At 43.1% G+C, this 72089-nt stretch overlaps 2 protein-coding genes across 2 annotated transcripts; both read left to right on the top strand.

Annotated features, from left to right (window-relative positions):
• Positions 1–28838: 28838 nt before the first annotated feature.
• Positions 28839–32461, top strand: LOC147958339 (uncharacterized). The gene is made up of 3 exons (XM_087536199.1): positions 28839–29470; positions 29650–29883; positions 31827–32461. The coding sequence occupies exons 1-3, from the start codon at positions 28887–28889 to the stop codon at positions 32299–32301; spliced, it is 1293 nt and encodes a 430-aa protein (XP_087392325.1). The 5' UTR covers positions 28839–28886; the 3' UTR covers positions 32302–32461.
• An 18381-nt stretch (positions 32462–50842) lies between these two features.
• LOC147958338 (B3 domain-containing protein Os03g0212300-like) lies at positions 50843–52373 on the top strand. Its single transcript, XM_087532099.1, has 3 exons — positions 50843–50947; positions 51033–51318; positions 52357–52373. The coding sequence occupies exons 1-3, from the start codon at positions 50843–50845 to the stop codon at positions 52371–52373; spliced, it is 408 nt and encodes a 135-aa protein (XP_087388225.1).
• Positions 52374–72089: the final 19716 nt, after the last annotated feature.

Raw genomic sequence — 72089 nt, 5'->3', positions numbered from 1 at the left:
TTTGTATATAGCTCATCGGAATGAGAATATCTATCTCTGTGAAGTGATTTTTCCTGATAGTTAGGATAGTGTCATAACAAAGCTGATAAGTTGTTAGATTTTTGCCCGGGATGACTCGTGATATTTAACCTGCAAACATAATAAATAATAATCTACAAACTTCAGGACTAATACTGGTTATTTTCAAGAAGAAATTCTGTACTAACATTGCTCTGTCGGCTTCATTTCAACAACTTCAAAATTAGGAGGTCCTAACATAGAGCATCTAGAAATAGAAATTATGTACCATTGCGTATGGATTTTCTATCGATTTATTAAATCGTATCTATATGTGTGTACCAAGACAAAATAAAATGGAAGCACAATACAAAAATTTCAAAGAAAATAATAAGCTAAGATGACATCTGTAATCATGGATTTCTCCTCAGACCTCGTTGCGTATAGAAATCTATTGCTACAATCACAGAGTTCTGCTCAGCACAACGCCAATCCACACCTCATCGCAATCAATGGGTTCTATGAAATCTTTACTTCGATCTCATTTCTCTGTTGGCAAATCTATTTATGTTTCAGCAAAATTTTGCATGTAAAGGTATTGGGTTACCTGATGATTTTCCAATCGACATGAACTCTAGTTGCAGCTGTAGATGATACAGCATGAGTACGCTTATATACTTGATATTTACATTCCAATAGAATAAATATGAACATAAAAATACTTACATTCTATTAATATAAATCCACAGCTTTCAAATTTCTGACAGCTATTAATGTTACTATGACTACACAGTCCAAAGAATCCTCGTCAATTTTTTGACATTCTCACATTAATGTCTTGATCCCTGTATATTCCAAGACTCGTAACTATTAGCAACCATGGTACTTGTAGTCATTTAGTTTCTTTCAATATATCACTCAATTCGAATCACAATAATCTTGAATCTTTGAAATCCCATGAGTTGTCTACGCTTCTTCAGCAAGTCCGATGTAAGTTGCTATGACAACTATATCTCATGAATAAAAAGTACTGTTAATAAGTAATAAACCAGAGCTCTTACTATTTAAGAACGTGAGCAGCAGTAATCAGATCCAATCCAAGTATAATAGTAGAAAAACAAACTGATCTTGCTGCGTGTCGCTTTTGACCATTCCTTCAGAATAGCCAGTGTCCGAATTCAATCAACTACAGTGGGCAAGATATTAAAAAAATTGTAATCAATACTTGCTAGATCAAGTACATAATGCAAGAATAAACATACATGAAGATCTGAACGTGCAGAAGTCGTATGAAGAGCCATGTATAGCCACTAATTCTTTAGAGAGAGAGAGATGAGGGCCGATTTGGTTTGCAGCAATAAAGAAACTGATCGGCACACAACACAATAGCTACTTTTACTTAATGAGCATAAAACAATATATGCAATTCATTGGCAGCAATAAGAATACGCATATGGCATGTAGAACAAATATCTGGAAAAAAAATACCTACTGATGACTGTTAGTTAGAGAGTATGTATACCATGTAATACACCATATCCTAAATTCAGGAACTTGAGCATTGGTTTGAAGGTTATTTTGTTAGCTTTTATCCTTCATAAACTGTAAATCTCCACAATCATCTGAAAAGAAACAACTCAACCTGCATACTTTTTCTCTGAATATTATCTCAAACAAACGTTTATTCAATTGGGATGCGAGGAGTAACTCATGCAGATGGGGAACAATTTTGTCCTTGTTATATCCTTGACGCCAAAGTCAAGCTGTTCTTGATTACAAATCATGTGAATGGCGGGCGTCTCTAGCTGTGGTTGTCGCCTTCCAGGCCATGCTGATCTTTAACTTGCATCACCTCGCACCTTCCTTGTTCAACATGTATGACACATCTGCAATAAAACATCATAGCAATGTAAGGAGATAACAGAAAATATCAGCAATTCAAAGCTCCATTGCCTATCTTTATGGGCTTATCCTGCAGTGCGCAGAGATCCTTGACGATGTAGTGCACAAACTGCAAGATGCCCCATGGCGAGATGGTCGTGAAAAGACCCTGGAGTCATGGATAGGTTGTCCCGAACATGTACGTGGTGTTGGCTCTTCCGTCTGAGATGTTGCTGAGATACACGCTCAGCATCTACTATAGACCGTATTGTTCGGTGGAGGCAATGGCCGGGTTGAGGTGCTGATAGTTTGAATGGGACAGATGAGAGAGAGAGGTGCGTGAGAAGTAAAGAGAGAAGCAGGAGAGATGGATATGTTTTTCTTCCGGTGATTAATTAATGGTAGATAGACAGAGATAAGAGAGACGTACAGACCTGAGAGTTTGAAAGGAACACATGAGAGAAAGAGGTGCGTGAGAAGAAAGGAGAGAAACGTGAGAGATTGAGCTAGCAAAAAAAATATCTCAGAGATTAGGAGAGATGTGACTATGAAGGGATTTGAGAATCAATCTACACCGTAATAATTTGGTCCCACCAGATTAACGGCTCATAAAATCTAATTAACGTGGGAATTTCTAGAAAGTCTAGGATTAGTCTAGGAACTAGTCGCCGACCCGTGCATTCGCACGGGCTTGCTTTTTAATGTAAGATATGAATATATGATATTCTGAACTACATATAAATTTAGTTTCTAGTTTACTATTTAAGACATGTGGGACTAATTTTAGTTTCCAATTCTTATTGAGCATTTCCTGCTGACTCATTGATTGGTCATTTTTTAGGGTAGCAACTATCTAGTCCCGAAGCTTCATGAATTAGTACCTTTTCATTTTGTAGTTATCTGTGGTTCTTCCGTAATTAACTATGTGTTTTGCAAATACATTCTAGATTGTGTATTGACAAAGTGTAGACAAAAATCTTAGTTATTTCCCTTTTGTCAGTTGTGTATTGACTATTTTTTGCAAAAGTATTAATTGCTATATATATACAGTATCAATCCGATCACAAAAAGAAGGCACACTATCTTCGACATTCGAGTATGAACTTAACTTTAACCAATAAAATGTGTCTATGCCTCGTTAAAATTACATCATTAAATTCACAAAAAAGGATTTTTGACATGTATAAAAAAGCCAAGTGAACCTATCAAATGCATGTGACTTTACTTAATATATATGTAAGTTGACGTAGACAATAAATGCTAAATATCAGATATTTGTTTGCGGAAGAAAATTTATTCTAATGAGCAGCAATGTATTTTAGAACAAATAAGTTCTATAGTAAGGTATCGCATGAATGTGCTTACTTTGTGATAGATGCAAATGATCTCTGAAATAAAAAGCTATTTTTCTAAAGATTTCTTACTTCGTGATGGATGTCAAAATATTGGTATGCACACACTAAATCTGTCTTTTTTCCGGATATCTCATTATCAAATCATATACTCTAGCTTAAAACATCAATAATTAGTGTACAACATGTTGTTAAGATAAACTCCACAAACATACATCAAAGAAGAATACATGAAGTACATATATGGTAAGTACACCGATTGTACTAATGCAAAACTCTATCAAATAATTAAGCTAAATGGGTTTTTAAAATAGACATAGTGAAAAAATGTATCATAAATTTATTTATTTTAGTACGAATGATATTGTGAAATAATATTTGTAATTGAAACATCCATATTTTTATTACATGAAAAAAGATTCACTCATCTAACTGCATAGGAACATTAATTTGATAATTAGTGCATCAGTATAATCTTACTAATAGAGCTGAAGTAAAAACTTTCTAACAGAGTTGAAGTGTCCAACCAAAACTTATTAGAATACAGAAATTATTATGACAACAACATAGTTTGTACACGAAGGTGTAGGTGTATGTTCCACTAAAAATAACTATACATACACACTCAATTTTTTCCACTCCAACAATTTCATTGGCCTGAAAAGTAAACTAAAATAAAGTGTGTCATGTGTCCCCATAAGAATCCTCTGCCAACAAAACGTTAGTACTTTGGACAATTATCAATGGTTGATCTAGCCGAAAGTGTGCTCTTTTGCAATAGACTGAAACATCACCAATACCTTGCAAAACCGAAAAGGAAAATTTCTCACAAAGAGCGTGTACTTAGACCCGAGAAGCAAAGTATCAAGAAATTACATAAATTCAGAATGTAAAGACTGAGGTAGAAATCATATGCTAAAATCTTTTGATATCTGCTAAGTTCTGATATGAGGACATTATATAAACATATGTTGAACTGCAAAGGAAATACAAAATTAGGAAAATAAACTATCCATATCGATGTGCAACAACTATATAAATCAATTCTCACCTAAATGAAAATGCTCGCAAAGAGATGCTCTTAAAATCTCGAGTAGCTGGGTATCAGCTAAATGAAGGTAAATCAAAGAAAAACTAAAAACTTATGAGCTTCAATATTCTCTTTTTTCTAGAAAGCTTTTGTGAGACCTCCATACCATTCTAGATACAGATGATAAACAAAAGGCAAGTGTCTTGCAAAACTAAATAAGATATATTGGCAATGGCAATCGGAATTGCTATCCAAAGCATCGATGAACATATCCTGCAAAACAACATAATTCAATGTCATAGATAAGGTTTGTAAATATGCGAACACATAAAAATAACAATAAACTAAGGAAGCAACAACCACATATCTTCATCTATTGTATACGTATGTGGTCCAAACATATCTAAAACTCCTATAATCAAATCCCATGCAGCAAAGCCAAATTATGTCAGTCGTGTTCTTAACTTCTTATACAAAGCATCACATCAGGCGGCCCATGCAAAAATTACAGGAAGAGAAAGAACTAACCAAAAGGAATTAGAGTAGACGCTGGCAACTCATGGCTGATTTTCCTTTCAAGTTCCTCTTACGTGCTTTGATCTGACGTGCTCCATTATTGTTGGGAAACCTCGATATCAAGCAGTCAACCTTTTTTTCATCGAATGGAGAAGGCAGACACGCGGTAAGCAGCCATTGGATGGCAAGTTGAGAGCACTTTGTGAGATCGGCGTGTCTGGCAGCAAGACTCTATGGTCGGAGGGGAGTATGAGGAGTCTGGGCAGCGCTGCAGTGTATATTTATGCACACATGATTTTGTGGTTGGAGACGAAGCAAATATAGGCTTCCACCGTCGGCGTAGCGCACAACCTGGACGATACGGAGATCATGTAGACTTTATCATCGCAGGGGAGTACGCGGAGCCTGGGCAGTGCTGCAGTTGATAAGTATATGCACACATGACGAATTCCTTGTTGAACACGAAGCAAACATGGGCTGCCGCCATCATCGTAGCACACAATGAGGACGATGGGAGATCATGGAGAAGAAGAGATCCTCTGATCACAAAGAGATGGTTATCATCTGCAATTTTTTTTTGTAGGGTCAGCTGCGATTAAATTTAATCGACTCGCAAGGAAAGCCTTTTCCTTTGCACGTCTATGTAGGAGATAATTGAAAGTTAGTTTCCTTTTCTGTTTTTGCATGCAGACATATACAACATTTTTTAGGAAGCCTTCTGCCTTGCACGTTTTCAGGACATAAACCAGGCCTGCTAGTTTTATACTACTAAAGAAATAATTAAAGTTAGTTTCTTTTTTTTTTCATGCACGTAGGTAACCCATGTGAAAAAAATATCTATTGTGCGCCAACAAATCTTTTTTTCTGAAACTGTGCGTCTACAAATCTGAACGTGAGGTTTTGTATAGAGTCCATAGATAGATATATTATAGATCAATTTTTGGGGACTAAATCTTGCCGTTATAATTCGACCCCACTAATTTTTTTTGAGGAACCGATAGCACTAAGATTGGTGCTTGGGAATTTCTCTAATTTCTCCTATAAACGTGGCGCATGTATGGTAGTAGATCAAACCTGGATCAATCTATCCCTGTTGCGAGGAGTGCGAGCGGTGGAGTACCAGAGAAGCATAAGGCGGCTACTGTAGCAGCCGATGACAACGTACCGGAAGGGGCGGTCGAGTAGTGGAAGCTTGATGGCGTAGGAAAAAACAGGCTTGGTACACCATTGAAAGCCATGGACTGCTCTTTGTGGAGGCGACCTTCAAGACGAAGATATGGGTTGTTTTTCAGTGTAGGGGTGGCAAGGAATTAACGTGGAAATCTGGTGCATTTTTTATAAAACATGGACTATATTTAATCTAGATCGTGGTGTAGTTGTACAAAACTTGGACTCTTTTCAAGAGAGAGACGTGAGAGTTTGAGGGTGGGCTGTTGTACAAAACTTGGAGTCTTTTCAAGAGAGGGACGTGAGAGTTTAAGGGTGGGGCCTTATTAACTTGGTCGTGCAAGTTGGATGGTAGTAGTAGATAGATTGATATATGTTTTTTCTTCTTATTTTTTACAGTTGAGAAAATCATTTTTTCTTAGGATTTTATGGTTGGATCTACACCATAATAATTCAATCCCACGCTAGATGAACGGCTCGTAAAATCTAATTTACGTGGGAATTTCTAGGAAGTCTAGAATTAGTATAGGTATAGAGGTATAGATAGATAGATAGATAGATTAGTCGTCAACCCGTACATTCGCACGGGCTAGCCAATAAACTGTATGTATTAATAGAAAACCACTTACTTATAGTTAATACAGAATACGAACTGCATGTCAACCTAGTAGTCTTATTAAGAAAAATGTTGTTAATCATGTATTCTCAAACTATCAAATATATCATTTTTGTAGTTACTACTCATAGTTTATTTAAAACACAAAAATATATTATATTCAATGATATTATAAAACTGTAATTTTTGTAGTAGCACAACATTTCAGAGACATAACTGAAAGTGAAGTATTGTTTTCCCATCACTTGTAATTGTTAAGTGCATTTTTGTATAGGCACGAAGTGCGTCCTGTATGAGTGATTGCTATATACAAAGAGTAACTGACACAACTCTGAACAAAGCTTGGAAAGATTACAATTATATATTTGAAACCCAAAATGGATTAATAACTAAACATTTAGAACTTACCACACAAAAATCTATACCTGAAGTTTCCTACAAATATTTTGAATATGTGTATAGCTCTTGTGTTACGGAGTTCAATAATGCATTTAGGTGTCTCAAAGAAGTATGTTCACTTTTGCAAACTAAAACTTATAGATGATAACGTGAATTAAACGGTCAATTGGTTGTACAACAGTACAATAGGGAGCAAAAACATTTCATCGCCTCACATGAAAATGTGACGGGATTTCCATTTTACAATAACAAAATTGTGTAGTCAAGTATAGTTAGCCCACTGTCTGCATTAGAAACTAATATAACAAACTATATATTACACTAAAAACAGAGTAGATCATCGATAAATCCTATGAGATATCTGCCATATTTGACGGATGCGCTTTTGGATATAGAAAAAAGTCTAGGGAGATGAGAACCAATCAGTCAACAATAGTTTTGACATCTCCCCTTGATTTCCCCAAAACAAACTCTGTTGTCAAAATCATGAAATGATGCTACTATTTTTTTAATACATTTACATAAAAGCATTGACTTCCCGTTGTGGTTTGAAGGATGGCTCTGCGTAGCTAATTACACGTAGCAGTTGATAATCTAAAGTAAGACCATCTGAGATGGCTTGCCCATGTTTCATGTGAAAATGCTTTTCATCAATGCATGGCTTTGGAAAAATGAGCCAACAATATCGTCTTATAATAAACCAACATTATTCCTCGCTCCTTGAGGTCCGAGAAGATGCTAGGAATCACTGTGCCATGTTTTGGCATGCCCATGCATCAGGAAATCCTTTTCTCAGTGTGCATGCTCGTCTAGGCCATATCTGATAGAGGCGGAGGCAGACGTCCGAGACACACATCAGCGAGGTCAAGGCTGCAAGTCAGTAGTCTAGAAATGCAGAGGGCAGTCGTCTTGAGGCCATGGGCGCCCGGATAGAGAGCTGCATCAATGGATTCGGGCACCCATAGCAATTAGGCAGCAGCCCGATGAGACCTTCTTCGTCACGGCCAGAAGCAACACTTCCACTTCCTTCCTCGTGGTCGGGAGAAGTCCCTAGCATACTGCCGCTGTTGCCGGCACCATGTGGTCACCGGCCCTTGCTTTGTTTTTCCGAGGAAGATAGGCCGCCATTCTTGCCGCCGCCAATGATTTTTTCTTTAAGTGGTGGCTATAGTTGACACAAAATTCTGAAGATCAGCGGCAGGTGGTGATCTGTCCGCATCGAAATTAAACAAATAGTGAGACCTTAAAGTTAGGATCGGGTGGTCAGTGAAGATTGAGGAAGCGGCTTCAATCCATGCAGACCAAAATTCTAGTTGTAGCTATTGATCTTTGCTTACCTGCGATCCTGGCGGCCAAACCTGAAAGTCCTGCTGTATCAAACGGACAAAGATTGGATTAATTGGAGTAGTGCCATGCTTTGAGTCCTACGATGTGGCTAGCAAGGGGATCGAGAGAGATACAAGGAGAGGCGAGGCGAGGCGGTGGCGGAGCGAGATTGTCATGCTTCGCAATGACGTGGAACAAAAAAAATCTGCTCTGGCGCACCTGTCCATCGTGCGACGTAGCAGTGTAGCATGTGTTACTCGGCCGTCACCACGGCCTGGACGTCTTAATAAGAACGATCTGATGGACCTACAGAGGAGACAATGTCTTGAGGTTTCCTTAAAAAAAGATCCCGCCCTCGTCACCATTAGCGAGGCGTGCACAAAAGCACTCGAGGAGCGTCACATGGGAATTTTTAGGGAGTCTAGGATTAGTATAGTAATAGAAATAGATAGATAGATAGATAGATAGATAGATAGATAATAGATAGATAGATAAGAGACTCTCAATGAGTTCAGTACCAACAATTTACACACTGAGAAAACATCATTCTTCCTTTACGAATCTAGGTTTCTGTATAGTAACTCTCCAACTACTCGCCTCGACAAAATCAAACCAATAACTTCCAATTGCTAGAAGCATGCTAGGCCATTTCTGTGTGCGTGCGAGATCTCGTCCATGGGACGGACTCGTGGGAGTGTGATGTTAAAACGAAAACATATTTTCAAAGTAGAAACCCTAATTCCAGGTACTTTAACCATTTTACCAAAAATAAGTAAGAATTTTCTAGTGAGAAATCTTCGACAAAAACATAAAAGTTGTGCTAAAAAATCAGGAAAAGCTATCTTTAGTTGTATGTTTCTTGATTTATCAACAAGATGTGTCATGTTTTTTTATAAAGCAGGGACATATTTTCACAATAGCATTACCATATTTTCATAATTCATTTGAGAGCACACATAGTATTAAGTCTGAGTTGTTTATAACTATACAAAGGAAAATATTCAGTTATGTCAACAAGAATGTTATATATATATATATATATATATATATATATATATATATATCTTTTTTGCCAACGATGACAAGACACCTAGACCGAGCCATAGCTAGATCTTGAGTGACCCAAACATAGCCAAACACAACCAGGGTTCCCCGACCTCACCGGCACCGAAAGGCCCCTAGAGGTGAGTGAACCTGGTGGTGGCACTTACGCGAGAATCCTAGGTGCCTTTCTTTGGAGAGAGTTGTGAGACGATAGATTGAGGTGGAAATGTATTTTGTTCCCCGAGTTTATAAAAAATATAGTTATATATGACAACAAATGTTTCATGATCAGAGGGGTTCATTTATCCAACAAAGCTAAATTGTTCATCCTTGTGAAAAGTATTCTTGATGAGTTAAAAATATTTTAAATTTTAAATTTCCATATTGAATACTAATTAAATAACTTCACACACACCGTCTTAAAAATATTGATGTGTTTGTTCGACAACAAACTAGAAGCAATAATAAAAGGTTAATGGACTAACTCAGGAATGCATAACAAAATAATGAACAAATAGGCCAGTGGAAAAGATACAATAAAGAAGAAAACATAAAGGGAGTGTGCTACGTCTTGAGCTTGCGTTGATTTTCCCCGAAGAGGAAGGGATGATGCAGCAGAGTAGCGTAAGTATTTCCCTCAGTTTTTGAAAACCAAGGTATCAATCCAGTAGGAGTCCACGCTCAAGTCCCTCGTACCTGCACAAAACGATAGCTACTCACAACCAACGCGATTAGGGGTTGTCAATCCCTTCAGGGTCACTTACGAGAGTGAGATCTGATAGATATAATATTTTTTGTATTTTTGGTATAAAGATGCAAAGTAAAAAGTAAAGGCAAAGTAAAAAGCAAAGCAAGATTAAAGTGATGGAGATTGATATGATGAGAATAGACCCGAGGGCCATAGGTTTCACTAGTGGCTTCTCTCAAGAGCATAAGTATTCTACGGTGGGTGAACAAATTACTGTTGAGCAATTGACAGAATTGAGCATAGTTATGAGAATATCTAGGCATGATCATGTATATAGGCATCATGTCCGTGACAAGTAGACCGAAACGATTCTGCATCTACTACTATTACTCCACTCATCGACCGCTATCCAGCATGCATCTAGAGTATTAAGTTAAAAACAGAGTAACGCCTTAAGCAAGATGACATGATGTAGAGAGATAAATTCATGCAATATGAAATAAACCCCATCTTGTTATCCTCGATGGCAACGATGCAATACGTGCCTTGCTGCCCCTTCTGTCACTGGGAAAGGACACCGCAAGATCGAACCCAAAGCTAAGCACTTCTCCCATGGCAAGAACTACCAATCTAGTTGGCCAAACCAAACGGATAATTCGAAGAGACTTGCAAAGATAACCAATCATACATAAAACAATTCAGAGAAGATTCAAATATTAATCATAGATAGACTTGATCATAAACCCACAATTCATCGGTCTCAACAAACACACCGCAAAAAGATGATTACATCGAATAGATCTCCACAAGAGAGGGGGAGAACTCTGTATTGAGATTCAAAGAGAGAGAAGAAGCCATCTAGCTACTAACTATGGACCCGAAGGTCTGATGTAAACTACTCACACTTCATCGGAGGGGCTAGGATGATGTAGAAGCCCTCCATGATGACGGCCCTCTTTCGACGGAGCTCCGGAACAGGCCCCAAGATGGGATCTTGTGGATACAGAAAGTTGCGGTGGTGGAATTAGGTTTTTGGCTCCTATTCTGATCGTTTGGGGGTACATAGGTATATATAGGAGGAAGGAGCACGTCGGTGGAGTACCGAGGGGCCCACGAGGCAGGGGGCGCGCCCTAGGGGGTGCCCCCACCCTCGTGACCTCCTCTTTGACTCCTTGGAGTAGGGTCCAAGTCTCCTGGATCACGTTCGGTGAGAAAATCACGTTCCCGAAGATTTTATTCCGTTTGGACTCCGTTTGATATTATGTTTCTCCGAAACACTGAAATAGGCAAAAAACAGCAATTCTGGGCTGGGCCTCCAGTTAATAGGTTAGTCCCAAAATAATATAAAAGTGGAAAATAAAGCCCAATATAGTCCAAAACAGTAGATAATATAGCATGGAGCAATCAAAAATTATAGATACGTTGGAGACGTATTAGGCATCCCCAAGCTTAATTCATGCTCGTCCTCGAGTAGGTAAATGATAAAAAAAAATTTGATGCGGAGTGCTACTTGGCATAATTTCAATGCAAATCTTCTTAATTGTGGTATGAATATTCGGATTAGAAAGATTCAAGACAAAACTTTATATTGACATAAAAATAATAATACTTCAAGCATACTAACAAAGCAATTATGTCTTCTCAAAATAACATGGACAAAGAAAGTTATCCCTACAAAATCATATAGTCTGGCTATGCTCCATCTTCACCACACAAAGTATTTAAATCATGCACAACCCCGATGACAAGTCAAGCAATTGTTTCATACTCTAACTTTTTCAAAACTTTTTCAATCTTCACGCAATACATGAGCGTGAGCCATGGATATAACACTATAGGTGGAATAGAATGGTGATTGTGGAGAAGACAAAAAGGAGGGGAAGATAGTCTCACATCAACTAGGCATATCAACAAGCTATGGAGATGCCCATCAATAGATATCAATGTGAGTGAGTAGGGATTGCCATGCAATGGATGCACTAGAACTATAAATGTATGAAAGCTCAAAATGAAACTAAGTGGGTGTGCATCCAACTTGCTTGCTCACGAAGACCTAGTGCAATTTGAGGAAGCCAATCATTAGAATATACAAGCCAAGTTCTATAATGTAAAATTCCCACTAGTATGTGAAAGTGATAACATGAGAGACTCTCTACTATGAAGATCATGGTGCTACTTTGAAGCACAAGTGTGGTAAAAGGATAGTAGCATTGCCTCTTTTTATTTATTTTCTTTTTTTGGGCCTTCTTATTTTTATTTGGCTTTTCTCTTTTTTTTATTGGGAAAATGCTCTATTAAATGATGATCATCACACTTTTATTTATTTACAACTCAATGATTATAGATCGATTCTAAAACAAAGTATGACTCTATATGGATGCCTCCGGCGGTGTACCAGGATATGCAATGAATCAAGAGTGACAAGTATGAAAAAATTATGAACGGTGGCTTTGCCACAAATACTATGTCAACTATATGATCATGCTAAGCAATATGACAATGATGAATGTGTCATGATGAACTAGATGGTGGAAAGTTGCATGGCAATATTGAAGGAAATATGCCCTAGAGGCAATAATAAAGTTATTATTTATTTCCTTATATCATGATAAATTTTTATTATTCATGCTAGAATTGTATTATCCGGAAACATAATACTTGTGTGAATACATAGACAAACTAAACGTCACTAGTCTGCCTCTACTTGACTAGCTCGTTAATCGAAGATGGTTATGTTTCCTAACCATAGACATGTGTTGTCATTTGATTAACGGGATCACATCATTAGGAGAATGATGTGATTGACATGACCCATTCCATTAGCTTAGCACCCGATCGTTTAGTATGTTGCTATTGCTTTCTTCGTGACTTATACATGTTCCTATGACTATGAGATTATGCAACTCCCGTTTGCCGGAGGAACACTTTGTGTGCTACCAAACGTCACAACGTAACTGGGTGATTATAAAGGAGCTCTACATGTGTCTCCAAAGGTACATGTTGGGTTGGCGTATTTCGAGATTAGGATTTGTCACTCCGATTGTCGGGGAGGTATCTCTGGGCCCTCTCGGTAATGCACATCACATAAGCCTTGCAAGCATTACAACTAATGAGTTAGTTGCAAGATGATGTATTACGAAACGAGTAAAGAGACTTGCCGGTAACGAGATTGAACTAGGTATTGAGATACCGACGATCGAATCTCGGGAAAGTAACATACCGATGATAAAGGGAACAACGTATGTTGTTATGCGGTCTGACCGATAAAGATCTTTGTGGAATATGTAGGAGCCAATATGAGCATCCAGGTTCCGCTATTGGTTATTGACCGGAGACATGTCTCGGTCATGTCTACATTGTTCTCGAACCCGTAGGGTCCGCACGCTTAACGTTACGATGACAGTTTCATTATGAGTTTATATATTTTGATGTACCGAAGTTTGTTCGGAGTCCCGGATGTGATCACAGACATAACGAGGAGTCTTGAAATGGTCAAGACATAAAGATTGATATATTGGAAGCCTATGTTTGGACATCGGAAGTGTTCCGGGTGAAATCGGCATTTTACCGGAGTACCGGGAGGTTACCGGAACCCCCCGGTAACCTAATGGGCCTTAATGGGCCTAGTGGAGGAAGAGGAGAGGAGGCCTAGGGGCTGCCGCGCTCCCCTTCCCCCCAAGTCCGAATTGGACAAGGAGGGGGGCGGCGCCCCCCCTTTCCTTTCTTCCCTCTCATCCTTCCCCCCAAGTCCTAATCCAACTAGGGAAAGGGAGGGAGTCCTACTCCCGGTAGGAGTAGGACTCCTCCTGCGCGCCCCCTCCTAGGGCCGGCCGCACCCCCCCTTGCTCCTTTATATACGGGGGCAAGGGGGAACCTCTAGACACACAAGTTGATCCTCGTGATCGTTTTCTTAGCCGTGTGCGGTTCCCCCTTCCACCATACTCCTCGATAATATTGTAGTGGTGCTTAGGCGAAGCCTTGCGACAGTAGAACATCAAGATCGTCACCACGCCGTCGTGCTGACGGAACTCTTCCCCGACATTTTGCTGGATCGGAGTCTGGGGATCGTCATCGGGCTGAACATGTGCTAAAACTCGGAGGTGTCGTAGTTTCGGTGCTTGATCGGTCGGCTGTGAAGACGTACGACTACATCAATCGCGTTGTCATAACGCTTCCGCTGTCGGTCTATGAGGGTACGTAGATAACACTCTCCCCTCTTGTTGCTATGCATCACCATGATCTTGCGTGTGCGTAGGAAATTTTTTGAAATTACTACGTTCCCCAACAGTGGCATCCGAGCCTAGGTTTTATGCATTGATGTTGTGCACGAGTAGAACACAAGTGAGTTGTGGGCGATATAAGTCATACTGCTTACCAGCATGTCATACTTTGGTTCGGCGGTATTGTTGGATGAAGCGGCCCGGAACGACATTATGCGTACGCTTAAGCGAGGCTGGTTCTACCGACGCGCTTTGCACACAGGTGGCTGGCGGGTGTCAGTTTCTCCAACTTTAGTTGAACCAAGTGTGGCTACGCCCGGTCCTTGCGAAGGTTAAAATAGCACCAACTTGACAAACTATCGTTGTGGTTTTGATGCGTAGGTAAGAACGGTTCTTGCTAAGCCCGTAGCAGCCACGTAAAACTTGCAAAAACAAAGTAGAGGACGTCTAACTTGTTTTTGCAGGGCATGTTGTGATGTGATATGGTCAAGACATGATGCTAAATTTTATTGTATGAGATGATCATGTTTTGTAACCAAGTTATCGGCAACTGGCAGGAGCCATATGGTTGTCTCTTTATTGTATGCAATGCAATTGCGTTGTAATGCTTTACTTTATCACTAAGCGGTAGCGATAGTCGTGGAAGCATAAGATTGGCGAGACGACAACGATGCTACGATGGTGATCAAGGTGTCGCGCCGGTGACGATGGTGATCATGACGGTGCTTCGAAGATGGAGATCACAAGCACAAGATGATGATGGCTATATCATATCACTTATATTGATTGCATGTGATGTTTATCTTTTATGCATCTTATCTTGCTTTGATTGACGGTAGCATTTTAAGATGATCTCTCACTAATTATCAAGAAGTGTTCTCCCTGAGTATGCACCATTGTGAAAGTTCTTCGTGCTGAGACACCACGTGATGATCGGGTGTGATAGGCTCTACATTCAAATACAACGGGTGCAAAACAGTTGCACACGCGGAATACTCAGGTTATACTTGACGAGCCAAGCATATACAGATATGGCCTCAGAACACGGAGACCGAAAGGTCGAGCGTGAATCATATAGTAGATATGATCAACATAGTGATGTTCACCAATGAAACTACTCCATCTCACGTGATGATCGGACATGGTTTACTTGATTTGGATCACGTGATCACTTAGAGGATTAGAGGGATGTCTATCTAAGTGGGAGTTCTTTAGTAATATGATTAATTGAACTTAAATTTATCATGAACATAGTACCTGATAGTATCTTGCTTGTTTATGTTTGATTGTAGATAGATGGCCCGTGCTGTTGTTCCGTTGAATTTTAATGCGTTCCTTGAGAAAGCAAAGTTGAAAGATGATGGTAGCAATTACACGGACTGGGTCCGTAACTTGAGGATTATCCTCATTGCTGCACAGAAGAATTATGTCCTGGAAGCACCGCTGGGTGCCAGGCCTGCTGCTGGAGCAACACCAGATGTTATGAACGTCTGGCAGAGCAAAGCTAATGACTACTCGATAGTTCAGTGTGCCATGCTTTACGGCTTAGAATCGGGACTTCAACGATGTTTTGAACGTCATGGAGCATATGAGATGTTCCAGGAGTTGAAGTTAATATTTCAAGCAAATGCCCGGATTGAGAGATATGAAGTCTCCAATAAGTTCTATAGCTGCAAGATGGAGGAGAACAGTTTTGTCAGTGAGCATATACTCAAAACGTCTGGGTATAATAATCACTTGATTCAATTGGGATTTAATCTTCCAGATGATTGCGTCATTGACAGAATTCTCCAATCACTTCCACCTAGCTACAAGAGCTTCATGATGAACTATAATATGTAAGGGATGAATAAGACAATTCCCGAGCTCTTCGCAATGCTGAAAGCTGCGGAGGTAGAAATCAAGAAGGAGCATCAAGTGTTGATGGTCAACAAGACCACTAGTTTCAAGAAAAAAGGGCAAAGGGAAGAAGAAGGGGAACTTCAAAAAGAACAGCAAGCAAGTTGCTGCTCAAGAGAAGAAACCCAAATCTGGACCTAAGCCTGAAACTGAGTGCTTCTACTGCAAGCAGACTGGTCACTGGAAGTGGAACTGCCCCAAGTATTTGGCGGATAAGAAGGATGGCAAGGTGAACAAAGGTATATGTGATATACATGTTATTGATGTGTACCTTACTAATGCTTGCAGTAGCACCTGGGTATTTGACACTGTTTCTGTTGCTAATATTTGCAACTCAAAACAGGGACTACGGATTAAGCGAAGATTGGCTAAGGATGAGGTGACGATGCGCGTGGGAAATGGTTCCAAAGTCGATGTGATCGCGGTCGGCACGCTACCTCTACATCTACCTTCGGGATTAGTATTAGACCTAAATAATTGTTATTTGGTGCCAGCGTTGAGCATGAACATTATATCTGGATCTTGTTTAATGCGAGACGGTTATTCATTTAAATCAGAGAATAATGGTTGTTCTATTTATATGAGTAATATCTTTTATGATCATGCACCCTTGAAGAGTGGTCTATTCTTATTAAATCTGGATAGTAGTGACACATATATTCATAATGTTGAAGCCAAAAGATGCAGAGTTGATAATGATAGTGCAACTTATTTGTGGCACTGCCGTTTAGGTCATATCGGTGTAAAGCGCATGAAGAAACTCCATATTGATGGACTTTTGGAACCACTTGATTATGAATCACTTGGTACTTGCGAACCGTGTCTTATGGGAAAGATGACCAAAACACCATTCTCCGGTACTATGAAGAGAGCAACAGATTTGTTGGAAATCATACATATAGATGTATGTGGTCCGATGAATATTGAGGATCGTGGCAGATATCGTTATTTTCTCACCTTCACAGATGACTTAAGCAGATATGGGTATATCTACTTAATGAAACATAAGTCTGAAACATTTGAAAAGTTCAAAGAATTTCAGAGTGAAGTTGAAAATCATCATAACAAGAAAATAAAATTCCTATGATCTGATCGTGGAGGAGAATATTTGAGTTACGAGTTTGGTGTACATTTGAAACAATGCGGAATAGTTTCGCAACTCACGCCACCCGGAACACCACAGCGTAATGGTGTGTCCGAACGTCATAATCGTACTTTACTAGATATGGTGCGATCTATGATGTCTCTTACTGATTTACCGCTGTCATTTTGGGGTTATGCTTTAGAGATGGCCGCATTCACGTTAAATAGGGCACCATCAAAATCCGTTGAGACGACGCCTTATGAACTGTGGTTTGGCAAGAAACCAAAGTTGTCGTTTCTGAAAGTTTGGGGCTGCGATGCTTATGTGAAAAAGCTTCAACCTGATAAGCTCGAACCCAAATCGGAGAAATGTGTCTTCATAGGATATCCAAAGGAAACTATTGGATACACCTTCTATCACAGATCCGAAGGCAAGACTTTTGTTGCTAAATTCGGAAACTTTCTAGAGAAGGAGTTTCTCTCGAAAGAAGTGAGTGGGAGGAAAGTAGAACTTGATGAGGTAACTGTACCTGCTTCTTTATTGGAAAGTAGTACATCACAGAAAACAGTTTCTGTGACACCTACACCAATTAGTGAGGAAGCTAATGATGATGATCATGAAACTTCAGAACAAGACACTACTGAACCTCGTAGATCAATCAGAGTAAGATCCGCACCAGAGTGGTACGGTACTCCTGTTCTGGAAGTCATGCTACTAGATCATGATGAACCTACGAACTATGGAGAAGCGATGGTGAGCCCAGATTCCGCAAAATGGCTTGAAGCCATGAAATTTGAGATGGGATCCATGTATGAGAACAAAGTATGGACTTTGGTTGACTTGCCCAAATATCGGCAAGCAATTGAGAATAAATGGATCTTCAAGAAGAAGACTGACGTTGACGGTAATGTTACTGTCTACAAAGCTCGACTTGTCGCAAAAGTTTTTCGACAAGTTCAAGGGATTGACTATGATGAGACCTTCTCACCCATAGTGATGCTTAAGTCTGTCCGAATCATGTTAGCAATTGCCGCATTTTATGATTATGAAATTTGGCAGATGGATATAAAAACTGCATTCTTGAATGGATTTCTGGAAGAAGAGTTGTATATGATGCAACCGGAAGGTTTTGTCGATCCAAAGGGAGCTAACAAAGTGTGCAAGCTCCAGCGATCTATTTATGGACTGGTGCAAGCCTCTCGGAGTTGGAATAAACGCTTTGATAGTGTGATCAAAACATTTGGTTTTGTACAGACTTTTGGAGAAGCCTGTATTTACAAGAAAGTGAGTGGGAGCTCTGTAGCATTTCTGATATTATATGTAGATGACATATTACTAATCAGAAATGATATAGAATTTCTAGATAGCATAAAGGGATACTTGAATAAGAGTTTTTCAATGAAAGGCCTCGGTGAAGCTGCTTACATATTGGGCATTAAGATCTATAGAGATAGATCAAGACGCTTAATTGGACTTTCACAAAGCACATACCTTGACAAAATTTTGAAAAAGTTCAAAATGGATCAAGCAAAGAAAGGATTCTTGCCTGTGTTACAAGGTGTGAAATTGAGTAAGACTCATTGCCCGACCACTTCAGAAGATAGAGACAAAATGAAAGATGTTCCCGATGCTTCAGTCATAGGCTCTATCATGTATGCAATGCTGTGTACCAAACCTGATGTATGTCTTGCTATAAGTCTAGCAGGGAGGTACCAAAGTAATCCAGGAGGGGATCACTGGACAGCGGTCAAGAACATCTTGAAATACCTGAAAAGGACTAAGGATATATTTCTCGTATATGGAAGTGACAAAGAGCTCATCGTAAATGGTTACGTTGATGCAAGCTTTGACACTGATCCGGACGATTCTAAATCGCAAACCGGATACGTGTTTACATTAAACGGTGGAGCTGTCAGTTGGTGCAGTTCCAAACAAAGCGTTGTGGCGGGATCTACATGTGAAGCGGAGTACATAGCTACTTCGGAAGCAGCAAACGAAGGAGTCTGGATGAAGGAGTTCATATCCGATCTAGGTGTCATACCTAGTGCACCGGGTCCAATGAAAATCTTTTGTGACAATACTGGTGCAATTGCCTTGGCAAAGGAATCCAGATTTCACAAGAGAACCAAGCACATCAAGAGACGCTTCAATTCCATCCGGGATCTAGTCCAGGTGGGAGACATAGAGATTTGCAAGATACATACGGATCTGAATGTAGCAGACCCGTTGACTAAGCCTCTTCCACGAGCAAAACATGATCATCACCAAAGCTCCATGGGTGTTAGAATCATTACTGTGTAATCTAGATTATTGACTCTAGTGCAAGTGGGAGACTGAAGGAAATATGACCTAGAGGCAATAATAAAGTTATTATTTATTTCCTTATATCATGATAAATGTTTATTATTCATGCTAGAATTGTATTATCCGGAAACATAATACTTGTGTGAATACATAGACAAACTAAACGTCACTAGTGTGCCTCTACTTGACTAGCTCGTTAATCGAAGATGGTTATGTTTCCTAACCATAAACATGTGTTGTCATTTGATTAACGGGATCACATCATTAGGAGAATGATGTGATTGACATGACCCATTCCATTAGCTTAGCACCCGATCGTTTAGTATGTTGCTATTGCTTTCTTCATGACTTATACGTGTTCCTAACTATGAGATTATGCAACTCCCGTTTGCCGGAGGAACACTTTGTGTGCTACCAAACGTCACAACGTAACTGGGTGATTATAAAGGAGCTCTACAGGTGTCTCCAAAGGTACATGTTGGGTTGGCGTATTTCGAGATCAGGATTTGTCACTCCGATTGTCGGAGAGGTATCTCTAGGCCCTCTCGGTAATGCACATCACATAAGCCTTGCAAGCATTACAACTTATGAGTTAGTTGCAAGATGATGTATTACGAAATGAGTAAAGAGACTTGCCGGTAACGAGATTGAACTAGGTATTGAGATACCGACGATTGAATCTCGGGCAAGTAACATACCGATGACAAAGGGAACAACGTATGTTGTTATGCGGTCTGACCGATAAAGATCTTTGTAGAATATATAGGAGCCAATATGAGCATCCAAGTTCCGCTATTGGTTATTGACCGGAGACATGTCTCGGTCATGTCTACATTGTTCTCGAACCCATAGGGTCCGCACGCTTAACGTTACGATGACAGTTTCATTATGAGTTTATATATTTTGATGTACCGAAGTTTCTTCGGAGTCCCGGATGTGAACACGGACATAACGAGGAGTCTCGAAATGGTCGAGACATAAAGATTGATATATTGGAAGCCTATGTTTGGACATCGGAAGTGTTCCGGGTGAAATCGGCATTTTACCGGAGTACCGGGAGGTTACCGGAACCCCCCGGTAACCTAACGGGCCTTAATGGGCCTAGTGGAGGAAGAGGAGAGGAGGCCTAGGGGCTGCAGCGCGCCCCTTCCCCCCGAAGTCCGAATTGGACAAGGAGGGGGGCGGCGCCCCCCCCTTTCCTTTCTTCCCTCTCATCCTTCCCCCCAAGTCCTAATCCAACTAGGGAAAGGGAGGGAGTCCTACTCCCGGTAGGAGTAGGACTCCTCCTGCGCGCCTCCTCCTAGGGCCGGCTGCACCCCCCTTGCGCCTTTATATACGGGGGCAAGGGGGCACCTCTAGACACACAAGTTGCTCCTCGTGATCGTTTTCTTAGCCGTGTGCGGTTCCCCCTTCCACCATACTCCTCGATAATATTGTAGTGGTGCTTAGGCGAAGCCCTGCGACAATAGAACATCAAGATCGTCACCACGTCGTCGTGCTGACGGAACTCTTCCCCGACATTTTGCTGGATCGGAGTCCGGGGATCGTCATCGAGCTGAACGTGTGCTAAAACTCGGAGGTGCCGTAGTTTCGGTGCTGGATCGGTCGGCTGTGAAGACGTACGACTACATCAACCACGTTGTCATAACGCTTCCGCTGTCGGTCTACGAGGGTACATAGATAACACTCTCCCCTCTCATTGCTATGCATCACCATGATCTTGCCTGTGCGTAGGAATTTTTTTGAAATTACTACGTTCCCCAACAAATATATCTCGGAATGGCTATGGAAATGCCATAATAGGTAGGTATGGTGGCTGTTTTGAGGAAGGTATATGGTAGGTGTATGATACCGGCGAAAGGTGCGCGGTATTAGAGAGGCTAGCAAAGGTGGAAGGGTGAGAGTGCGTATGATCCATGGACTCAACATTAGTCATAAAGAACTCATATACTTATTGCAAAAATCTAGAAGTTATCAAAGCAAAGTATTACGCGCATGCTCCTAGGGGGATAGATTGGTAGGAAAAGACCATCGCTCGTCCCCGACCGCCACTCATAAGGAAGACAATCAATAAATAAATCATGTTCCGACTTCATCACATAACAGTTCACCATACGTGCATGCTACGGAAATCACAAACTTTAACACAAGTATTCTTTAAATTCACAACTACTCAACTAGCATGACTTTAATATTATCACCTCCATATCTCAAAACAATTATCATGCTTCAATCTTTCTTAGTATTCAACACACTCAAAAGAAAGCTTCACAAATCTTGAATACCAAGCATATTATTATTAAGCAAATCACCATGCTATTAAGACTCTCAAAATAATTTAAGTGAAGCATGAGAGATCAATAGTTTCTTTAAAACAAATCCACCACCGTGCTCTAAAAGATCTAAGTGAAGCACATAGAGCAAAACTACATAGCTCAAAAGATATAAGTGAAGCACATAGAGCAAAATTATAATGCTCAAAAGATATAAGTGAAGCACATAGAGCAAAACTACTTAGCTCAAAAGATATAAGTGAAGCACATAGAGCAAAACTACTTAGCTCAAAAGATATAAGTGAAGCACATAGAGTATTCTATCAAATTTTAATTCATGTATGGCTCTCTCAAAAGGTGTGTACAGCAAGGATGATTATGGCATACTAAAACACAAAGACACAAATAATACAAGACGCTCCAAGCAAAATGCATATCATGTTGGTGAATAAAAATATAGCTCCAAGTAAATTACCGATGAAAGTGGACGAAAGAGGGGATGCCTTCCGGGGCATCCCCAAGCTTTGACTTTTTGGTGTCCTTGGATTATCTTGGGGGTGCCATGGGCATTCCCAAGCTTAGGCTCTTGCCACTCCTTGTTCCATAATCCATCAAAAGAATTCACCCAAAACTTGAAAACATCACAACACAAAACTAAAAATAGAAAACTCATGAGCTCCGTTAGCGAAAGAAAACAAAAGACCACTTCAAGGTACTGTAATGAAATCATTCTTTATTTATATTGGTGTTAAACCTACTGTATTCCAACTTGTCTATGGATTATAAACTATTTTACTAACCATAGATTCGTCAAAATAAGCAAACAACACATGAAAAACAGAATCTGTCAAAAACAGAACAGTCTGTAGTAATCTGTAGCTAGCGCAAGATCTGGAACCCCAAAAATTCTAAAATAAATTTCTGGACGTGAGGAATTTATCTATTAATCTTCTGAAAAAGAATTAACTAAATAGCACTCTCCAAATAAAAATGACAGCAGTTCTTGTGACCGCTAAAGTTTCTATTTTTTTACAGCAAGTTCAACAAGACTTTCCCCAAGTCTTCCCAACGGTTCTACTTGGCACAAACACTAATTAAACACAAAAAACAAAACAAAAACATAGGCTAAATAATTTATTTATTACTAAGCAGGAGCAAAAAGCAAGGAATAAAAATAAAATTGGGTTGCCTCCCAACAAGCACTATCGTTTAACGCCCCTAGCTAGGCATAAAAGCGAGGATAGATCTAGGTATTGCCATCTTTGGTAGGCAATCCATAAATGGCTCTCATGATAGTTTCATATGGCAATTTTATTTTCTTTCTTGGAAATTGTTCCATGCCCTATTTTAATGGAAATTGAAATCTAATATTCCCTTCCTTCATATCAATAATCGCACCAACCGTTCTAAGGAAAGGTCTACCAAGAATAATAGGGCAAGAAGGATTGCAATCTATATCAAGAACAATGAAATCTACGGGCACATAGTTTATATTTGCAACAATAAGAACATCATTAATCCTTCCCATAGGTTTCTTAATAGTGGAATCCGCAAGATGCAAGTATAGAGAGCAATCATCAAAATTACGGAAATCTAGCAAATCACACAAAGTCTTGGGAATAGTAGAGACACTAGCACCCAAATCACACAAAAGCATAAAACTCATGATCTTTAATTTTAATTTTAATAGTTGGTTCCCACTCATCATAGAGTTTTCTAGGGATAGAAACTTTCAACTCAAGTTTTTCTTCATAAGATTGCATCAAGGCATCAACAATATGTTCGGTGAAGGCTTTATTTTGACTATAAGCATGTGGAGAATTTAGCACGGATTGCAACAAGGAAATACAATCAATTAAAGAGAAACTTTCATAATTAAATTCCTTGAAATCCAGTATAGTGCGTTTAGCAACATCTAGATTTTTATTTCTTTCAATCCCACTTTCATCAATTTCATCATTAAGATCTAAATACTCCGAATTTTTAGAACGCCTTCTAGGTAAAGGAAGATCATATTCAGTTTCATCAAGATTCATATTGCAAAACAAAGATTTAATAGGTGACACATCAATAACTTTTAGATCTTCATCTTGGTTTTCATAGGAATTGGAGGAACACGCTTTAATAAAGGCATCTTTGGAAGCACGCATCCTAGCGGTTCTTTCCTTGCACTCATCAATGGAAATTCTCATGGCTTTGAGAGACTCATTGATATCATGCTTAGGAGGAATAGATCTAAGCTTTAAAGAATCAATCTCAAGAGAAATTCTATCAACGTTCCTAGCCAGATCATCAACTTTAAGCAATTTCTATTCAAGCAAAGCATTAAAATTCTTTTGTGAATGCATAAACTCTTTAACACTATTCTCAAATTCAGAGGGCATCTTATTATAATTTCCATAAGAGTTGTTGTAGGAATTCCCATAATTATTAGAAGGATTACTAGGATATGGCCTAGGATTAAAATTCCCTCTATAAGCGTTGTTACCAAAATTATTCCTACCAACAAAATTCACATCCATAGATTCATTGTTATTCTCAATCAAAGTAGACAAAGGCATATCATTAGGATCAGAAGAAACACTCTTAGTAGCAAATAATTTCATAAGTTCATCCATCTTTCCACTCAAAACATTGATTTCTTCTATCGCATGCACTTTTTTATTAGAAGATCTTTCAGTATGCCATTGAGAATAATTAACCATAATATTATCTAGGAGTTTAGTAGCATCTCCTAAAGTGATTTCCATAAAAGTGCCTCCCGCGGCCGAATCTAAAAGATTTCTAGAAGCAAAATTCAATCCAGCATAAATTTTTTGTATAATCATCCACAAATTCAAACCATGAGTAGGGCAATTACGTATCATTAATTTCATTCTCTCCCAAGCTTGTGCAACATGTTCATGATCAAGTTGTTTAAAGTTCATAATATCATTTCTAAGAGAGATGATCTTAGCGGGAGGAAAATACTTAGAGATAAAAGCATCTTTGCACTTGTTCCATGAATCAATACTATTTTTAGGCAAAGACGAAAACCAAGCTTTAGCACGATCTCTAAGCGAAAAAGGAAATAGCTTCAATTTAACGACATCATTATCGACATCTTTTTTCTTTTGCATATCACATAAATCAACGAAGTTATTCAAATGAGTAGCGACATCTTCACTAGGAAGGCCGGTGAATTGATCTTTCATAACAAGATTCAACAAAGCAGCATTGATTTCACAAGATTCAGTATTAGCAAGAGGAGCAATCGGAGTGCTAAGGAAATCATTATTATTGGTATTGGTGAAGTCACACAATTTGGTAGTATCTTGAGCCATCGCGACAAATAAGCAATCTAAGACACGAGCAAACAAAAAGCAAGCGGGCAAAAGAGGCAAATAGAGAGGGAGGATAGAGAGAGAGAGGGAGAATAAAATGGCAAGGGTGAAGTGGGGGAGAGGAAAACGAGAGGCAAATGGCAAATAATGTATTCGAGAGATAGGGATTGTGATGGGTACTTGGTATGTTGACTTTTTGCGTAGACTCCCCGGCAACGGCGCCAGAAATCCTTCTTACTACGTCTTGAGCTTGCGTTGGTTTTCCCCGAAGAGGAAGGGATGATGCAGCAGAGTAGCGTAATTATTTCCCTCAGTTTTTGAGAACCAAGGTATCAATCCAGTAGGAGGCCACGCTCAAGTCCCTCGTACCTGCACAAAATGATAGCTACTCGCAACCAACGCGATTAGGGGTTGTCAATCCCTTCATGGTCACTTACGAGAGTGAGATCTGATAGATATAATATTTTTGGTATTTTGGTATAAAGATGCAAAGTAAAAAGTAAAGGCAAAGTAAAAAGCAAAGCAAGATTAAAGTGATGGAGATTGATATAATGAGAATAGACCAGGGGCCATAGGTTTCACTAGTGGCTTCTCTCAAGAGCATAAGTATTCTACGGTGGGTGAACAAATTACTGTTGAGCAATTGACAGAATTGAGCATAGTTATGAGAATATCTAGGCATGATCATGTATATAGGCATCATGTCCGTGACAAGTAGACCGAAACGATTCTGCATCTACTACTATTACTCCACTCATCGACCGCTATCCAGCATGCATCTAGAGTATTAAGTTAATACACGAGTAACGCTTTAAGCAAGATGACATGATGTAGAGAGATAAATTCATGCAATATGAAATAAACCCCATCTTGTTATCCTCGATGGTAATGATGCAATACGTGCCTTGCTGCCCTTCTGTCACTAGGAAAGGACACCGCAAGATCGAACCCAAAGCTAAGCACTTCTCCCATGGCAAGAACTACCAATCTAGTTGGCCAAACCAAACGGATAATTCGAAGAGACTTGCAAAGATAACCAATCATACATAAAACAATTCAGAGAAAATTCAAATATTAATCATAGATAGACTTGATCATAAACCCACAATTCATCGGTCTCAACAAACACACTGCAAAAAGAAGATTACATCGAATAGATCTCCACAAGAGAGGGGGAGAACTTTTTATTGAGATTCAAAGAGAGAGAAGAAGCCATCTAGCTACTAACTATGGACCCGAAGGTCTGAGGTAAACTACTCACACTTCATCGGAGGGGCTAGGATGATGTAGAAGCCCTCCGTGATGACGGCCCTCTTCCGGCGGAGCTCCGGAATAGGCCCCAAGATGGGATCTCATGGATACAGAAAGTTGCGGCGGTGGAATTTGGTTTTTGGCTCCTGTTATGATCGTTTGGGGGTATGTAGGTATATATAGGAGGAAGGAGTACGTCGGTGGAGCACCGAGGGGCCCACGAGGCAGGGCGCCCCCCCTAGGGCGCCCCCCACCCTCGTGACCTCCTCTTTGACTCCTTGGAGTAGGGTCCAAGTCTCCTGGATCACGTTCGGTGAGAAAATCACGTTCCCAAAGATTTTATTCCGTTTCGACTCCATTTGATATTCTGTTTCTCCGAAACACTGAAATAGGCAAAAAACAGCAATTCTGGGCTGGGCCTTCGGTTAATAGGTTAGTCCCAAAAATAATATAGAAGTGGAAAATAAAGCCCAATATAGTCCAAAACAGTAGATAATATAGCATGGAGCAATCAAAAATTATAGATACGTTGGAGATGTGTCAGAGTGCCATATGTAGGGTACACAATAAATGATAAAAAAACTACGAAAGAAAGGGAATCAACAATAAAAAGGAAGTGAAGATGGTAAACTAAAACAAAAAATTGTAAAATATACTTAAAACAAAATTGGAAAATGAAAAACCCAATATATGCATTGCTTGACGTCAAACCAGTAGTCGTTTTGCTTGTGTATGTTTATGAAAAGCAAGACCAAAAGTGAACCAACACCCTCAATTATTGCAAAAACTCCATCCGGTTACAAAGCAGCCTAGACTAATTCTGCAAATTGCTGCATTTGACTAGAAATCCATTTATTTCTCCTTTTCAGCTCTATATAAGGAAATTAGACGTTTTATCATGTTAGAAATGTATGTTTAAGATAGAATCATTGAGAAAAATAGTTAAAACTGGATTAAAAAACAATTTATATCTACCATAACAGTGGAGGGGGCGGGGAGGAAGAGTCGTCAACTACAATGCTTCCACATCGATCAATGGTGGCGCTGGTACTCTCGTCAATAAGTCATGGTATGGAGCTTATATCATCGACGTGGTAGGTTGGATCTCCTCGCCTGCCCCTCACCTTTTGTTCTCCGTGCTGAAGGTATGTGCTTTAGATTTTTGTCACTAGTATCTCTAGCAACGTCAAGCGACTTCCCGACTGTAGTTATCAGGACTACCCGGCTCTGGTGTTGTAGACTTGGTGTTGGTATGCTTCACAATGCTACCGTTAGAATTTAACCTCCTATGATTTTATCAGTTAGCAATCTGGCCTAACAATTGGCAAAGTTAATACTCCTATGTTCTAATCTTTTTTCCTTCACTAGAAAAAAATACAGTTGTGAAGCCCGTTATCATTGATGCCTTTCCTATAATCTAGTTTAATAACTTGTACACAATATTAAGACTGAGTTTAAAACTACGAAGCAAAAGCCATTTATGAACATGGCTGAAACATTAGCATATGAGTGCATGAGTATGCATGCAGTCCCATATAATAGCTAGACAATGCATCATGCACTTAAAAAACCTATGTTCATTTTGCAGCCTCTATGTTTGTGAATATCACGTAGAAATCTTGAAATTATTTGAACATGAGAGATAGATAGATATGGAAGATAAGTGTGTCAAATTTATTGACTTCATGGGTTATTAATTTGTATCTCTATATATACATATAAAAAAGATATGTAGATATGTACACAGTTGATTGGCCTATGTATTGAATCTTTTTACCATGAAGTGCCATTAAATGACCTAAGCCAAGAAATCTGCCTATAGATGGAATTTCGTGCGTTGGATGTGGGAAGAATGATCACCAAAATTAAGAGAAAGGATATGCTTACCTTCGCTGGTAATGTGTGTGGATCATATATGTAGCCAAGTTATCATGGGGAGATATTAATCAATTATTTGCAAATATGTATGCAATAAAACTCCATTGATGCATGTGTCACTAGCCAAATCCGAATGGAGATCCTGTGTGCTTTGCATATTTGAGAGCGGCAGAAACCATGGTTTGAGTCTTGCATTCTAAGATGAGAACAAATGTCATGCATGCGCACAAGATACGAGTTCTATCTATCTACACCGAAATTGATCAATACTCAATAGGCCTGCTTGTGTTGTTTCTAGCAATCTTCTTGCGTATATTTGGAGGCCCCTGGCAATTATTTGCATTGGCAGAATAAGAAAAGATTTTTTTCAAAGAAAGCCACAATGTCGAGGTCAACTTAAAATAGTTTGGCATGTTCCTGAGAGGGTCATAAGAATTAATTGTCTTAACTATAGTTCAATCTACTTTAGTATGGACCGGTAAACTATCAATGTGCCAAATTAATTAGCAAAAGTAGGACTGCACACAAGAGGGCTATAAATACACTTTCTTACTCCCTAGTCTCCATCCCCAAGCTACAATCCATCTTCATAGTTCATACTCCTCATAATTCTGTAGGGTTCAACTACCCACTTTCTCATGGATCCAATAGTCAACCAGGGGTGGACCTCATCCGAGGTAGAGGAGGCATACTCACTCATTGCTAGGCTCAACACCAACAAAATCATGTACGACGATAACGATGACAAGAACAAGAAGCATAACTACATCGTGAATTCTCTGCATGCATTGTTTCCTTCAAATACCATGAAACAGGTAACAGATCTCTATATTAATCTCGCCGTGGAAATGCATATGATCCAACGGAGGGAGGGAACCCATGTTACTAGTGGTAGCCCGCAAAACATTTTCACCTTTTGTGACCCTGTCAACGGTAACTATGAGCTACCGAAGGAGGAGAATGGTGCTAGCAGCACACACGGTATCTACACCATGGGCGACCATGCGAATGAAAACTTCGGTGTACGAGACGAGGCAACAATCATGGACAATAATGGATTGTCCTTTGGTTGTGCAATGGAGGATACGGGGATCACGGTGACGGGTGAGGCACCGCTGATGGCAGACACCAACAAGATGGAGGTGTTGGAGAACAATATTTCCATAGATCAACCAGTTGTTGCCCCACATCAATGGGGTTTTTGGATCGACGAGGAACACAGGTTCGTCCATGGTTGTATACCCTCCATTGTCATGTAGTTTTAATTGTTGTTTGTTTTCAGTGAACGTATACTAATTAAGAATGTTGTGCATATTTATTATGTGAGATCAGTAGCTTATGTTTGTGATGATATTGTACTTTACTAAATGTACACTGGACACTGTCAATTTCCATTTACAGCATGGGCAGCCTTGTTAATGAAAACTTTGAGGTACAAGAGGACGAGGATACGACCATGATTGATAATGGATTTTCATTTCGTTGCGCATTGGAGGATACAAGAATCAGGAAGATGGAGGAGGCTCCGATGATGGTAGACAAGAACAAGGTGGTGGTCTTGGAGAACAATACTTCCACTGATCGACCAGTTGTTGCCGCACATCAACGAAAGTATTGGACCAAAGAGGAACACAAGTTATTCGATACCTATATTCTTCCTTGTCATGTAGTTTTAGTTGTTCTTTATCTAAAATCGACACATGATAATTAAGCTCTGCGAATTAATTTTATGAGGCAGGTGTGTTAAATTGATATTGCACTTTACTAAATGTATATCTGGATGTTTACAATATACATTTTTGATAAATAATAATACCTGCAAATTAGATATTGATGAACTTTCTTTCTGGCTTAAAAAAAATATGTGATTGGACCTTGTTTAAAAAATATAAAGGCAGTAAATTAGGCCATTGAATTCCAATATGGTACGTCTTGTCACAATCAAACAGATCAATAACCTGTAATGATGGTCGTTTCACTATAGAAAATAGAGGTATGGTAATTTTGAATTTGTAATATGTTTTGGTTGTCAATATGTTACAAAATATTCGTTCACTAATGGATTTCTGATATACATATATTCTATCCAGTACCCGTAAACAAAAGTAAGCATGTGTTGTTGTAGTGGTTCGAACCTGTCAAATTGGAACTTTGCTTCTGTTGGATATTTTCAAAATAAATAAAGTTATTGTATTTTGGAATATATTTGTGTCTCATGTAAATAGGATAAAGAGTGAGAAAGAAAATATGCTTTGCCTAATTATCTTGGGCTAATTAAGGGTATGGCCGTGGGTGCATTATTTAATGCATTAAAGTGCATGGAAGCAAGCACACACTTGCACGTCTCAGCAATGAACTGATGTCCCGGTCGGCCACTAGCATACATGTATGTGAATCGGTGGCGGTTGGATGCCGAAGAGACGTCTGTTGGCTCAAGCGACATCTGTTGCTTTATACTGATGGCCGCACGTTCCGAATAGGTGCCTAATCGAACGAGCGTCTTTCTGCGCAGGTGTCTCCTCCAAGCAACCCTTGGGCAAGTATAAATACTGGAGGATGCTTTTAGTTCATTTGCACAAGAAAGAAGTGAAAAACGGAAGCATGGCATACCACCAAACATCCAGTGCTCTCTCTCGCTAGATCTCTAGTGTACAGTGCTTGCTGCAGGGCATTGTATTCTAGTAACATTGATAGTCCTGTATTGTCACAAGAGTGTTCAAGGTCGTTGTCAAGAGTGCACTTGCCGGCGACGGGCTTCATTGTATCCTACGAGGCTATTGTTGGTAACCCAGTGCACACCTTCTGGTGGGGACAAATAAGCCTTAAGGAAAGCGATACCGTCACGCGCCTTGAAGCCGCTTCATCATCTTCGAAACATCTCCGTCAACAAATTTTTCTAACAGCTTCAATCTATATTAGTTGCTTCAATAAAACAACTGCACAGTTTATCTTTCAATAAACAATTTAACCTAACAATTCTTTTGAACATTGTGTCCACAGGTCATTTCTTTATGGGCTGGAAGTCTATGGCCGTGGCGACAGGCTTCATTGTATCCTACGAGGCTATTGTTGGTAACCCAGTGCACACCTTCTGGTGGGGACAAATAAGCCTTAAGGAAAGCCACACCGTCACGCGCCTTGAAGCCGCTTCATCATCTTCGAAATATCTCCGTCAACAAATTTTTCTAACAGCTTCAATCTATATTAGTTGCTTCAATAAAACAACTGCACAGTTTATCTTTCAATAAACAATTTAACCTAACAATTCTTTTGAACATTGTGTCCACAGGTCATTTCTTTATGGGCTGGAAGTCTATGGCCGTGGCGACGGGCTTCATTGTATCCTACGAGGCTATTGTTGGTAACCCAGTGCACACCTTCTGGTGGGGACAAATAAGCCTTAAGGAAAGCGACACCGTCATGCGCCTTGAAGCCGCTTCATCATCTTCGAAACATCCCCGTCAACAAATTTTTCTAACAGCTTCAATCTATACTAGTTGCTTCAATAAAACAACTGCACAGTTTATCTTTCAATAAACAATTTAACCTAACAATTCTTTTGAACATTGTGTCCACAGGTCATTTCTTTATGGGCTGGAAGTCTATGGCCGTGGCGACTGGAAAAACATATCCAAGCACTTCGTCACCACTAAGACCCCTGTCCAAGTTTCAAGCCATGCACAAAAGTTTTTGAAGAGAATACAGAAAAAGGGATCGTCAGGGACAAAGCGTTACAGCATCAATGATGTGAGGCTCCATGACAATGAGCTATTGGCAGCAAATAATAGTTCTGCCCCTCGGCAAACCCTTTCTTTCACCGGCCTCAATAATGACCCAAGCTTTAGGTTGCAGGCTCCGACGAGCTCGTTCGCAGTCATGAACAACCTAACTCAGTGCTCCCCTTCCATATATAATCAACAAGTGGGTCAGCAGCCAATGCGGTGTGAGCAGCAGATGATGAGTTCTGTTGCAGCTGTAATGGACGGGGTTGGAAACTATGTGCCAGCTGATGGCCAGCAAGGGTCAGCTTATTTTTATCTTGGCAATGTATGAACAAGATGTAGTAGATCGTAGGCTTCGGCCATGTTTGGATGCTAGCCAGGCATGTGTCCCATGAATAAACGGACTGTCCTCCGAAAGATGGCAACAAGACATTATGGCCGGCATGTGTGTTTAATAAGTGAATAAATAGTTCTGTTTCTATATATAAAAAGTATTTCACCTTCGATAGTCTCATCATCTTAATAGTGTTTGTCATGCTAAAGAAGGTGTTTAGCACCTCCCTTATTTTGTATGACTATATATTGTTGTTGTATTACCATACGAACGCGTACATGATGTCTCAATATGTGGCCCTGACTGTTCTATCATAATTTGCCTACATTAGGAGATTGCAATCTCCCGATGAAAAAGCACAGGAATCTTAGCAAAAAGTTAAATATTGGTTGCAAATAAGATTCAGTTGCTGAATTACTTGAAAATCAGACCTTCTACACGATAGTCAGATCCTACTATACTAACACTAGTTTATCTAAAGCATGCATGATGGCTCTTCCCGTTATTCGTCCAAGAGCCCCTAGTAATTAATATTGTGTGGCGTTGCTACATTGCGGCAATGTAATGCCTATATATAAATATGATGATGGAGTTGATATAAATTAAAATTAAGGATTTCATATTTCACCGTCACTATAGTTCACAGTTTGTCACTAGGGAGTCAAACAAAGAAACCAATCAGTTATAAAAACCTTACCCTCACCATCATTTTAAATCCCAACACTCTCCATATTATTAAATTTGTGTCTTTGAGAATGGAGGATGAAGAGATCAGGGGCATGATTGGCATTTATTGAGGTATTTTCATGTTACGTTCTTCTTGCTCTAGAGTCATAGGTTGGGACGTAGGCTTGGAAAATCATAAAGAAACATTGGATAGTGTTTTTTTTTCCTTCTTTTGGCTACAGGAGTTGATCCAGTCCTCCTGAAGTTCATTTGCGCCATTGTAGATTGGACCCTTGGCTCATATCTCTCGTATTTTTTCCCATTAACATGAGGATTTATGGGGAGTCTGTAATCATATTGGAAGGACATATTGGAAGTACGGACAGTTGAGAAGAATGAGTAGGAGGCTGAGATGGCGAAGTGGGAGATGCCGCTAGTCCAAGATAATGAGGTGGAGGTGCTATTGAAGCGATTCGTTCATCAATCAACAATTCCACAAAAACGGGTGCTTCAGGCCAAGGAAAAAAGACACACTCAATCATTTGTTACGTCCTTGTCGTTTTTTCCAATTAGGTCTTTTTATTTTGTCTTTGCACTGTTTTTATGCGCGAATGTTGCTTCTATCATGTATAGTGCTTTAGCAAGTGTTCCGATATGAATTAATAGATACAGATTTACAGGTTTAGTTTTTTCTTTTCTTGCTGAATTATAGACTTATTGTTGTCTACCGTTATCTTTTTTTTAGAAACGGAGGATGACCCCCAACCTCTGCATCTGGGCGATGCATATGTCCACTTTATTAATTATTCTCACAAGACTTTACAAAGTCATACAACAGTAAGATTAAAGCCGCCATCTAAGCAACAAATGTCGCTACACCTATCCAGTTGATGAAGGGGCGTAGATAGCCTGGGCCTAATACCAAACAGACATCGCAGCCAAGCCTAACATCTAAGACCTGAGACCCCAACCTAGCCACTTGACGGGTCTAGGGCACTCACTGGTCCGGCGTGCTCTCAGAGGCCGCCGCCGCCAATTGTCACCGCTCCATCTTCAGAACTGTACTGATGCATCAACCTTGCTCGGTCTAGCTATCGTCGACGCCACCACGGCGCCCAACGGCACCTCCTCCCTGCGCGCAAACAGCTGAGCGCGTCGCGGTCGCCACTGATACACCTCAGCGCCATGCTGCCAAGTACCACCAGCCGACACAACTTGAAGTCCTTGGAAGATCTGTCGTGCGTAGCACCTGCCGACCAGGCATGACAAAGCGTAGCACCTGTCGGTCATGCATGACTTGACATCTCCACCGAAGCTCCGTGCAAGACAAAGCCGCTCCACCTCCTGCCATTGACTTCCAGCGCTGCTCCACAAACGATGCTCCCAAGAGAGAAACGACACCGCAGTGCCGCCATCGTCCGATCTGGAACACCAGATCCTAGGGTTTCCCCCGGAGCAGCACGAGTGGGTCGACAGTAGTTACATGATGATGCCTTCATCAAGGTAACGGCGTAGACCGCCGCCATCGCCTACCGTCGGCTCGGTTTGCACCGGCAACCATGTCTCCCCAACTCGCAGCCAGGACTAGATGATGGATCTCGAGATCCGATCACCAAGCTTATGGCCGGCCACCACCGACGAAGAATATGACCACCACCACTGGCTACACCAGCCAGAACAGATCTGCCATGGGTGCCGCCAAGCAGTCCACCAGGCCCTCGACGCCGCCGCCGATCTAAAGCCAGATGACATGCCGCCGAAGACCGCATCGCGCCACCGCCCGTGGCCCGAGGCAGGGCTGACCGCCGCCGCCATCGAAGCCAACGCAGTCGCTTCTAGATCGGCCGCACCTCCACACATGTTGGGGCCCCGCCACCCTTGAGACGCGGGAGGGAGGAAGAGCCCCCGCCACCGTCGTCGGCCTCCGGGCGCAAGCCGGCGACGTCCTCCGGCAGCGGCGGGAGGAGGGGAGGAAGATGGGCTAGGCCCGGCGGCGGCTAGGGTTGGGGAGCCCCCGAGTCGCCCGAGCGGGGGGCGAGCGGGGGTTGAGTCTATGTCTACCATTATCTACTAATTTCAGTTACTTGATTTAAAAAGTGCCTCCTAGAGAGGTTGAGTGATGGGAGCTACTCAATCTTGATTAATGCATTGCTTTGGTCTCATCATTGTGATGTTTGTCGTTAATGGGTGGAATCTCAACTCACCTGCCCTGGTCTATGTCGGCGGGAAGTTGAAATTCCCTATACTGCATCATGCAGGCCCCCTTCAGAGTTGCCCAAACCCTTAATGTTACTTCTAAAAGGGAAAACTTGCATGCTAAAGAAAACATCTATATTCAAGGCCTCAGGCGAAAGGGAGTTCACCAGTCATACGGGAAAGTGGCCGAGACGTCGACCATTCGGAGATCAAGATTGAGAGGCTCAAGGCGTTCGCACCCAGGAGACCAGGAAAGGAATGCGTCCAACCGACTCAAGACCGGGTATAAATACCCGTGTGCCGAAACCAGAAGGGGGCACCTTCTACTTCGACCGCCAAGATAACAGAAATAAAGCCCTAGCTTAGACCTAGATTAGATCTAATCTTAGACATAATAGAGCCTCTGTTGAAATAATAAAGGCCCTGATCCAGGCATAAAGGGCACACTTCCTTTGAACTAAGACTGATTCAGAGGAGCGCAGGTGAAGAGACTTCACATGTCAAAATGAGCTTGGGAAAACTCATTCTAGACATAATAGTGCCAGATCTCGTGGACAAAAAATGCATCTGTATTTTGTGACGCTGTACGCAGAACATGCATGTAAAGAACTCAACTTGAATATTGACACGCATACTCAATCAAGTGAATCTCAATCAAGCATAGCACAAACGTCCTCAGACAACTGTGTGGAGATCACTAAATTCAGTAGCAGTGGTCGGCCATGTACTAGCTACTCTATAAATTTATTTCTATGTACTCAATTCCACATAAGAAAATTCCAGTTCTGACATAATTTATCTCATGAACTAAAAGAAAATATTTTTGGAAAAAATAATGTTAAAAGGAAAGGATGCCCACAGGTACTTGGAGGCCAATGACACGGATGCTGTCCATGAGCTCCTGCACCTTGTCAGGACCATTAGCATGCGTTCACATTAGCGGCCTCCAGCTATTTTCCAGTGGGATCTCCATCACCACAGGGCATTTCTTATCCGATATCTCAGTGGGGAGAGCCCAGCTGCACCTACACCGTTAAATATGAGCCATTGTTAATTCAGTGCATGTTCAAGCGCGCAGTCTGAACTTAAACATCAGAAATAGACTTCTGAAATTACAAGTTTGTAACTGAATATTGCACAAGGAAACTATCCTGTCATGTATATTCAACACCATGGTTGATCTCAACAACACCCAATTGGACACCATTTACATGCGATTCCCGTCCAAATGGATCTCTAATTTTGCCAGCTAAGGTTAATTAGCGAAGAAGTTGGAATTAAATCTTACCGGATTCAACTGAACCGCTATGGTTTCAGAATGGACCATGAAATCGGTAAGAGCGGTAATACTAAGATTTCGGCTCCTCGCAGGTTCGAACCACATCTTACTATGGTTGAACTGAACTCCAAGATCTCAAACAATTCTACAGAGAACAAGGGGGGACAGGTAAAGGCAGACCTACCATTGGAGGACGAGACCGAGACGGCGAGGCCGCACCGCCCGCTCGCGCTCCTTCCCCGGAGAACAGGGGCGCTGGGGACGGCGGCGCAGCGATGGAGTAGGTAGCCGGCCGTCGGCACGATCTTTCCCAAATCCAAGCTCGAGGTCGACGCCATTCGTGGTCGCGCTGGTGCTGCTGCTTCCGTTTTCTTGCGGCCTCTCTTGCTTAACGTGTCTGAGCGGCCTCTCAAGCTTGATATAGCAATATAAACTCATTAGAGCAGAATAATCGGATCTGCAAGGACAGAAAACTCTCTAATCTCATGGCATCGCCAAAAGAACGAGAGAACATTTATTCTCAGAGAACTATGATGATCACTAGACGTTGAAGAAGAACATAGAACTCTTGATGATCCGAGGTCCGCCAACTCTTAACGCTAAGATGGCAGCCGAAGACGAGGGGGACTAAGTTTCTCATATGGCGGCGGCGGCACGAGAACGGGAGACCTTTTAGAAAGGAATGGTTAGGGAGTGGATTTTCAAGGTCCTTGGCTTAGGATTTGTCCATGGAGTTCAGACCAATGTACTTTGCTTGTGCTACTCTTAATAATATAGTTGTATACTGGATGTGAATGTTGAATTCACTAAAAGCCTAGAATATATATATGTTATGAATAAGATGTAAACAACAACTTGAAAGTTGTGGTTCATGTTCTTCTTGCTCTCAAGACCCAGGGTTGGGACACACACATGGAGAATATAAACTAAATGGATGAGATGGCCAAAAGAAGAAATTGGTGTATGGAGTTATTGGCGTTTATGGGAACGGGTCTTTTCATAAAGAAACATTGGATAATGTTTTTCTTTTATTCTTTTTACCATGTGAGTTTGAGCCAATTCCCCTGAAGTTCAACTATGCTATTCTAACTTGAATAGATGGCAAAAATAATTCTTATTTCTCTGATTAACATGAAAGTTTATGGGGATTATTTAATTAGAATATTAATAGAAGGAGACATGTAAGGACATATTGGAAGTATAGCTATGTAGTTGAGTAGAATGAGTTGGAGGCACAGATGAAGATGCGGGTGTTGCCGCTAGTCCAGATAATGAGTTGGAGATGCCAGGAAGAAGTTTGGTCCTCAATCACCACTCAATCATTCTTTACATCCTTGGCATTTTCCCCAGCTAGATATTCTTTTCTCCTTGCCCTATTTTTGGATATGCATGGTGCTTCTGTCATGTATAGCGATTAGGCAAGTGTTCACATATGTCTTAATAAAGAAATGTTTATATATTTCAATTTTTCTCTTACTTAACTATAGACCTATTATTGTCTATGTTATCTACTTACGTAAGTTATTTCTTTTGAATGGTGTCTCCTAGAAAGATCGAGTGATGGAAGCGCACTCGGTCATGATTACTGCATTACTCAAGAACGTGGATGTCGCCAAGACGGGGGGGGGGGGGGGGGGGTTGAGTAGGCATTTTAAAATAATTACTGTTTAGGCTTGAACAAATACGGAATAAAACTACCGTTTAATTTATCAAGCACAAAACCTAGATAAAACTTGGCTCAACTATGTGCACCAACAACTTATGGTTACTATGTGATAGCAAGATATATAACTTGAATCACGAATGCTATCACAAAGTAAGTGCATAAGTAAAGGGTTCGGGTAAGAGATAACTGAACCAAGCGGAGACTAGGATGTATCCTGAAGTTCACACCCTTGCGGATGCTAATGTTCGTTAGAGCGTTGTGAAGCCACAATACTCCCAAGCGCCACAATGGCTCACTGTATTCTCCTCATGCCCTCGCACAATATAAGGTGTCATGACTCCATTAAGAGCATCTCTAGCAGACCCCGTATAATGCCCCGACCCGCAAAATAACCGCCAAAATACGGGTCCACGCAAAAAAGCTGTCCGATCAGAACCCGAAAACGCGTCGGACCCGTAAATATTTTTGCGGGGCGCGACAAAATTCCCACTGAAGGAAATATGCCCTAGAGGCAATAATAAAGTTGTTATTTATATTTCCTTATATCATGATAAATGTTTATTATTCATGCTACATTTGTATTAACTGGAAACTTAGTATATGAGTGAATACATAGACAAACAGAGTGTCACTAGTTTGCCTCTACTTGACTAGCTCGTTGAATCAATGATGATTATGTTTCCTAACCATAGACATGAGTTGTCATTTGATTAATGGGTGTTGGGGAACGTAGTAATTTCAAAAAATTTCCTACGCACACACAAGATCATGGTGATGCATAGCAACGAGAGGGGAGAGTGTGATCTACGTACCCTTGTAGACCGACAGCGCAAGCGTTAGCACAACGCGGTTGATGTAGTCGTACGTCTTCACGGCCCGACCGATCAAGCACCGAAACTACGGCACCTCCGAGTTTTAGCACACGTTCAGCTCGATGACGATCCCCGGACTACGATCTAGCAAAGTGTCGGGGAAGAGTTCCGTCAGCACGACAGTGTGGTGACGATCTTGATGTTCTACCGTCGCAGGGGTTCGCCTAAGCACCGCTACAATATTATCGAGGATTATGGTGGAAGGGGGCACCGCACACGGCTAAGAAAACGATCACGTGGATCAACTTGTGTGTCTAGGGTTCCCCCTACCCCCGTATATAAAGGATCAAGGGGAGGAGGCCGGCCGGCCCTATTGGCGTGCCAAGGAGGAGTCCTCCTCCTAGTAGGAGTAGGACTCCTACTAGGAGGGGGAAGGAAGTGGGGAGGGAGAAGGAAAGGGGGGCGCCGCCCCCCCTCTCCTAGTCCAATTCGGACCAGGGGGGAGGAGGCGCGCGGCCCACCCTGGCTGCCCTTCTCTCTTTCCACTAAGGCCCATATGGCCCATTACTTCTCCCAGGGGGGGGGGGGTTGCGGTAACCCTCCGGTACTCCGGTTTTCTCCGAAATCACCCGGAACACTTCCGGTGTCCGAATATAGCCGTCCAATATATCAATCTTTATGTCTCAACCATTTCAAGATTTCTCGTTATGTCCGTGATCACATCCGGGACTCCGAACTAACTTCGGTACATCAAAACTCATAAACTCATAATATAACTGTCATCGAAACCTTAAGCATGCGGACCCTACGGGTTCGAGAACAATGTAGACATGACAGACATGTCTCCGGTCAATAACCAATAGCGGAACCTGGATGCTCATATTGGCTCCCACATATTCCACGAAGATCTTTATCGGTCAGACCGCATAACAACATACGTTGTTCCCTTTGTCATCGGTATGTTACTTGCTCGAGATTCGATCGTCGGTATCTCAATACCTAGTTCAATCTCGTTACCGGCAAGTCTCTTTACTCGTTTTGTAATAAATCATCTCGCAACTAACTCATTAGTTGCAAGGCTTGCAAGGCTTATGTGATGTGCATTACCAAGAGGGCCCAGAGATACCTCTCTGACAATCGGAGTGACAGATCCTAATCTCGAAATACACCAACCGAACATTTACCTTTGGAGACACCTGTAGAGCTCCTTTATAATCACCCAGTTACGTTGTGACGTTTGGTAGCACATAAAGTGTTCCTCCGGCAAACGGGAGTTGCATAATCTCATAGTCATAGGAACATGTATAAGTCATGAAGAAAGCAATAGCAACATACTAAATGATCGGGTGCTAAGCTAATGGAATGGGTCATGTCAATCACATCATTCTCCTAATAATGTGATCCCGTTAATCAAATGACAACACATGTCTATGGTTAGGAAACATAACCATCTTTGATTAACGAGCTAGTCAAGTAGAGGCATACTAGTGACGTTTAGTTTGTCTATGTATTCACACAAGTATTATGTTTCCGGATAATACAATTCTAGCATGAATAATAAACATTTATCATGATATAAGGAAATAAAATAATAACATTATTATTGCCTCTAGGGCATATTTCCTTCAGTCTCCCACTTGCACTAGAGTCAATAATCTAGATATAACATGTAGAACTGTTCTCCTCCATCTTGCAGCTATAGAACTTATTGGAGACTTCATATCTCTCAATCCGGGCATTTGCTTGAAATATTAACTTCAACTCCTGGAACATCTCATATGCTCCATGACGTTCAAAACGTCGTTGAAGTTCCGATTCTAAGCCGTAAAGCATGGCACACTGAACTATCAAGTAGTCATCAGCTTTGCTCTGCCAGACGTTCATAACATCTGGTGTTGCTCCAACAGCAGGCCTGGCACCCAGCGGTGCTTCCAGGATGTAATTCTTCTATGCAGCAATGAGGATAATCCTCAAGTTACGGACCCAGTCCGTGTAATTGCTACCATCATCTTTCAACTTTGCTTTCTCAAGGAACGCATTAAAATTCAACGGAACAACAGCACGGGCCATCTATCTACAATCAAACATAAACAAGCAAGATACTATCAGGTACTAAGTTCATGATAAATTTAGGTTCAAATAATCATATTACTAAAGAACTCCCACTTAGATAGACATCCCTCTAATCCTCTAAGTGATTACGTGATCCAAATCAACTAAACCATGTCCGATCATCACGTGAGATGGAGTAGTTTCATTGGTGAACATCACTATGTTGATCATATCTACTATATGATTCACGCTCGACCTTTCGGTCTCCGTGTTCCGAGGCCATATCTGTATATCTCGTCAAGTATAACCTGAGTATTCTGCGTGTGCAACTGTTTTGCACCCGTTGTATTTGAATGTAGAGCCTATCACACCCGATCATCACGTGGTGTCTCAGCATGAAGAACTTTCGCAACGGTGCATACTCAGGGAGAACACTTCTTGATAATTAGTGAGAGATCATCTTAAAATGCTACCGTCAATCAAAGCAAGATAAGATGCATAAAAGATAAACATCACATGCAATCAATATAAGTGATATGATATGGCCATCATCATCTTGTGCTTGTGATCTCCATCTTCGAAGCACCGTTGTGATCACCATCATCACCGGCGCGACACCTTGATCACCATCGTAGCATCGTTGTCGTCTCACCAATCTTATGCTTCCAAGACTATCGCTACCGCTTAGTGATAAAGTAAAGCATTACAGCGCAATTGCATTGCATATAATAAAGCGACAACCATATGGCTCCTGCCAGTTGCCGATAACTTGGTTACAAAACATGATCATCTCATACAATAAAATTTAGCATCATGTCTTGACCATATCACATCACAACATGCCCTGCAAAAACAAGTTAGACGTCCTCTACTTTGTTGTTGCAAGTTTTACGTGGCTGCTACAGGCTTAAGCAAGAACCAATCTTACCTACGCATCAAAACCACAACGATAGTTTGTCAAGTTGGTGCTGTTTTAACCTTCGCAAGGACCGGACGTAGCCACACTCGGTTCAACTAAAGTTGGAGAAACTGACACCCGCTAGCCACCTTTGTGCAAAGCACGTCGGGAGAAACGGTCTCGCGTAAGCGTACGCGTAATGTCGGTCCGGGCCGCTTCGTCCAACAATAACGCTGAACCAAAGTATGACATGCTGGTAAGCAGTATGACTTATATCGCCCACAACTCACTTGTGTTCTAGTCATGCATATAACATCAACACATAAAACCTAGGCTCGGATGCCACTGTTGGGGAACATAGTAATTTCAAAAAATTTCCTACGCACACACAAGATCATGGTGATGCATAGCAACGAGAGGGGAGAGTGTGATCTACGTACCCTTGTAGACCGACAGCGGAAGCATTAGCACAACGCAGTTGATGTAGTCATACGTCTTCACGGCCTGACCGATCAAGCACCGAAACTATGGCACCTCCGAGTTTTAGCACACGTTCAGCTCGATGACGATCCCCGGACTCCGATCCAGCAAAGTGTCGGGGAAGAGTTCCGTCAGCACGACGGCGTGGTGACAATCTTGATGTTCTACTGTCGTAGGGCTTCGCCTAAGCACCGCTACAATATTATCGAGGATTATGGTGGAAGGGGGCACCGCACACGGCTAAGAAAACGATCACGTGGATCAACTTGTGTGTCTAGGGGTGCCCCCTGCCCCAGTATATAAAGGAGCAGGGGGAGGAGGCCGGCCGGCCCTATTGGCGCGCCAAGGAGGAGTCCTCCTCCTAGTAGGAGTAGGACTCCTACTAGGAGGGGGAAGGAAGTGGGGAGGGAGAAGGAAAGGGGGGCGCCGCCCCCCTCTCCTAGTCCAATTCGGACCAGGGGGAAGAGGCACGCGGCCCACCCTGGCTTCCCTTCTCTCTCTCCACTAAGGCCCATATGGCCCATTACTTCTCCCGGGGGGGGGGGGTTGCGGTAACCCTCCGGTACTCCGGTTTTCTCCGAAATCACCCGGAACACTTCCGGTGTCCGAATATAGCCGTCCAATATATCAATCTTTATGTCTCGACCATTTCGAGATTTCTCGTTATGTCCGTGATCACATCCAGGACTCCGAACTAACTTCGGTACATCAAAACTCATAAACTCATAATATAACTGTCATCGAAACCTTAAGCGTGCGGACCCTACGGGTTCGAGAACAATGTAGACATGACCGAGACATGTCTCCGGTCAATAACCAATAGCGGAACTTGGATTCTCATATTGGCTCCCACATATTCTACGAAGATCTTTATCAGTCAGACCGCATAACAACATATGTTGTTCCGTTTGTCATCGGTATGTTACTTGCTCGAGATTCGATCGTCGGTATCTCAATACCTAGTTCAATCTCGTTACCGGCAAGTCTCTTTACTCGTTTCGTAATAAATCATCTCGCAACTAACTCATTAGTTGCAATGCTTGCAAGGCTTATGTGATGTGCATTACCAAGAGGGCCCAGAGATACCTCTCCGACAATCAGAGTGACAAATCCTAATCTCGAAATACGCCAACCGAACATTTACCTTTGGAGACACATGTAGAGCTCCTTTATAATCACCCAGTTACGTTGTGACGTTTGGTAGCACACAAAGTGTTCCTCCAGCAAACAGGAGTTGCATAATCTCATAGTCATAGGAACATGTATAAGTCATGAAGAAAGCAATAGCAACATACTAAATGATCGGGTGCTAAGCTAATGGAATGGGTCATGTCAATCACATCATTCTCCTCATAATGTGATCCCGTTAATCAAATGACAACACATGTCTATGGTTAGGAAACATAACCATCTTTGATTAACGAGCTAGTCAAGTAGAGGCATACTAGTGACGTTTAGTTTGTCTTTGTATTGACTCAAGTATTATGTTTACGGATAATACAATTCTAGCATGAATAATAAACATTTATCATGATATAAGGAAATAAAATAATAACATTATTATTGCCTCTAGGGCATATTTCCTTCAGTGGGATCACATCATTAGAGAATGATGTGATTGACTTGACCCATCCGTTAGCTTAGCACAATGATCATTTAGTTTGTTGCTATTGCTTTCTCCATAACTATACATGTTCCTATGACTATGAGATCATTCAACTCCCGAATACCGGAGGAACACTTTGTGTGCTACCAAACGTCACAACGTAACTGGGTGATTATAAAGGTGCTCTACATGTGTCTCCGATGGTGTTTGTTGAGTTGGCATGGATCAAGATTAGGATTTGTCACTCCGATTGTCGGAGAGGTATCTCTGGGCCCTCTCGGTAATGTACATCACTATAAGCCTTGCAAGAAATTTAGCTAATGAGGTAGTTACGGGATGTAGCATTACGTAACGAGTAAATAGACTTGCCGGTAACAATATTGAACTAGGTATTGAGATACCGACGATCGAATCTCGGGCAAGTAACATACCGATGACAAAGGGAATAACGTATACCGTTATGCGGTTTGACTGATAAAGATCTTCGTAGAATATGTAGGAGCCAATATGAGAATCTAGGTTCCGCTATTGGTTATTGACCGGAGACATGTCTCGGTCATGTCTACATAGTTCTTGAACCCGTAGGGTCCACACGCTTAACGTTCGGTGACGATTGGTATTATGAGTTTATGTGATTTGATGTACCGAAGGTTGTTCGGAGTCCCGGATGAGATCACGGACATGATGAGGAGTCTCGAAATGATCGAGCCATAAAGATCAATATATTGGAAGGCTATATTAGGACATCCGGAAGGTTCCAAGTGATTCGGGTATTTTTCGGAGTACCGGGGGAGTTATGGGAATATGGGAGTACATATGGGCCTTAGTGGGCTTTAAGGGAAAAATAGGAGAAGCCACCAGGGCTGGCTGCGCGCCCCCATGGGCCTAGTCCGAATTGGACTAGGGTAGGGGCTGTGCCCCCTCTTTCCTTCTCCTCCCCTTCTCCTTCCTTCCCCTTCCTAGTAGGAATAGGAAAGGAGGAATCCTACTCCTACTAGGAGGAGGATTCCTCCCCCCTTGGCGCGCCTAGAGAGGCCGGTCGGCCTTCCCTCCCTCCTTTATATACGTGGGGAGGGGCACCCTAGAACACACAGTTGATCAGTTGATCTTTTAGCCGTGTGTGGTGCCCCCCTCCACCATAATCCACCTCGGTCATATCGTAGCGGTATTTAGGCGAAGCCCTGTGTCGGTAGCATCATCATCGCCGTCATCACACCATCGTGCTGACGGAACTCTCCCTCGAAGCTCTACTGGATCGGAGTTCGTGGGATGTCACCGAGCTGAACGTGTGTTGAACTCGGAGGTGCCGTACGTTCGGTACTTGGATAGGTCGGATAGTGAAGACGTACGACTACATCAACCGCGTTCTCAAACGCTTCTGCTTACGGTCTACGAGGGTACGTGGACAACACTCTCCCCTCTCGTTGTTATGCATCACCATGATCTTGCGTGTGCGTAGGAATTTTTTTGAAATTGCTATGTTCCCCAACAGTGGCATCCGAGCCAGGTTTATGCATAGATGTTATATGCATGAGTAGAACACAAAGGAGTTGTGGCGTGGGTATATACATATTGCTTGCCATCACTAGTTAATTCTTCATTCAGCGGCATTGTTGGATGAAGCGGCACAGACCAACATTACGCGTACGCTCACACGCGAGACTGGTTCTGCCGACGTGCTTCGCACACAGGTGGCTAGTGGGTGTCTGTTTCTCCAGCTTTAGTTGAATCAGATTCAATGAACATGGTTCTTTCTGAAGATCAAAAAGCAATCACTATACCGCGTTGTGGTTTTTGATGCGTACGTAAGAACGGTTCTTGCTCAGCCCGTAGCAGCCACGTAAAACTTGCAACAACAAAGTAGATGACGTCTAATTTGTTTTTGCAGGGCATGTTGTGATGTGATATGGTGAAGACATGATGAGATATAAATTTTTATATGAGATGATCATGTTTTGTTAAAGTTATCGGCAACTGGCAGGAGCCTTATAGTTGTTTTTTATCGCATAAGATGCAAGCACCAAATAATTGCTTACTTTATCGCTATGCGATAGCAATAGTTGTAAAGAGCCACTACTAGGGAAAACCTTACACATAGAACGTTAGTAGTAGCACGGACTAAAAACACACGCTGGTGCTAATTAGCAGCAGCGCGGTGTTTTAAACGGCGCTACAGATACAGTTATAGTTGTTGCGCGCCCGAGTACAAAAGCGCTACTACTAAAATTCCCACGGCTTAGCCGATAGGCTGCACATAGTAGTAGTGATCTTCGCTGAACCGCGCTAGCGCTATTTGCTTTCTAGCAGCGCGTTTATGTTGAGAGGTGCTACTGCTAAATTAAATAAAATTAAATGGAAAGCTAATAGAAAAGTAAATTAAAATGAAAGAAATACAAAAAGGTGAAAGGAAAAAATAAAATGTAAAGAAAAATAAGTGGAAAAGTGGAAAATAAAGAGAATGGTATAGCAGTAGCGCGTATCCAGGAACGCGCTATAGCTATGTTAGCAGTAGCGCACTTCTTGGAACACGCTACTGCTACTTCTGACTAAACCGCTCGATTCGTTTTTCCCAACGGCCACTTCCCCTAAATCGCAACTCCTCCGCTGTCGCCGCCGCCGTCGCCCGTCGGCCGCCGCGTGCTCTCCCGTCACTCTCCCGCCTCGACACCGCCCCGACCCCAGATTCGAAGCCACCCCGACCCCGACCTCGACGCCGCCCCCGACCCCGACCTCGATGCCGCCCTCCGTCGCGCGCCCGAGCCTCGACCCCGACCCCGACCTCGACGCCGCCTGCCCCTCCCTTGCCGTAGTCACCGTAAGGCTCTGCCTCTCCTCTCCCCTACCCTCATCTCTCTCTCTGCTAGGGCAATTTATATATGTGTTGATGTTGTGTTGATGTTCATATGAACCCTAGATTTGTTTAGGGCAGTAGTCATTTTTTAGCATTTAGGAAAAATGATTAGCAAGTTTTTTAGGAAATTAGCTAGGGAATTTTTTTATGAAAATGCCTAAACAGTAATTTCATTTGCATATTGTTGTTATATGATATATGTCATTGATGTTCATTTGCATATTCCATTATTGAAGTGGTTCGATTGTGCCCAAGTGGCGTTGTTGTTTCCAGGAAATGAAGCCGAGTGGCCCATGTTTTGCCGAAATGTTGATTCATTTCCGTTCCGGCAAATTTCAGGTTCTCGATTTCTCCACTTTTTAGCAAAAGTCATGCCGAAATTTTCCGTGAATTTCGGCATGACTTGTGCTACAAACTAGGACATATCGAGTGCCCGAGATTTGCCACACCGGGAAGGAGTCAACGTTCCTGCAAAGCATAGGCCTTTTTTATGTCATTATTCATTTTATTAGGTATAGAATTAATTGAATAGATTTAATCATAAGAACTAGTGAATTAATAGAACTAGTTGAACATGTCACATTTGTTGTTATTTTTTTAGTTAAAGCAATTTTTCGCGCATCGACGTCGGCGATGCCTATCCCGCATCCTCGTCATCGAGTCGGCGGAGGACACCTGCGTCACCAGACGGGCCATGTTCGGGACAGGGCTCCGCCGGAGTGGTACTGGGAGGCGCTACTTACCGGGGGGCGCATGTTGGTGAGGAGCCAGCCTGTCATTGACCCAAACCTTCTTTGGTGGCTGTCGCGTGGGCCAGTGACGGTCCAGAGGCTCGAGGACCCCGCGGAGGTGGTGCGTCACCGTGTTAGTGTGGAGAATGCGCACATCCGTCGCTACTTGTTTGCGTTGGAGCACATGTTCTCCAATACCTGGAAGGTTCTCCAGGGATCTCACTGGAGCTATGATCCTGTGATGGTTCCTTCTCTTTGGGTGTCCACCGCCCGCGCGGATACCCGTCGTGCGCTAGGGTTTTAGTTGTCACTACTAGGAAAAGGGCTAAAGATAGGATTGACACTAATGGTGCACCAGAGAAGTGGTGCGCCACTACTATATACTAATGGCGCACCCGGTGGAGATACGCCATTAGTGTGGATGACACTACTGGCGCACCAGGCAAAAGGTGCGCCACTAGTAAAACAATTTTTTTTTCATTTTTTCAAACATACTAATGGCGCAACCTGGCAAAGTGCGCCATTAGTAGTTAGAACTACTATGGCGCACCGGCGACAGAGTGCGCCAGTAATTTTTTTTTACTTTTTGGCAAAAAAAATTCTAATGGCGCACCGCTGGTGGGTGCGCCATTAGTAAGCTTCCCCCACTCCACCTATTCCCCTCCCTCCCCTCTTGACCTAACCGTACACCCCCTCCGCCCCAACCGTACGCCGCCGCCGCGCCTGCACGCCCCCTCCGTCCCCTGCCGCCGCCGCCCCGACCCCCGCCCCCGCGCCCCCACGCCCCCTCCGTCCCCTCCGTCCCCTGCCGCCACCGCCCCGACCCCCGCCCCCGCGCCCCCACGCCCCCTCCGTCCCCTCCATCCCCTGCCGCCTCCGCCCCGACCCCCGCCCCCGCGCCCCCACGCCCCCACCGTCCCCTGCCGCCTCCGCCCTGACAAAATATTACTGTTATGATTTAAACAAGTTTGAACATATTTAAACACAAATAAATATAAAAACATCATTTAAAATGCATAAAAAAATATTGGGGAGCCTGGGAGTCGAACCCAGGACCTCTTGGTGTGTGTGCTGCGTGCTAACCAGCCGGGCTAGTCGGTGGGTTCTGTTGTAGATAGGGTTAGGTTGTAGATAGGGCTAGTTGGCTAGATTAAAACAAAATTCTAATGGCGCACCGAGGGGTGGTGCGCCATTAGAATAGTCGTACTTATGGCGCACGAGGGGGTGGTGCGCCATTAGAAAGCTTCCCCCCACACTAAATCCCCAATCTCTCTAATCTCTCCCCTGCCTCATCGATCTCACCCGCTGCCCCCCGGCCGTGTTTGCCGTCCCCCTCGCCGCCCCCTCGCCTCCTTCGCCGCACCCATCCCCTATCCATCCGAGGGAAGGTCAAACCAGCCGCCCCCCCTCTTCTTCGGCCGCCCGCTCCGATCGCCGCCTCCCTCCGTCGCCTTCCCTCCCGAGGTAGCACCTGTTTCCCCTGTTTCTTGGATGCGTAGGGGGTGGTTGGATTTGTGTGGGATTTTTAGGTGCCCGTGCGGGTTCCTGGCTCGGATGCGCGCGTGGGATTGGGAATGCGGGTGCCTGGACTAGGGTTTTTGGGTCAGGTTCGGGAAATCTTGCGGCTTGTTGGGACTGATTCACTTGTGGGTCACAGTATTCCCCACCCACGATGACTCCGCTAGGGCACTTGAACTCGGGATACAGTCAATCGATGGTAGAGATTATCCGGTTATATCGCCACGGGGGGTTCGTACGGCTGATTTGATGGGGTTCGGTATAAAGCCTTAGCCTGCAGCCTGCTAGTTTGTGTTTTCGAGTTAGGTAATGATGTTTTGGTTGCTCTGTTTATTTCTGCGTTGATTGGCAATGATTATAGCTCCTGCATGTTTGCTGGCATCTCCTTACATGAGGTGGAAAGATGTTTTATGTGATGAACTCAATGCCCCTGCACTTCTTGTTTGAGTTGTTCATTGCAACTTTATGCAAGCTGCAATACTAGCTGTAGTGGAGGTTCATGGAAGTGCCACCTCCTTTCCCCTTTCCTGTTCCACCACTTCATGTTTCCCTCTGCTATCATGTTTCCTGCTCTTGCATCTCCACTCTTTCCAGTGAAGCGGTTACTAGTTATAGCTAGATTAGCTGACCAACCAACATGTCCTTGGTTTCCTTTGATACAGTTGGAGAAGGGGCACTGATGTGGTTCTCAGCTGTCGGTGTGCATTGATTTTTCAACTAAATAAGGTGGTACTGAGTACCTAATTAAATTTTGATTCAGTTACATCGATTGACACTGAAGAAAACAACTGACTAGAAAGCTGAACACTTGGTCCGTATTCATTTGCAGTGAACATACATTTTCACTGTTCTTATAATATTTGCTTGATGTCAGATTATGCTATGAGGATATTAGTCTAAGCCCAGTCTTGGATGCATTGTTTTATCCTGCGGTGGTTAAAGTGGTTCTGAAAATTATCTAGTTTGACATGTACTTGTCCAGCTATCATAATCTATTCTTTGACCTGCATCTTGTATATATCTTATCCTGCGGTGTTATGATAATTTTAGTATATATCTTACTGTCCTTTGCTGATCTCGTTGTATTTTCAATTCACAGGCAACTCTTCGACGAAGTCTCCTCCAGGTAATATATGTCTCATGCTTTCTAAAGAGTACTAGTATACTGACTAAACTATCCACTTGCTATACTTAGCTGCTCTGTTGTCTGAATCGTGACACTTTGCAAGCTGAAACTTGCCTATCACACTGTCGTTGTATTGCTCAACTAAAAACACAAATATTTGTAGTTTTTGCCTGTCATAATGCAACTAAGCATACTAGTCTCAACTAAGCATACTAGTTTTTTGTAGTGAGACAGTAAGATAGTGAGACAGTAAGAAGGAAACTTCCCAGATTATGTAGAAAGAAAATACTTGGTTTAACAGCAAGTACCATCACATGAATCAAAAAAATATACGGTGGGAAAAATAAAATGGCAGAAACCTGGGAGGTTCTGGTTTGCTGTATCTCCACCAGTTTGGGTTGGTGAATGTGGATGATTTTTCTTATCCTGTGAACTCATTATACTGCTACAAGAATTTGGTATCATCATGGTGTCAAGTAAAGAAATCTAAATGTTATCTGTATAATACCTTGCCTTGTTTGGTTGTATCGATTATACCTATATGTTGTCCAGTAGGTTTGTTAGGTTTGATAGCATAGAAGAAATAGACAGGGTACTCCATATGTTTTATGATCTGTTGTAAGGGTACTAATTGGTCTCTTCTGCTTCTTATCAGAGATGGCGGGAAGCAGCCACCGCCGCTCTGCAACACCGCAGTACGAGTTGGATTCTTCCAAGTTCTTCACTATCATACTTGGGACTTCAGTATCATCCATGACGCAGGTATATAAAACGAGAGATCTCCCCTTCACCCATCTCATTATGATATCTGTTGTTTGCCTACATCACTCATTGTCCCAAACTGCAGAGGCTGCCTGACAGTTTTATGAACATGCTGATGGGTGAAGATCCGCCAAATAATGTGAAGCTGCGACAGGCCGGCAGCGGGTTTCGCAGGCTGTGGGATGTGGAGTTGGTGATCAAGGAGGGCCACATGTACTTGTCTCGTGGGTGGGAGAAGTTCTACCGTGCCTATGACCTGCGGCTGGGGTACTTCCTTCTCTTCAGGTACGACGACGACGCCACCATGCTCATCGTGAAGGTGTTCAACGCGACTATGTGTCGCATGCGCTACGCTGAAGATTATGATGCCGGTACGTTCTACCTCTTCTTATTCCTCTACATTTGGCTTTGTCTCACATCGATTGTTAACGGTCATTGTTGCATTTGGACAGGTAATGGGAGCAGCAGCAGCGACAATGGCTACAGCCAAAGCAGCAGCGATTCTGGCTGTAGCGAAAGAGCAGCGATTCTAGCAGCAGCATATACAACAAGAAGGATGATCCGGACTGGAGTGTGGGAGAAGAGGAGCAGAGTGGGGATGAGGAGCTGCAGGATGATGATGGGCATTAGGCTGAGGATGACCTGGCGCTGGTGGTGGCTGACCAAGGGCAAGAGATGGTGGTGGCTGACCAAGGGCAAGAGATGGTGGTGGCTGACCATGGGCAAGAGATGGTGGTGGCTGACCATGGGCAAGAGATGGAGGTGGCTGAGGATGACCTAGCGATGGTCGTGCCTGAAGGTGGCCTCGCGATGGTGGTGGTGCCTGACAATGACCACGCACCGGTGGTGGCGCCGGCGATCCCACAGCTGGGCGACATGACCACGCCAATTGAGGTAGAAGACTACATCCCACTGCCTCCACCGCCTCCACCGCCTCGCCGCTCTTGGCGCATCAGGCTGAGGAAGGAGAAGGATAAGAACAATGCATGAGAACTGAACTTTGTCAGGTATGTCAGATCTCCAAAATGATATATCTATATACTTAGTTACCTATGTTATCTCTAATATGCTTAGTTTCCTATAGGTTAGCTTCATTTTACCTAAGTTAGCTCTAATATGCTAACTTAGAGCTTATATGCTTAGTTTCCTATAGGTTAGCTCCAAAATAACTTATGTTAGCACAAAATGATCAAGTTTACATAATAAGCTTATAGTCTTTTTCTTATTCTTCTTCTTTTCCAAAATGACATAGGTTAGCTTCATTTTACCTAAGTTGGCTCTAATATACTAACTTAGAGCTTATATGCTTAGTTTCCTATAGGTTAGCTCCAAAATAACTTATGTTAGCACAAAATGATCAAGTTTATATACATAATAAGCTTATAGCCTTCTGCTTATTCTTCTTCTAGTGTTCTTCTTCTTCTAGTATTCTTCTAGTGTTCTTCTTTTTCTTCTTCTAACTTCTTGTTTTATCATTTTGCAGATTTGATTTAATTCACGGAAGCTTGCATGGATGGAGTGCTTCTTTTCCATTTGTGTTTTTATTTTGTATCAATGTGAAACTTTTGTGAATTGATGGATAACGGTGTTGGATGAACAATGTGAAACTTTTGTAATATGTAACGATGGAACTATGTGTTGGCTATGTATGTACATATGATGGAACTTGTGTGTTGGCTATGATTGTATATATGATGGAACTTGTGTGTTGGCTATGATTGTTATATGGATGCTTGTTGTATATATATGTGTTGGATATCTCATAGGTGAAATAGTGACCTGAGATTAAGAAAAAAAATTAAAAAAATTGTTACTAATGGCGCACTACCATGTGGTGCGCCATTAGTATAGCAGACACTAGTGGCGCACCGTTGGCAAAACTAATGGCACACTGCCTGGTGCGCCATTAGTATACCAGATACTAATGGCGCACCAGTGGTGCGCCATTAGTAAAAAATTCTAGTGGCGTGATACTAATGGCGCACCAGTGATGCGCCATTAGTAGGCAAAACTGGTGCGCCATTAGTAGCCCTTTTCCTAGTAGTGTGTATTAGTGATGTTATATGTATGATACTATTCGGGATGTGTTGGGGATATCACTACTGGGCGTAAACCGGCCTATCTGGGCCGGGTTAACTTCGTTAGTAGTTAAGTATGTTAAAGCCCAAGAAGGCAGATGAGGGCTTCCAGGCCCATAGTCGGTTCAAGGCCTGTAGCCGTAAACCGACGTTGGTATTTAACTTGTATTGTAAGTTAGGAATAAGTAGAGACCAAACCGGACACATCTATGAGCCGGTATTGGGACTCTGTGAACCGACGGGCGTCACCCGTGTATATAAGGGGACGACCCTGCGGCGTTTCAAGGACACAGACAACAACTCGAGACATAGGCGAAGCTTGTTTGCTCCCTGATCATCGAAACCCCATCAATTCCATCACAACTAGACGTAGGCTTTTACCTTCATCGAAGGGGCCGAACTAGTATAAACTCTCTTGCGTCCCTGTGTCCGCTTTAACCCCTTCAAGCTAACCCGTCGCGATGGCTCCACGACTAAGTCCTTTCTCTAGGACATCTGCCGTGACAAAACCATGACAGTTGGCGCCCACCGTGGGGCTATCGCACGATGGTTTCAAGTTCTTGGAGGGCCGCTTTGAAGGACTCGAGGGCTACGCCATAGGCTGGATGACTAAGAGTCGTCGTGGCAAGCTTTACATCGACGATGCAGGCTGGGGCCCCGAGGCCGGCTCAGTTGAGTATGGGTACCGGGTCCCCTTTGGTGGCATACACGTTTTCATCGGCAAGATCGGAGAACCGGGCCCTGAGCCGGATATCTGCACCGACCTCGCCAAAACGGCTCAGCGTGCTCGATCTGCCCGGGTTAAACCAGCCATGAAGCGTGTCTTCGTGGGAGTCATCCATGGAGGAGGTCATGAGGATGGATCGGGATCTTGCGGCGAGACCGTCATTTACTCCGGCGATGAGTCATCAACCGGAGAAATCGAATCTCTATATCAGCTACAAGATGGCCGGATTGGGGGCTGTTCCGATGCCGACAGTATTCCAGACCCCTCTGATCTACCCAACCGAGTTGGAATATTCATGGCCGGCACACAAGCAGTGCTTCATTCTTCGACCGCTGCGGCAACAACCTCCGGTTCAGCAGTGGCGACGGCTGCCGGGGCAGGAGGCCCTGTGCGCCCGCCGGCTCAAGTTCTATCAGAGCTATTTGATGCATTGGCTATGCTTATGGCGGAAGCTAATCCGGCGAATCAGGACGTCCACAACGCGGAGATTGCAAAGGTAAGGGAACAGATCACCCAGGCCAAGGCGGACTTGGCAGCTGAGGATACCAGGATGGCCGCAGAGCGGGCCGCTCTAGACACACAAGCCTACAGGCTCGTGTTGGACCAGAATGCATCGCATGAAGTCATGAGGAGGAAGTACCGATCCCGTTTGCCTCCGGTTTTCGAGGCCAGAGACCTTTTCAACACCCTGGGAGTAGGAACCAGTAATCCGCTGGAGGGAAACCGGGCGGAAGCTCCTGGGACCGGTGCGCCGGTTCAGCCTCGTCGGATGGATCCGCCTCGTCAAAACACCGTTATACCTCAGGCTGTTTCAACACCTCCGGGTCACTACTCCAACCCAATGGACAATCTCGTTGCTGCTGCTGCACGGCTGGAGGCCATTCCAATTGGAGGTGACTCACCGCAGGCGATAGAGATGTGACGGGTCAAGGAGCTTCTTAGGACAGCTTTGGACCAACAGGAAGCATAATCGTACAGCCGCGACCGGATCCACTCGACCCCTCGCCCAAGCCGGAGCTATAGCAGGCGTATGGAGGAACCGACAGTGTCAAGTAATGAACGACGTGGAGCACCCCACGACAACAACCCGGCGGGTGGTGCTGATAACGCTCAGGAAGTGGTGGACCGGGCCCGAGCACGCAGGGAAGCCGAGTTAGCCGCACAATATCAGCCTCGGCAGCTTACGCCGGTTCGTCCAACTATTTCGGTCGAACCCGGTGTTACTTCTAGCTCTTTGGGGGTGCCTTGCCTTGTCCCCGCTTTACGCAATGTGCGCCTGCCCAAGGATTTCAAGGGCCCGCACAAGGTACCAAATTACACGGCGGATCAACCCCCAGAGACCTGGGTGGAGAGCTATGAGATGGCCATGGAGATGCTGGATGTGGATGATGCGGCATGTGCGAAATACTTCACCATGATGCTTGAAGGAACGACCCGCACTTGGTTAAAAAGCTTACCGGCCAATTCTATCAGTTCATGGGCCCAATTACGAACCCGCTTTATCAATAATTTCAAGGATACATGTAAGCAGCCCATGTCGATAGTAGACTTAGCTGCCTGTGTCTAGGAGGAAGGAGAATCGACGACTCATTGGGTGCGCCGGGTCTCACAAGTGTTGCATTCATCAGACCGCATCAACGCTGACACCGTAGTCCTAACCCTAGAAGGCAACTGTCGGTTTGGGCCCCTAAAGCTGAAGTTAGGACGGATGAAGCGCCATTGCACTGACATGGGGACCCTCATGGCTGCTTTGGTAAAGTATGCTGATTCTGATAGTACCAAGGATCCCGAATCTGATGATGACAAGGCAGGGAAGGGAAAGAGGAACACCAACTCCAAAGGTCAGCAGCATCACTGGGCAGGCAATGGTGGTGGAGGCAAGCGTAAAGCGGATGGTAACATGGACTTTGTGGCTAATACCAACACGCAGGACAATGGCCAGCGACGCAAGGGTAAACCGAAAAATCACAGTGGGGCACCCAACCCTAAGCTAGACCGCCTAAATTATCTACTGAGCCAGCCCTGTCCAAGACATGGGACGAAGGAGGTGCCAACAAACCACCTTTGGAAGGATTGCTTCATTATGCAGGAGTTCAAGAATTCTAATGCTTTCCGGTATGATCACGGCTCTGGCGGTGGCTCAGGATCCGGGCCGAGTTACGGTGGAGGAAATTCCGGTTCAGGATTTAACGGTAATCCGGGCGGACATAACAGTCAAAATAATCAGAACAACCAGGGTGGTTACAACCAGCAGCAGCAACAGTCAGGTTACTAGGTCTTTACCACTAGCTTGGACAAGCGAGACCGGAAGGTTCAGAGGCGGGAAGTCAACTCTGTTGAACCGGCCGTGCCCCGTTATCTATGCTGGTCTGAACAACCAATCATATGGAGTAGAGAGGATCACCCTCCCCAGGTTGATAATCCGGGTTAGTTGGCTCTGGTGGTGGCGCCTCAGGTGGGAGGTTACAAGTTCACCAAAGTGCTCATGGATGGAGGGAGCAGCATTAATATCTTGTACTATGAGACCTTCCGTCGTATGGGACTAACAGATAAAAATCTCAAACCGTCTAATACGGTGTTCCACGGTGTGGTACCTGGCAAGTCAGCATATCATGTTGGTAAGATAGCTCTGGAAGTGGCCTTTGGAGATGATCATGATTCCAGGTCGGAAACATTGACGTTTGAAGTGGTGAAAATCCAAAGTCCATAGCACGCCCTGTTTGGGCGACCGACCTACGCCAAGTTTATGGCACGGCCCTGTTACGTGTATTTGCAGCTCAAGATGCCGGGTCACAAGGGGACAATAACGGTTCACGGAAGCCGTAAAATTGCTTTGGAGTGCGAGGAAGGAGATGCGGCCTACGCAGAGTCGGTTTGTGCCACCGAGGAGCTGAAGTATTATAAGGATAATGTTGATCCGGCGGATATGACTCCATTAAAGAAGCCAACTACGGAGCATGATCTGGCCCTGAAGTTCAAATCGGCAGCAGAAACTAAGCTTGTTGACTTCGTACCTGGCGATTCGTCCAAGCAGTTCAGCATCAGGGCCAACTTGGATCCGAAATAGGAAAGCGCGCTCATCGAGTTCATCTGTGAGAATCGGGACATTTTTGCATGGAAGCCCTCTGACATGGCAGGTGTACCGAGGCAACTCGCTGAGCACACCCTTAATGTGGATCCTAAATACAAACCGGTGAAATAGTTCCTCCGCCGGTTTAACGAAGAAAGACGCAAGGCGATTGGAGAAGAGGTAGCCAGGCTTTTAGCAGCTGGCTTTATTGTTGAAGTTTTTCACCCTGAGTGGCTTGCCAATCCGGTGCCGGTCCTTAAGAAAAAAGGCACCTGGCGCATGTGTGTGGATTACACAGATCTTAATAAGGCTTGTCCGGCAGATCCTTTTTCCCTCCCCCGTATTGATCAAATTATTGATGCTACAGCGGGTTGTGAGCGTTTAAGTTTTTTGGATGCATATTCTGGCTATCATCAGATCAAAATGGCAGTTATGGACCAGGAGAAGACGGCATTCATAACTCCCTTTGGAGCCTTCTGTTATGTGTCTATGCCCTTCGGGCTCAAGAGTGCCCAGGCAACTTATCAACGGTGTGTACAAAATTGTCTTCACAAGCAGATTGGCCGTAATGTACATGCTTACATGGATGATATCGTGGTTAAGTCCAGGAAAAAGGAGACTCTGGTTGACGATTTGAAGGAAACCTTTGATAACCTGAGGACGTACAAGATGATGCTTAATCCGGCCAAGTGTGTCTTTGGTGTACCGGCAGGCAAGTTATTGGGTTATCTGGTGTCCAACAGGGGAATTGAGGCTAATCCAGAGAAGATCCCAGCCATCACCTCCCTGGCTAAACTAAAGTGTATCAATGATGTTCAATGCCTGGCAGGCCGGATTGCCGCGTTAAGCCGGTTTATCAGCGTCCTTGGGGAGAAGGCAATCCCTTTGTATTAGATGTTGAAGAAGACGGATCAGTTCGTCTGGAGTTCTGCTGCTGATGAAGCATTTGAGGACTTAAAGCGGCAATTGGCCAATCTGCTTATGCTCGCCGCTCCTATTGACAAGGAGCCGTTACTGCTATATGTTGCTGCTAATGCTCGTGCGGTCAGCGTGGCTATTGTGGTGGAAGCTGGTGTACGGAGTTTTTATGGCAAGCCGGAAGCTTAAGAAATACTTCCAAGGGCACCCAATTACGGTGGTCAGTTCTGCTCCTTTGGGGGATATCATCCAGAACCGGGAAGCGACTGGCTGGATTGCCAAGTGGGCTATAGAGCTTGGGCCGCACGGATTGAAGGATGTGCCTCGGACGACGGTTAAGTCTCAAGCACTTGTTGATTTCGTCAATGATTGGACGGAACTACAAGCACCTGAAGAAAAGCCGGATCACACATATTGGACCATCCATTTTGACGGATCCAGGCAATTGGAAGGCTCGGGGGCTGGAGTCGTATTAACTTCCCCACGAGGTGATAAGTTTTGTTACGTTCTCCGCTTAATGTTCCCTTGTACTAACAATGTAGCTGAGTATGAAGCCTTGCTCCATGGTCTCCGGATGGCTAAGGAGATGAATCTAAGTCGAGTTAAGTGCTTCGGTGACTCGGACCTCGTGGCTCAACAAGTGCTGGCACTTGGGACTCCAAGGACCCACTCATGGCAGCATATCGTCGTGACGTGGATATTGTTGCAGGTCACTTTAAAGGCTATCAGGTGGACCACGTGGACCGACGGAAGAATGAAGCGGCGGACGCTTTAAGCCGGCTGGGCTCTCAGCGCAAACCGGTCCCGCCCAACGTTTTTCTGGATGTGCTGCACAACCCGTCGGTCAAGCTCCCTGGTGAAGCGGATTTGGCTATTCCTGATCCGGAGGCTCAATTGGTGGCAGCTCTTCATGTCATTCCGGATTGGACGCTTCCTTACCTAGCGTACATGAACCGGGGCGAGTTACCAGAGGATGAGACTCTGGCCCGACAGATAATCCGGCGGTCCAAGTCCATGACTATTATCAATGGCGAGTTGCATCATTGCAGTGTATCAGGGGCGTTTCAACGTTGTGTGTCTCCTGAAGAAGGCTGTGAAATTTTGCGTGAGATCCACGAAGGAGATTGTGGTCACCACGCCGGTTCAAAATCTTTGGTAGCTAAAGCGTTTCGCCATGGCTTCTATTGGTTAACTGCCCATGCTGATGTGGAGGATCTGGTCAGACGATGTGACGGTTGCCAAAAGTTTTCAAGACGTGCTCATGTGCCGGCTCAAGAATTGAGAATGATTCCAATTACTTGGCCGTTTGCGACTTGGGGGCTGGATATGGTTGGGCCTTTCAAAAGGTCCAAAGATAAGAAGACTCACCTCTTGGTGGCGGTTGACAAGTTTACAAAGTGGGTGGAGGCAGAACCTGTTAGCAAGTGTGACGCAGCCACGGCGGTTCAGTTCATCAAAAAAGTGATTTTCCGGTTTGGCTTTCCACACGGTATCATCATAGATAATGGTACCAATTTGTCCAAGGGTGCCATGAAGGAGTTCTGTGAACGGGAGCATATCCGACTTGACGTTTCATTAGTGGCACACCCACAGTCCAATGGTCAAGCAGAAAGGGCTAATCAAGAGATCTTGAGAGGCATCAAGCCCCGACTCATGGTTCCTTTGCAGAGAACGCCGGGTTGTTGAGTAAAAGAATTACCATCTGTGTTATGGAGCATCAATACACACCGTTCTTCATGGTTTACGGAGCGGAGGCGGTTCTCCCCAGTGATATCCGTCATGATTCACCTCGTGTGACGGCTTATATTGAAGCGGACAACGAGACAGCACGGCAAGATGCTTTGGACCGGTTGGATGAAGAGCGTGACATAGCAGCCGCCCGATCAGCGATTTACCAACAGGATCTTCGTCATTATCACAGTCGCCGAGTCAGAACCAGAACCTTTCAGGAAGGAGATTTGGTGCTTCGGCTCATCCAAGATCAGACTGATATGCATAAGCTATCCCCACCTTGGGAGGGGCCTTTCGTGGTCAGCAAGAATCTGCACAACGGGTCATACTATCTGATCGATATTCGAGAGCAGAAAGACTCACGTACATCAGAGGAGGAGACCAACATGCCGTGGAACATAGCTCATCTTCGGCCTTACTATACCCGAGCCATTGGCTCTACTTATGTACATATTACGACGATGTATATATTATGATTAAATATAATAAACCGGAACCTCAGCTAAAGCGGGGTATCTGTTCTTTTACATCGTGTGTGGTTACACGGAGTTGTTCTAAAGCAGCCTCCGGTTTACCCCTTGAGTTAGCTTTTCAAAAGCATCATGTTATATCACTTGGGGGCCAGGTCATGTCCGAACCAATGCAATACCTCTTGATAGGCTAGAGCCACCAGATCACTTGGGGACTTGGTCACGTCTGAACCAGTCATGCCTCTTGATCGGCCTAAGGCCACAGAATCACTTGGGGGCTTGGTCGAACCCGAACCATTTCCATGCCACTTGATCAGCATAAATGCCACGGTTTAATTTGGGGACCTGGCTGACTTGAACCATAGCTACACCTATCGGGAGCTTGGTTGTGTTCGACCATGGTAACGCCATCTGATCAGCTCAAATAAGCCTATTTTTGCAAACGGTTTTGTCATTTCCTTTGCTTCACACTTTTCTTTGAAAGATATTTCTTTCTTTTTATTGCGTTTTTTAAACTGACAAAGTTTTAAGCCGGTTCAAACTGTCAATTGACAGAACACGGTCCATTTTAATCCTAAGACTATTTGCTCGGTTTGATTTTTTGTTAACATCCTATTACGGAGTAACACGGTGTTTATTATAACCTGGCACGGTTTACATGGTAAACTGGCATCATATATATACAGGAGCTGCTATCTCCTCCAATAGTGTGGGTTTATAAAACTCCGCTTCAAAATTGGCCAAGCCAACTTCACGTCCAACGATGGCAGGTATTATGTATCTCAAAATTTGGTCATATACTTAAAAATTTCGGATGTTTTGATTTCATGTATGCAGACATCATATTCCGCTTGACGGTACAACCGCGGTGGCACTTTAAGATTTTTATTGCAGAAAGTACTTTGGAAATTTCATCACCCAAAGGAAGAGCAAGTTGCAGTAATTATGCACGAAGGCATATCAGCATCAAAAGTATCAGCTAGCCTATTACAAGGCAACACGGTGCCCATAATAAGATCATTGTTTTTCGCAAGGGAGAAGCAGTTTTAAACCGGCTTCCGGTTCAAGCTTGGTCACCAGCCCGGCCTGATGGTTGTGGGTCATCCCGCGCCACTTCAGCTTCACTTTCTCTACCCAGCGGCTGGAAATCAACAATTGTCCAGTCGATTCCCATTAATGCTTGAAAGACAGCTTCATCATGGATCAGCAACGACGGGTCAATATCGAGAGCGTAAGTATGCTTACGGATTGGAGGGATAAGATTTTCCGCTTCATGAATTGGTGCAGCTACTCGCTTGTTTTGATTGTCATATTGGGCTTGATAATGAGACAAGTCTGCTTCTTCAGCCAATTGACAAGCTAGCGGACGCACCTCCCGGTTTATTGCTCACAGATCCGCTTCACTAAACTCTGACCCGTCTTCCTTCAAGCTGGGATAGCCCTGAGCCGCTTCAATAGGGTCAAAATCCGGCACCCAAGCTTTTGCCCGGATTAAGGCATTGATCGCACCGTTTCGAGCAGCAGATTTCTTCAGCTCTTCAACCCGGGCAGGAAGCACCGACAGTTTCATCAGAGTGTCCTGAATCAAAGTGGGCACCGGCTTGTTGTGGGATGCAGTACAGATGATCCGTTGTGCACCAGTGTACAGTTGTTCGATCAACGTGTAGGCGGCTTTCAATTTCTTCCGCACATCTGACCCCAAGTGACCAATGCATGTCCCTGAAATATCACCAAGGGTTAACAAACCGGTAGCTCTATAAGACGGTAGAATCAATTCAAAAATCAAACCGGCTTACCAAAGATAGAAGCGGTCATGGCATGCACGTGCCGCTTTATGCTGGTCAGTTCATCCACCATCGGTTTTAGTGCAGCCTCGGCATCTTCTGCTCGTTTGGTTAAAGCGGATTTTTCAGTAGCCCAATCCACCCGCTCCTTCTTGAAATCCTTCTTAAGCTGTTCCATGACGCTTAAGGCGCTGATCAACTCCTCTTTTGCTTTTGAGCTTTCAGTCTGTTGGGACTTCAGATTTTCTTGGAGATCGGCGATTTGGGTCTCTTTTGTCTTCAGCTCAGCCTGCATACAGACAGTTATATGATTCAGCAAGCAGTGCAAGAATTGAAGCACCAACCACATAACAAGTTATGCACTTGGTGCTTGGGGCTAATGGCTATTTGTTCAAAAAAGTTCTGATGCGGAGATATTAATTACTTAAGTCCCGGTTTAACTACACTAAGTTGAACCGGCCCTTGGGGGCTACATCAGCGAATTTCGAGGCATTAAGATTTATATTAGTAAGTCCCGGTTTGAAAGAAGATTACAAACCGGCCCTTGGGGGCTAGGAGAGTTAGCAAGAATTGGAGCATACAAGCAGGAAAGAGCATATGGAAGTTACCTCATATTTATCTTTCATCATGTTAACCAGACCGGCTTCATAGTCACGACTGGTATACTGCCGGTTCAGATAGCCGGAATGGATGTCTTGGGCGTTCAGAGCAGCGTAAGTCGCCAGATCAACATTCCACTTGCCTTTGCCAAAGGCAGCAAATTCTTCCTTGGCAGTATGTTTAGACAAAGCGACAGGATTGCCTGGCTCTGTGCGACCAATGCCAGTAATGACAACCTCATCATCCTTGGCATAACCGGTTTGAACTGGGGCCGTTGGCTTATCAGTAGGCTTTGTTGGATTGGTGGATTTCTCAATCCGGATGGGGCTTGTGGGCTGGTTGACAGGACTTCAGGTATCAATAGGCCTCTCTTCAGCAATAAGATCGTCATCTCGCTGCGGTGGATTATTGGGTATGTCTTCAGGAATAGCTGCTTCAAGATCTGGTGTTTTGCCCGGTTCAGGGACGGCATCCTCCTCGGCCGCTTTATCCAGGCGAGCTTTTTTGCTCGGCCTAGGCTTGGCCCTGAAAGGAATAACAAAGTCAAATACAGCATATGTTCCAAGGTGATGTACCAGACATATTAAGATAAGTATGGGTTACCCAAGCACTGTTTTTGAGCGGTGGCAGCTGAGTAGCCGATGACTCGCCAGAGGATGAGTGGGAAGTAACCTGATAATCGGAGTCAGATGGATTAAGAGGTTGACGAAAACAGCCCACTTTAGACAAGCACTGACAAGCAAATTAGAGACCTCTGAACGGCGTTTGTGAACCGGACTATTCGGTAAACCGGTGGAGGTAACTACCTGGCCGCTGTGCTGGGTTGTGCAGCGAGCTTTGTGCTGTTGGGTCTTCATAAGAAATTTGGGATCCAAGTAAGCAAGAGGATGAGAAAATTTAACTTTCCGGTTTCCCTAACGGATTTTTAGTGAGGGCAAAGGTTCTGAATCGGAAGAGAGAATAATTACCTCTGCAGCATCAGCATGGCTGGCTTCGGCATCATCCTGACAAATATCACCATCAATAAGATGCATGAAAAAAAATCCAAGTGAGTCAAGCCCTACCTCAAGGTCTGGATTATCCACATCATCATCAGGGGCCGGATTAGAGGATGTAGTGGTTCTTTTCCTGTGGGCAGTCTTCTTCACAGCTTTAGTCTTTTGCCGGGTTGATCTTTCCATTTTGTCTGGTTTTTCTGGTTTCTCCTACGGCAGTTTCTTGCTCCAAAACGGATCATTGCCCTAGTTACACAGACACTGATATTAAACAATGACCAGATATATCAATAACAGGTTCAGTAAAAAGAAAAATCAAACTCTTACAGCTGGCGGTTTGTTGGTGGCACAGAAGGGAAGCAGGCCGGTTTTAGCACAGATGTGTTCCGGTTCATTCAGCATCTTGTTCACAGCCTCTGTGATTTCTTCATTGGTGAGCTGGATGTTAGCATGTCGCAGTGGGTCATCAACACTGCCAGTATACTCGCACATCAAACCGGAGCGCTGACTAAGGGGTAGTATGCTCCATGATATCCAACAGCGAGCGAGATCAACCCCTGTTAAACCGTTGGCCATAAAGGCTCTGAGCTTGGACAGTTGAGGAGCATATTTGCTTCTCTTTTTGGCAGTCAACCTTTGCGGAAAGGGGTGTGTATTGCTAAGCCGCTCCGGACAAAAGCCATGCAAAGGATTTTCACCAGCAGGGGAGGTGTCTTTGCAATAGAACCATGTTTGATTCCACTCTTTGGGGTGGCTATGCAGCTTGTCATGAGGGTATGTGACCTCTTTCCTTTTCTGAATTGCCACACCGCCCAATTCCGTATTGGAACCATCAGAAAACTCAGTACGGCGGTTTAGATGGAAATAGTCTCTGAACAACTCCACTGTGGGCTCCTCTTGAAAGAACGCCTCACAGAGCACTTGGAAGTGACACATGTTTGTAACAGAGTTGGGACCAGTGTCTTGTGGGTGGAGTTGAAAATTGGCTAAAACGTCCCGGTAAACTTTAGAACCGGGCGGCTTAAATCCTCGCGCTAAGTGATCTACGAAAACAACGACCTCTCCTTCTTGAGGTGTGGGAGGGCATTCTTTGCCAGGAGCCCTCCAATGTATGGTATCTTTGCTGCCTAAGGCGCCGATCAGGACTAAATCGTCCAGTTGAGCCTCTGTGACGAGAGAAGGAACCCAGTTGCACTCATATACTTGCTTGGCCATGATGAAATCTACAAGGTAGATGATCCCGGTTCAAAAATGCATTGATTAAGGTACATTGGTATGTGCAATGTTAAACCGGAGACAGATCTATCTAAACCAGAGTTTTATGAAGCAACAACATCTGGCGGTTCAACAAGGGGACTAATGGTATATACCGGTTTGGCAATTTTTTCTACAAAGTTAAACCGCCTGGTCTAAACATTGAAGCAGATGAGTAAGTTTACAGAAACAGATTCTACAAGACTTCTCTACAGCGACGGATCTGAAGCAAGTTCAGAAAATAAGGAAAATATTCAAGGTTCAAAAAAAGAACAGTACTGAATCAATGGGCAGAGATACATATAGATCTATGGTCTTGAGGCATGAAACTGAAGGCGGATGCTAAAAACTACTGCTACACAGAATAAGGATTCACAGATGCATCTAGGAGTTATCGTATGAACACGAAACAGGCGATGAACACTAGAAGAACATGAAACCCTAGAGCAGATCTGTGTTGAAAAGAAGAAAAGACTTACTGGAGATGAGAAAGACGCGGAAGGTTGCCGCGGTGCTCTGGTGCGCCCAGGTTGATGCAGCGGCCAAGGTTGATGCAAAGGTTGACGGTGGCGGCGGAGCTCCGAAGCTGGGCGATGCGAGGAAGATGAAGCACAAGGGCACGGAGGGGAAAAAGAAATGACCCTTCAGTCCTATTTATAAGGCAAGGGACAGGAGTCAGGCGCGAAAATCAAGGGACCATGGGTTTGGAAATGAAGATGTCGCCTTAATTGTCGCAGACCTATTAAGGTCCTTTATAACAGGTGACGTCACGCCAGTTTACAAATACCAGAGAAGATGACATCACGGCGGTTCAACAAACTACAAGAAGATATTGAAGATGAAGATTTTTGCTAAAGGATTGACATGAACATGTTCAGATCAATCTGGGCCTAATGTTGGGGATATCACTACTGGGCGTAAACCGGCCTATCTGGGCCGGGTTAACTTCGTCAGTAGTTAAGTATGTTAAAGCCCAAGAAGGCAGATGAGGGCTTCCAGGCCCATAGTCGGTTCAAGGCCTGTAGCCGTAAACCGGCGTTGGTATTTAAATAGTATTGTAAGTTAGGAATAAGTAGAGACCAAACCAGACACATCTATGAGCTGGTATTGGGACTCTGTGAACCGACGGGCGTCACCCGTGTATATAAGGGGACGATTCGGTGGCGGTTCAAGGACACAGACAACAACTCGAGACATAGGAGAAGTTTGTTTGCTCCCTGGTCATCGAAACCCCATCAATTCCATCACAACTAGATGTAGGCTTTTACCTTCATCGAAGGGGCCGAACTAGTATAAACTCTCTTGTGTCCCTGTGTCCGCTTTAACCCCTTCAAGCTAACCCGTCGCGATGGCTCCACGACTAAGTCCTTTCTCTAGGACATCTGCTGTGACAAAACCATGACAGGATGTATTAGTGATAATATTCGATGATGTATGGACGCATGAGATGATTTACTTTAGCTTATTGAATGCATGCTAATTTGAATACTTATTTATTTTACGATTTGGTTTTGCTTATTGAATGCTCATGTCAATATGAGTCCTATAAGATATTCTGAGTATCCTGGAGTTGTCTTTGATCGATTTTCAATTAATGTTTCAACTATGAACATAGGAAATGTTTGACAACGAAAAGGATTTCGGTATTTGCAAATACTGCGAAGACGAGGGCGGCTTGTGCGATGGAATCTTCCTAGATGATGATAGGCGCTTCAGCATCAAGCTGGACGTGAACTTCGAAGTGGATACAATAAGTCACAACGACAAGTCTTTTTTCGTAATTAAGCATGACATCTGCTTCATTTGCTTCAACTTATAGTTTAATTTTTTTACTATTTGACTAGCGTATCCCCTGCCATGCAAGAGTTTTTGTCTTGGATAGATAGGTTTCAGTCGTACTATGGAGGTAAAGAAAGTTTACTTGAAGACCGAGCATGGTTATATTTTCCACGCAAAATTATACAACGCAGACGACTACACCTATTTTGGATGCAAAACTTGGCGAGCACTATGCAAGACTTATGCATTTGAGCCTGATATGGTTATCACCTTTGATATTCGTCCGGAAGATGATATTGAAGGTAATACCGACATCTGGGTCGATGTGCAGACGCCTCCAGTTATACCATTTTATGAGTTTCTCAACCATATTTATGTCTTTGGTATTGTTTATTCAAAAATAGTTGACAACTAATTTCTATTGTCAGCTTATTTTGGTTCAAGCAAACATGTCCAGCGCTTGGTAGACATGACCTACTACTGTCCCGGGGCTGAACTAAACTGCGAGGAGCTAAGTTATTATGTTTCATGGCTTGAGGATCTTGATACTGTCAAGAGAAATTTTCTTCCTGCACTTAGAAATGTTAGTACTGAAAACGTGCGACCAATAGTGTTCGTAATGAACTACGGTCACATCTATTTAGGAAAGATGATAAGATTTTTACTATTTGTCCTAAGTGCATCTTTTGCATACATTATTTTTAAGCTAAACTTCATTGCTAAGTATGTTACTACATGATTTTCTTCAATAGGGACTCCCGATGAATGTTGTGCCTCATCGGATCGAGACTAATGGTACCATGAGTATTGTTAGATTACGACCAAGATATCCTACAATGCACTTTAGTGCATTCAGGATCTCTAAGAGCGAGGAAGTCTTAATAGTGAAAGACTGGACCAAATTTGTGATGGATGAGCGCAGAGAAGTACTAGGGGGCAGCAATCAGAAGCGTAGCCCATGATTAGGAGACATGTTCATTTGCATGCTCCAACTTGATGAAGGAGGAGAGCTACACATGTTTTATGTTATTTTACCCGAGAGAGAGCAGCAGGAGTGATTAGCTAGCTAGAAATGAGTTTGAAGATGATGATGTGCTACACTATGACTATGATGATTAAATAGCTAGTGTTGGTGGTAACGACTATAATTATAATTATTAGCTAGTGTTGGTGTTGATTAGATAGCTACCACATCTAGTGTTGGTGGTGACTAGCTAGCTAGAATGAGTTTGAAGATGATGATGTGCTACACTATGACTATGGTGATTAAATAAATACTGTTGGTGGTAATGACTATGATGACGATTAAATAGCTTGTGTAGGCGGATTAGATTCAAGTGGAGGCAACATGTGGTGCACATCGAAAGTACTACTAGTCCAAAGTAGATCAAGTTTGGATTAGTAGTATACTTTTGACATGCACCACATATTGCCTCCACTTGAACCTAATCCACCTTCATTTGACACACTGTTATGGATATAATGATATAAACCTCATAATTGGTATTGTACCAAAATTTGTATAGAGGCATATAAATACACTAAAAATGAGAAAAGAGTACTAGTAGCGGTGGATAGTAAACACGCTACAACTAGCTAGATTAGCAGCAGCGAGGGATAGAACAAGCGCTGCCGCTATGTGTTTTAGCAGTAGCGCTTGTCGCACGTGCTACTGCTAAGTAATAGCTGTAGTGCCTTATTGGTAGCACGGCTGCCCGTGCTACTAGTGGGCATTAAACCCGCGCTACTACTAGGGTTTTCCCTAGTAGTGAGCAATAGTTGGCGAAACGACCATGTGATGACACGTTGATAGAGATCAAGATGATGGAGATCATGGTGTCATGCCGGCGACGATAGAGATCATGATGGTACTTTGAAGATGGAGATCAAAGGCGCAAGATGATCATGGCCATATCATGTCACATATTTTTATTGCATGTGATGTTTATCCTTTATGCATCTTATTTTCTTAGTTCGGTGGTAGCATTATAAGATGATCTCTCACTAAATTTCAAGGTATAAGTGTTCTCCCTGAGTATGCACCGTTGCGACAGTTCGTCATGCCGAGACACCACGTGATGATCGGGTGTGATAAGCTCTACATTCACATACAATAAGTGCAAGCCAGTTTTGCACACGCAGAATACTCGGGTTAAACTTGACGAGCCTAGCATATGCAGATATGGCCTCGGAACACTGGAGACCGAAAGGTCGAGCGTGAATCATATAGTAGATATGATCAACATAATGATGTTCACCATTGAAAACTACTCCATCTCACGTGATGATCGGACATGGTTTAGTTGATTTGGATCACGTGATCATTTAGATGACTAGAGGGATGTCTATCTAAGTGGGAGTTCTTAAGTAATATGATTAAATTGAACGTTAATTTATCACGAACTTAGTCCTGATAATATTTGCATAACTATGTTGTAGATCAATAGCTCGCAATGTTGCTCCCTGTTTATTTTGATATGTTACTAGAGAAAAACTATGTTGAAAGATGTTAGTAGCAATGATGAGGACTTGGTCCATGATCTGAGGATTATCCTCATTGCTGCACAGAAGAATTATGTCCTTGATGCACCGCTAGGTGACAGACCTATTGCAGGAGCAGATGCAGATGTTATGAATGTTTGACAAGCTTGGTATGATGACTAGTTGATAGTATAGTGCACCATGCTTTACGACTTAGAACCGGGACTTCAGAAATGTTTTGAACGCCATGAAGCATATAAGATGTTCCCAGAGTTGAAATTGGTATCTCATACTCATGCCCGTGTCAAGAGATATGAGACCTCTGACATTAATTTGCCTACAAGATGGAGGAGAATAGCTCAACGAGTGAGCATGTGCTCAGAATGTCTGAGTACTACAATCACTTGAATCAAGTGGGAGTTAATCTTCCCGATAATATAGTGATTGAAAGAGTTCTCTAGTCACTATCATGAAGTTACTAGAACTTCATGATGAACTATAATATGCAAGGGATAACGGAAACGATTCCCAAAGCTCTCCGCGATGCTGAAATCGGTGAAGGTAGAAATCAAGAAAAAGCATCAAGTGTTGATGGTTGACAAGACCACTAGTTTCAAGTAAAAGGGCAAGGGAAAGAAAGGGAACTTCAAGAAGAATGGAAAGCAAGTTGCCACTCCCATGAAGAAGACCAAAGCTAGACCCAAGCTTGAAACTGAGTGCTTCTACTGCAAAGGAAATGGTCACTGGAAGTGGAACTACCCTAGATACTTGGCTGATAAGAAGGATGGCAATGTGAACAAAGGTATATTTGATATACTGTTATTGATGTGTACTTTACTAGTGTTTATAGCAAATCCCACGGTATCTGATACTAGTTCAGTTGCTAAGAGTAGTAACTCGAAACAGGAGTTGCAAAAATAAACAAGGACTAGTTAAGGCCAAGGTGATGATGTGTGTTGGAAGTGATTCCAAGGTTGATAAGAGCACCATCACACACTCCCTTTACCTTCGGGATTAGTGTTGAACCTAAAATAAAAGTTATTTGGTGTTTGCGTTGAGCATGAGTATGATTGGATCATGTTTATTGCAATACGGTTATTGATTTGTGTCAAAGAATAATTGTTGTTCTATTTACATGAATAAAACCTTCTATGGTCATACACTCAATATAAATGGTTTATTGAATCTCGATCGTAGTGATACACATATTCATAATATTGAAGCCAAAACATGCAAAGTTAATAATGATAGTACAACTTATTTGTGGCACTGCCGTTGAGGTCATATTGGTGTAAAGTGCATGAAGAAACTCCAAGCTGATGGGCTTTTGGAATCACTTGATGCTTGCGAACCATGCCTCATGGGCAAGATGACTAAGACTCCGTTCTCCGGAACAATGGAGCGAGCAACTGACTTATTGGAAATAATACATATTTATGTATGCGGTCCGATGAGTGTTGAGGCTCGCGGCGGGTATCGTTATTTTGCAACCTTCACAGATGATTTGAGCAGATATGGGTATATCTACTTGAAGAAACATAAGTCTGAAACATTTGAAAAGTTCAAAGAATTTCAGAGTGAAGTGGAAAATCATCGTAACAAGAAAATAAAGTTTCCGCAATCTGATCACGGAGACGAATATTTGAGTTACGAGTTTGGCCTTCATTTAAAACAATATGGAATAGTTTCACAACTCACGCCATCTGGAACACCACAACATAATGGTGTGTCCGAACGTCATAACCGTACTTTATTAGATATGGTGCGATCTATGATGTCTCTTACTGATTTACCACTATCTTTTTGGGGTTATGCATTAGAGACAGCTGCATTCACGTTAAATAGGGCACCATATAAATCCGTTGAGACGACACCATATGAACTATGGTTTAGAAAGAAAGCTAAGCTGTCATTTCTTAAAGTTTGGGGCTGGCTTATGTGAAAAAGTTTCAACCTGATAAGCTCGAACCCAAATCGGAGAAATGCGACTTCATAGGATACCAAAGGAAACTGTTGGGTACACCTGCTATCACAGATTCGAAGGCAATATATTTTGTTGCTAATAATGGATCCTTTCTAGAGAAGGAGTTTCTCTCGAAAGAAGTGAGTGGGAGGAAAGTAGAACTTGATGAGGTAATTGTACCTTCTCCCAAATTGGAAAGTAGTACATCACAGAAATCAGTTCCAGTGATTCCTACACCAATTAGTGAGGAAGCTAATGATGATGATCATGAAACTTCGGATCAAGTTACTACCGAACCTTGTAGGTCAACCAGAGTACGGTCTGCACCAGAGTGGTATGGTAATCCTGTTCTGGAAGTCATGTTACTAGACCATGACGAACCTACAAACTATGAGGAAGCGATGATGAGCCCAGATTCTGCAAAATGGCTTGAGGCCATGAAATTTGAGATGGGATCCATGTATGAGAACAAAGTATGGACATTGATTGACTTGCCCGATGATCGGTGAGTCATTGAGAATAAATGGATTTTCAAGAGGAAGATAGACGTTGATAGTAGTGTTACTATCTACAAAGCTTGAATTGTCGAAAAATTGTTTTCGACAAGTTCAAGCTGTTGACTACGATGAGAGTTTCTCACTCCTATCGATGCTTAAAAGTCTGTCTGAATCATATTATCAGTTGCCACATTTCATGAAATCTGACAAATGGATGTCAAAACTGTTGGAAATATGCCCTAGAGGCAATAATAAATTAGTTATTATTATATATTTCATTGTTCATGATAATCATTTATTATCCATGCTAGAATTGTATTGATAGGAAACTCAAATACATGTGTGGATACATAGACAACACCATGTCCCTAGTAAGCCTCTAGTTGGCTAGCTCGTTGATCAATAGATGGTTACGGTTTCCTCACCATGGACACTGGATGTCGTTGATAATGGGATCACATCATTAGGAGAATGATGTGATGGACAAGACCCAATCCTAAGCCTAGCACAAAGATCGTGTAGTTCGTATGCTAAAGCTTTTGTAATGTCAAGTATCATTTCCTTAGACCATGAGATTGTGCAACTCCCGGATACCGTAGGAGTGCTTTGGGTGTGCCAAACGTCACAACGTAACTGGGTGGCTATAAAGGTACACTACAGGTATCTCCAAAAGTATCTGTTGGGTTGGCACGAATCGAGACTGGGATTTGTCACTCCGTGTAAACGGAGAGGTATCTCTGGGCCCACTCGGTAGCACATCACCATAATGTGCACAATGTGATCAAGGAGTTGATC

The sequence above is a fragment of the Triticum urartu genome, chromosome 7A, assembly GCF_056163025.1.
Source record: "Triticum urartu cultivar PI428250 chromosome 7A, HENAU_Tu73, whole genome shotgun sequence".
Classification (NCBI taxonomy): Eukaryota; Viridiplantae; Streptophyta; class Magnoliopsida; order Poales; family Poaceae; genus Triticum; species Triticum urartu.
Note: the sequence above shows the minus strand (reverse complement) of the source record. Positions and strands in the feature narration are given on the sequence as shown.

Excerpts from the sequence above, each read along its gene's own strand:
- LOC147958339 (XM_087536199.1), top strand. The coding sequence starts at position 28,887 with ATGGATCCAATAGTCAACCAGGGGTGGACCTCATCCGAGGTAGAGGAG. Across the intron at positions 29,471-29,649 it reads TGGATCGACGAGGAACACAG|CATGGGCAGCCTTGTTAATG; the intron begins GTTCGTCCATGG and ends TTCCATTTACAG. Across the intron at positions 29,884-31,826 it reads TGGACCAAAGAGGAACACAA|GTCATTTCTTTATGGGCTGG; the intron begins GTTATTCGATAC and ends TTGTGTCCACAG.
- LOC147958338 (XM_087532099.1), top strand. The coding sequence starts at position 50,843 with ATGGCGGGAAGCAGCCACCGCCGCTCTGCAACACCGCAGTACGAGTTG. Across the intron at positions 50,948-51,032 it reads CAGTATCATCCATGACGCAG|AGGCTGCCTGACAGTTTTAT; the intron begins GTATATAAAACG and ends CCCAAACTGCAG.